Below are 52,645 nucleotides of genomic sequence, written 5' to 3'. Positions count from 1 at the left end.
AGTTAAGCAGCATTTCATAAATCCCAAAATTCTTTGAGTTGTAGCCAAGTCTTTGGAGAAGTATCCAACACACAAAATTCTTTTTGTACATGCCTGATCAAGATGGATTAACAATAAGAAGCAATTAAATCTCCTTGGACTATGAATCATGAAGTTGAATTTCTTTAGTCTACAGTAGCTGTACCCTTTGAGGAATTCTTTTCCTCGACTTTTGAAATCCCAGCTTTGGCTTTTGAAGTGTCCTGTATTAGCTTCAATCAATCACTCCAGACAAGCTATGTACTTACACTGGAAGGTATAAGTTTATTTGTTTTTCCCAGGACTGGTACAAGCTCTGCTGAACCTAGATGTAATTAACGGGTGATACGCTACAGGGACTGTACCATCTCATATTAAATAGATTATTTTTCATTATACTTGGGAAAGTAAGTGAAGAATTTCTCAGCATAATTAAAATAACGACATTTATTTGTATTTCTCCCTCTCACACTAAAATTTATGTTTCTCTTTTAAGGTTTACAAGGAGGGTCTTTAACTCCAATAAGGACAGATACATCAAAACCATCCTGAAAGATGTCCAGCCTGTACCTGACAGCCTGCAGAGTTAGCAAACACACATCCCGTTCAGTTCAATTACTCTGATGCTTGCAGTTAAAAATGTTTTCCCCAGTTTTGGAGTATACACTGTCCAGGATATTTAAACTAATCTTAGGGGACCTGGCCAATACAGTCAATGTAGTATGGAGAGCAATTCTTCTTACCTAGAAGTCCATGTCATGTGGTCATTTGAATCACTCTTTAGAATTCATTGTCCAAAATGGGAATTCAGAGACCTAAATAACTAACAGGTATCTACACAACAAAACACTTAAAGCAGATTCCACCTCATAACTCATTTGCCTGTACTTCAGACACCCACCCAGGACTGGCTGCCATGGCATGGTAGCTATGGAAACCTGCATCCTTGCAGGGCAAATGGAGATCAGGTATGATTCCCTGAAGAATTTCAAATAACACTAATGTTCAGGCAGTTGAATCCCAAACCTAATGTCTAAACTTAATCACTGTTGTTTAAGACCATACTAGGGTCTTGGAGACAGGGGGCTGCTAAAATTTTTAAAAATACTTCCTTGTATTTAACAGCTTTTATCACGGTTCCTCTCACTCTTCCTTCTATGAAACAGTGAAAAAATGGTTACTTTAATCTTCTTTTTCCACACTGATGAAAATTCCTGTTGTCTTTCATAGTATCTTTTCCTCTCATAATCACATTCTGCCTGAATTGAAACACACTATTGCAGCAGAGACCTTATCTATGTTGGCAAGAGTAGAAATGTTACTTACCATACAAGTGGGAACCCAGATTACACATTCCAGTAGCATGACCAAAATTGTTAATATCGGTAAAAAAACATTGAATCATTTTAGCACTCAGTTCTACTAACACCATATGATTGTTTTAGATAGAGCTGTTAGGTAATTGTTAGATGACAGTCCTCCTGGAGTTATGCTGCTGGTTACCCCTGAATAAGATTTGTTCTTTGTACTGTCATTTGAATCTTGCTATTATATATTGCAACATAATATTATATAGTCTTCTTAAGATTAAATCATAAGTAGCATATATAGCATATTTTGATTTTCTTAAGATTAAATCATATGTAGCATATGTAGCATATTTTGATTATCATACAATATATTATGTACCTCTTAAATGTTATTTCTCATTATTTCTCCAGTTTGTCAAAACCTTGCACCATAAATAGTCTGAATTCATGATTCAAAAAAAAAAAACTTATGAAATATAGATCCACATTTTACCTGAAAAATATTTCCTTACTTGTTAAACATGCTATAAAATCCCCCAAACCAGAAGACTTGGGCAAAATAAGGATAGTTGTATCAGTTAAACACCTTGCGTCACTACCTGATGATGAAACTGCTATGCATCATTTTTACTGATCAGAGGATATTATACAGCATGAGTCAGGCTGTCACTGATTTACTATCAGCTATATAAACACAGCTGAGAAGTGTGCTCAGTAGCTCAAGAGTGACACTGAGGCAGACATCCTTAGATGAGGATGAAGACCTTTGCAATTCTCCTGTTGCTATATGTGGCCATCTCCTCTGCGTTTCCTGTGGCTCCAGAAGTAGAAGATGAAGGAAAAACCCTACAGCTTGTAGAGGTAAGTTTTCTTTTTTAATGCATATCTAAGGGAAACATCAGGTATTCTGAGAGATCACTATAATCACAATTCAGAGAATATGGGTGGAAACTAAAGACCAGTTTGCAGGGGTTTTAAGAGAAAGCTTTTCCTATCAGCCTATCAGCACTCATTTGAATATTGTGCACTTCACTTTTGGTGGTGTCAGTAAAGTAATAACAAAACTAATGAGACACGAGTTCTAGCAGCAACAATCAAACTCAGTAGCAAATTGTGTTTCAGAATGTGCTTTGAAACTTTTTATATGACTGGTCCTAATAATATAAGGAAGGAAACTTGCTTGAAGCATTTTGGAAAAAGGGAACTCACATAGACACAACATAATTTGTTGCAGACAGAATTCTTGAAATTCAGTAGGAAGGCCTGAATTTCTAGTATCATATTCTGTAGCTAAAATAAAAGACATGATTCACTATGCGTGACTCTCTAGCAGTAGTCACCTGCTCCAGTGGGAGTCCTGGCTGTGTGCAGTCTCACTGCCAGCCTCAATTTCCTTGGATGAGACCACATCTAAGCTTCCTTGTAAGTTTGTTGTTAGAGTAATTGATCACAGTAAATAATGTAAAGTTAATTATTAATAGTAGATATTAGATTTTCTTGTCTTTTTTTTATAAGACATTTCTTTCTATATTTCATCAATGACAACAAAAAACAAATTCAGAAAATTATAGGAAAACTGTACTGAAGAAAAGAGGTAGTTGTTGGTCCTGGTAAATACAAGGTATGTCAATATGGGAATAGTTTTAGATTACTTAGAAAATTTTAAGTGTGACCAAAGACAGTACTGATAAATCACAATGCCCTTTTGTTTTTTTTCTTTTTAACTCTGATTCAGAGTTATCTACAGAGTTTCTATGACCTTAAAAAGGATCGCCATCCCCATTTAAGAAGTAATGGTGAAAATCCCCTTACTGCAAAGCTCAAGGAAATGCAGTCATTCTTTGGACTAGAAGTGACTGGAAAACCTGATCTTGACACACTGGAGGTGATGAAAAAACCCAGATGTGGTGTACCTGATGTAGAGCAATATGCATTCACACCAGGGAATCCCAAATGGAAAAGAAATAATCTGACATACAGGTAATCTTTCTGAATTTGATTCAGAAAGGCATAAATTTAAGCCAACTTTGGGATGGGGGGTCTGAAGGAATCATATTATGCCATATGTGGACATATGGAGTGATTTAGTGATTTCTGGAAGAAGACAGATATTTTAGAAGTCAGTATCTGAAACAAAGTCTTTATTAATTTTCATTCATGAATGATAGGTCTTAGATTTTTTACTTTTTCACAAGTAATTATATTTCAGCTAAAATGCTGAAATTTCAACTATTTTCTAAGCAATAGATTATGTGTTGGGTTTTCTTTGAAGGATTTTGAATTACACCCCAAAGATGGGACGAGCTGATGTAGATGAAGCAATCAGAAGAGCTCTCAGTGTCTGGAGCAGTGTGACACCATTGACATTCCAAAAGGTTGAGGGCAAAGAAGCGGATATAATGATCTCCTTTGCTTATAGAGGTAACAACAATAATGTGGGATATTAAATATCCATCTGAACTATAGAAGCAATTTAGGACTTTAACTAATATTTTACTGTTTCATTTTAGACCACTATGACAATTCTCCTTTTGATGGTCCCAATGGGCAGCTAGCTCATGCATTCCAGCCTGGAGAAGGTCTTGGTGGAGATGTGCATATGGATGAGGAGGAAGCTTGGACAAAAGATGGGAGAGGTAAGCTTTTGTAGCTGAATCCATATAGTTTTAAACTCATACCATCTAACTTCATGTGATATACGTTATTTCGTAAGCCTGACTACTGGCAGGAAAGTGAGCAAAAGGGACATAGCTTTTAATTTATAATTGCTTGCCCTTTCTTTGTGGTTGTTTTTTACTGCCACTTTTAGGCATGAACTTGCAGAAAATAGATTTTTTAGATCATAGTGACATTCATAATGTCATAAATATTTATGTCAAAGAGGTTTATAATGATTTTAAGGTCAGCACTTTAAAATACTTTTTTGTTCAGAGGAAATCTAAAACTTGGATACGGGGAAATCTGTCAGTAGACTTCTGAAGGCAAATTCTTTCCTTTTCTAAACCTAGCACTTCAAAGTTCAGTATTAACTAGGGTGCTCCAAGTATCACCGAAACTGTAATCTCACTGTTTGTTTTGAAGTTCTTTTTTTCTGTTGGATTACTGCCAACACTTCCTCATCATGGACATGATCCTTGATGTGTGCAGTTTATGTGATAGCAGGAGAAACAACTTGTGTTTAATACAGGACACCAGAGAAATGACAATGAGAACACAATTAAGGCCAGACACTCTTTATGTACTCATACAGCTCTTCTGTAACAATGTTTTTGTGTAGTTATGATGATAGAATTATTGACAGTCTCTCTTGTACCTTTTGTGTATATTAGTTTCCCATTTAGTTAATTGTGCTGAGTATGGGAACAGATTTTATGCTGTTTAATGTGGATTTCATCCTACAGGCTACAATTTGTTCATTGTTCTTGCCCATGAGCTTGGCCATTCACTGGGTCTGTCTCATTCAAATGATCCTGGAGCACTGATGTATCCAACTTACTCCTACACCGATCCCAATGAATTCCTTCTTCCTCAGGATGACATTGATGGAATTCAGGCCATCTATGGTAAGAAATAACGCATTTATTTCATATTTATACTTGAGAGGCTGGTAAATGATAAAACTAAGATATTTAATATTCCACCAAAATGAGAAATTTGTCAGTTTCTGAAAAATGGATAACAAAAGAGAGAAAATTCCTGGAAGCTAACTTCAGCTGAAGTCCAGTTCCACAGAAATCTCATTTTGAATAGATGACACAAATGGTTTTATCAACATTAGAATTCTGCATTTAATAACAGACTCTTACTTTAAAATTATATAATTTTTCATTCTATATAAAACATGTTTTCTGTGTCCTCAGAGGTCTTCTGAACACCCTCCTTATATCTCCCCACACTAAATGGTAAATATTCATCCTACAGGACAGTCCAGCGCTGCTGTGCAGCCAACAGGACCCGTAACTCCAGAAGCTTGTGACCCAAATTTGACATTTGATTCTATCACTACCTTACGTGGAGAAATATTCTTCTTCAAGGGCAGGTAACAACAATAAGCATATATATTATTTCTTCAAAATATTCAGTGGTTTAAAAAAATCCATGAGGGAAAACTGTGTTTTTGGAATGTAATACAAAGAGAAGACCTAGAAGATAATTCTCAGATCATTAGTCCAAACAACCCTATTTGACGAGAGCAGGCAAGGAGCTTGTAGGTTGTTTTCCAAGTATTCTATCACTGTGACACACTTATCTCTGAAATTGATTCAAATAAACAGCAAAGCAAGAGCACTCTGTTAGCAATGTGTCCATGGGTCCCACACTCATCCTCAGTGCAGGAGAATGAATGGAATTGTAAGCACTGCCAGGGAGAATGGTGGCTGAGCCTTATTACCCAGCAGGGAAGTAGAAGGTCTTATATTAAATTTGCTTAATTTTTAGCACATAATTGAGGTGCTAAATTTATAAGTGTCTTTGCTCTAGATTTCTTTTACAGTCAGTGAATGGGGTATTCACATCTGTCCTCTGTTGTACTCCAGGGGCTCTAATAATGATTTTGAATTTTTGAAAGGAGTGGAATTATTTTATGACTTACATTTTGTTTAAAACAGGTACATGCTGCGCAAGCATCCTGCAAGGACAGAGACAGAGCTCAATTTTATCTCACTGTTCTGGCCAAGGTTACCATCAGGAATTCAAGCTGCTTATGAAAACGTTGAGACAGATGAAATTATAATTTTTAAAGGTAATTGAATGAGATGGTCTCCACTTTTTCTGACTTGCTACTTTGTCCTTCTTACAAATGATGCAGTTAAAGAAGTTAAAGTGTTTTAAGGAATTAGAACAATAATACAATTCTGAAAATAATTACCAGAGGATCATATTGATGTAATGGATTTCCAGAGGTCATAATCTAGAAAAATTTCCCCTCTGTTATAGTTAATGCACCGAAAAAGCAAGTTATGAAAACAGCTACCCTTCTTCAGGTCTAGTCTTCTTTAGGTAACAACAATTCACTTTGTGCAGAAGGATTTTTACTGAATTCAATTAACAAATGCAGGCATTATAATGCTACAGTTACTGATATGTATATTAGAATTTGTTATATTTTGAAAAATAAACGTAAAAATATGTTGGTGAAAAACTGCACTGTGAGAGGAAAATTGCTCATGGAACTAACAACCAATCCTTCTTTTTCAAGGTCTCAAATATCCTTTAAAGATCTCAAATAAATTCATTATTCACATACTATACTACATGAACTATTACCATATATAACTATGCTCATTGCATCTAAAATCACCAAAGCATTTTGATTAGACGTGTGCTTTCCTTAATAGTTTAATTTGATGCACATTGCCTAGTTTTCAAAATATTATATGGCTCTATAATCAAATAGCATATTACAGGAATTTAACAAATTCAATATCCCAGTCCAAGGTCAATGGTTCAACTCATCAAACTCCAGCCCTCCCCAGGTTGTTATCCAGAAAAATACCTTATATTGTTTTTTTTAAAATATGGGATAAGTTCTATCCAACACACCTCATTATTCTAAAGTTTTGTTCATAAAAAAGAAAAGCCATTTCCCCTGTCTTCATTATTTAGTCCCAGTGTAATAATTAGAAACATTTTCTAAACTAGTAAACCGGAACGAATTATACTGACATCTAGACACATTGTCTTCCTGACATCTAAAACACAACTAAATGCTTTTTCTAAATAGAAAAACCAAATGAAACTTGCTCATGTTTTTCAGAGGATAAATACTGGGTCATCAGGGGATATGATGTTCTACCTGGCTATCCCAAACGAATCTATCACTTTGGGTTCCCAAAGTCTGTTAAAAGAGTTAATGCAGCTTACAATGATGAAACCACAGGAAAAACATACTTCTTTGTAGCTGACAGATACTGGAGGTAAGATTTAATGTTCATTTACCAGAAAACATGTTTAAATTTCCCTGGAGACTGATGTATTACTATATAGTTTGAGTGGATTGATGTTTAAACCAGGCATATTCCAGAAATTTAAATGTGCTTCTTTGGAGTTCAAAAAAAATAGGCATTTGCTACAAAATCAGGATTTGTTTTTTTTCCAAACACAAGATCCCTGTAGGAGGATTATAAGTACTTCTACCTGAATGAAAAGCTACCCAATAAAAAAAGAGTCTGTTTCTAGTAGACTACTCACTTTTGCTCCACAACAGTGCTACTTTTTTTTGTGCTATGTTGTGATAGTGTCCACTTTTAATTCACTTCTCAAATAAAATGACTTAGCAATGCAAAGTGTTGTCATTTAATTCCTCTATGAAGTAATTATAAATATTTTCCAATTCTAAAGTTGCTTGTACTTCTAATTGAAGCTCATGATTAATTTCAGAGAACAATTTTGTTTAAGTCCCTCATTGACACTAATTCAACAATGGTTCAGGTCTGTGCTACTGTCTTCTCTGAAGTTTTATGTTTTGTTTTTACGTTGAACTGGATATTCAGTGCCTTGAAATAGAAATTCATTTTACATGCAAGTGATGGCCAAGGCTCTGCTAGTCCAGAAATACATAAATAAATTTCTGAGCTGTGTTTCCTGGGTCCCTAGGAACATTGTCACAAACTTTACCATAGGTAGATGTTTCAAATCTCAGAGAAATCTCCAATAGAAGCTTAATAATAAGAATCAGAAAGCTACTTAAGTTAATCTTCACAAGACTTCTTAGTAAGAGTAGAGTTGAATGTAAGAATTTGCTTTTTGGCTTTCAAAATACTGTCTGCTTCCTCATAAATCGTAATGACATTTCTTCTTCTAAGATACGATGAAAAGAAAAAGTCCATGGATCATGGGTATCCCAGGAAAATAGTCTCCGACTTTGGAAACATTGGCAGAGTTGATGCTGCTTTCCAGAAAGATGGTGAGTGAAACTTACCTTTAACCTGTGTTTATGTGAATATTTGGGCTTCTACAGATAGAATAATTTTTTTCAAAAATCTGTTATTAACCTTAATAAAAAGGAAATGTAAAATATCAAGTACACATAGACTGTCTATAATGGGGATTTTTTTTCCCAAAACATTGACAAAAGTCACCTATGAAATATAATTGGATAAAACTTTCCTTCTAGGTTATGTGTATTTCTTCCATGGAACAACTCAGTTCCAGTTTGATCCTCGTGCTAAACGGATAGTTCGACGAATGAAGAGCACCAGCTGGTTTAATTGTTAATTGCAATGTTATTCCATGTGCACACTGTATGTTTTTATCTGATGCATCCTTTAGCATTTCATGGTTCTCAGGTCTGAACAGATTTCTGTTTAAATTCTACAGCAGTATAGTCTTAATAATTATTTATTTTAAGCCAAATAAATTTATATAATTTATCACAACTTCTCCTGTTACAGTCAAGTCTCCTAATAAATTATGTTTCTCATATAATTTTGTTCTTGGTGTCTTTTTGACCTGATGCTCAAGAGCCAAGTCTATCTTTTGAACACTAAAAATGTATTCTGGCAGGAAATGTCAGATTTTTTCACAAAGACAGAGAAAGGAGGATACACTCGTCTCTGAACCCCCCACTCTTCACAAACCCTGGTGAAAATCTGATGGTTAATTAGCTGGGGCTCATTATCATCAGTGTACAGATCTATTTTCTGTTCCTCTTTACTTCTGCTCTGTAGGCAGAGCACAGGAGGGTGGGGGAGAAGGAATATTCTTGTGTTTTTGGGTTTAGGAACTGATTTCAAGTCCAGAAATGCAGAAATGTAGATTAGAAAGGACCCCTGATATGAGAAACAAGTCACTTGCTCTCAAAGATAGCCACATCATATAATAAACAAACTTCTTTAATCAAGGCTCTTTCTTACTACTCCAGTAGTTACTAAATCCCACATAATTCCAGTGGGTTAGAGAAACAAGAAGTTTGTTTAAAAGATAAAAATTCTTGGCCAAAAATACTTCTGATACAAAGATGCATGAAAAGGACAGCTTGATTTCCAGCTTAACCCCATTTTCTGCAAAAGCTGTCAATTAAAATGGTGTTTGAAGAGTTATTCACTTTGTCTTCAACCTTTGTAGCTCTGCTGATAGTATTAGAAGCCATATGAACAGAACAAAATGTATTATATTTTATATCTGTATAATTCAACAGGCTTCAGAGGAAAACAATGTGTAGTCTCACAAAAACATGTCTCTTTCTGTATTAGAAGGCCATTAAATTTTACCTTTCTAAATAAAAAGCAGTCTTGGTAGTTCTAATTTTTATTAAATTCCATATAGATCAGTCTCAGTACTATGCAAAGATAAGAAATTGTACAACTGAAAATTAATTTGATCATATACTTTTTAAAACCAAAGAAAATATTACAAAATATTAAAATAAATTGCAGCAAATCAAAGGCTTTAATTATGAAGTTAATTTATGTGAACTGTGTTCTCACAAGGTGTTATAAGTACTAGTTCTTTTACATCAAACCTCAGTAGCAATACTATTGAATCATATTTTCATGTGTTAGCCAGTGCTACTGAATGACAATTAAACTAAAAGTTATTTTAGAAGTATATAAGTCTGAATTGAATGTGTTGTGCTCTGCTTTTTTAGCAGCAATGTTCTGCAAATATTACATAATATTTACAAGCAAAGAGAATATTTCTTACTAGAACAATTTATATTACAAAATAAAAACTGGGAGCATATGTTCCCTGCACATATGAAGCAAAAGCACAGGATCTCAAGCTGATGTCAAAAGAGCTTCTCAGATTTAGAGAAAAATGCTAGTCATTCTCTGGAAGCAAATAGTGGTGAGTACTCACAGGGCAGTGAAAATGTTAAATGGGAGATGAGGAGCAAGGAGGTGGTTATGTTTTAGAGGAAAGGGAGATAAGGGGTAATTTACAGATCATGGAAGATGAAGAAGTTAAAAATAGGATCAAGTTTCTAACGCAGTATTTTTAGTCTATGCCTTTTCACATCCTGTTTTACATCCAGTTTTTTAGTTGCCAGACGCAATTTTAAAATTCACTTTGTGAGTTTCCCATGAGCAGGAAGAGGAGAGCTCAAAATGAAGTGATTCCTTTGTGAGAAATCTGCCCCATGCTTATGTGAGAGAACATTTACTCTGCCTGCAGGAGCGCAGCGATTGCTCCATCCCAGCCACACCATGAGGAGGAGGGCACATCTGGGGCTGGCAGCCCTTATCTTCCTTCAGGCACAAAGCAGGCTTTCAGTAATTAGGATTTTTAGGGTGTTGTGTCCATAAAATCACCTGTCACTTTCTTTTTCCTTTTTAATAAGTTTACCTCTAATTACTGTACTATGTTAAAGTACTGTACCTCTCCCCAGCAACTTGCTACAGGTGTAGTGTGTAATTGTAGCCCAATCATTAGTGCCCAGCCAGAAATCCAATTCCCTAAATGTGTTTAGTGCATTTGTGGTTCTGTAAAGTCTCCTAGCAGCCCATGCAGGTATGAAACAGGACTCCTGGGAGCCCATCACTTCCCAAAGGCCCACAGAGACTACACTGCCTCTAGGGACCTGTGCTGGCATGGCTGAGTCCTGCCCTCACACGCTGCAGTGTTCTGTAAGTCCATCAAGAGTCAAACACGTGGAGTCTTTGCCTTTGTCTCATGTTTTTCACTCAAGCTGAGTAACAATTGAATTTTATTGGGTCTGTGGAAAGACTGAGCCTGAAGAATAGTAGTGCAATGCTTCTGCCTGAAGAGTTCTCTAGTGCCATTAAGTGCCTAAAAGTTCCCAGCTGGCTTCCAGCTATCAGTCTAGAAGCCACAGGTCCCCTCTAGGTTCTGGACCACAGCCTCCAGTGTGGCTTTCTCTTTAGAGATCTGTCCTATGTTTTTAAATAGACATATTTTTTTTGTCTCAAAGATTTCAATGCTAGAAGGAATGACCATGATGCTACAGTCTGATTATATTCATGCATAAGTCACAAAAGACAAACACTGTTCGGGGCTTTTTGGACCAATATTTTCCCATGGTACTAGAATACATTTTTGGAAAACATGTTTTGGCTGATATTAATTTAATTTTATAGAAAAATCAAAATCTATGGGCAGATTTAATATGAACTAGGAGAATTAGTTTTCTTGCTTCCCACTGCAGCTGGATATCAGATCCCCACAGCTGTCTGCCATGTAGCAGTGAAGGATAGAGACAATAACAGCAGCTAGGTTAATATCAGCTGCATTTAACTTTATGTATTTATTAATTAGGCTTTTTTTTTACAGAAAACAGAGAAATACATATCTCTGGAGAGTAATTCAACCAACTATCTTAAAATAGGATCAATATTTTCATTCTATCTAGAGAAGTTCAAACCTGTAATTTAGACTATATTTTTAGTTTCAGCTAATATTAGTGTTTGCTCAGAAGACATTTGAGTGACAAAAGATGGAGATCTACATCACAGAAAACACCCCCAGGGTTTTGCAACATGGCCATCTACATAACACAGCAGCCAGTCCCCACTGCCCAAGAGAGACACACCGGAAAAGGTTCACAAATGATGTTTCACAAACATGTCTATTGCTGGCTTTGGGGTCTGGGAAAAGAAGAAGCTGTAAAAGCAGCTTCTGGTTATGGTTTCCTAATGCTTATCTTTGACATTCATTAGAGTTGGTGGATGTTGAATTACCTCGTGACTTCCTTTCTCCTCTTAGAAGACAGCAGCCATGTGACCCCAGTTTTAACCCAGAAAGTTCACTGTCTATCCTCATCCCATCAGTAGTACTGGTGATCTTACATGGAGCATCCCAGGGACCAGAAATAGTGCTGCAATATGGTCATGATCTTAACTCTATACCAGCAGGGAACCCAACATTCCTAATTTTTTATAGCATGGGCATCTACTAAGTAGCTGTCTAAACATGCATTATATCAACAAAAATCTAATTAATATGGTCAAATACATGCAGAACAACATGGGACCCATAGAATGCAATGATAATAATCAAGAGAAAGGCTTGGGGTTTTTTGTTTGTTTGTTTTTTTAAGTAGCTGAGAAATGCCTTTAACAAAAAGTTTAACAACAAGGCTATTGGGATGACAAAATTCATCATTAATGCCTCCAGATGGAGAAAGTTGGCTGGAAGGGACAGGAAAAAAAAGCCAAAAAACAGAAGCATGGATTTCCTGGAAAAGCCACAGTCCAACAGGAAGGCATTTCTTTCAACAGTTTCGTAAAAGTTGAGTACATGCTGTGAGAGCTCCTCTGAGGTGTTGAACACCTTCATCTACCATTGCTGCCAGTGGAAGAGGAAGGTGCTTGGCTGGAACAGGGTGAAATCCCATAATTTGTCACAGCCTGTGTGACTCTTGAAACTTCCGTCATTCTGAATTACTTAAGACAGGAAATAATCATATGCCCTGTGGCTAAAGTGGTTAAACTGAAGAAACCCTTTAGTAATGAAATGGCAGGTAGAAAGATTAGATAGATAGATAGGTAGATAGATGATAGATAGATAGATAGATAGATAGATAGATAGATAGATAGATAGATGCATGCAGACAGGGATATAAGATTATTCACATTCTTTAGGCTCATTTTATAAGGTAAAATCAATCTCATTTATGTATACCTTGGATTCCAGCAGAATAATTTTTTAAAATGCACTGTTTCAAAAAGTTGCCAGAAAGAGGCAGGTAGGGAAATGGCATTTTCATGAATTTTCCAAAACATTCTATCTCAGTTTATGAATCAATTTGAAAAGAGATTCATACCTCACGCACATTTCCTATTTTCTAGGCTGAGAATATAGAGTACGCCTACATTTGGTGGGTGAGACGACTTACAAGGTTTTGCATTTGTCCACCACTTAATCTGGCATGAAAATACTCAGGTTTGTCAAAGCCAGTGTAAAATAACCAAAACTGAGTGCCAGTTTTGAAAGGCTAGCCAAGAGGCTTAGACACATTCACATCCCAACTGACTTCAGATGACTGTGAAATCTGATGGGTTCAATTAAGTTTTATTGTGTCAGTCTGCACAGTGTTATAACTTGTGTGGTGGGAATCAGAGTACGATGAGCTCTGAGTCAGTCCACAGCTCAGCCCCCAAAGCACCCCATAGCCATATGAACTGGGACATGAGAAAGCAGGCACATGGAGCAGAAGGCAGATAGCTCTCCTACCAGGACAGGCATGAGAGTAAAAATGAAGGCTCTTTCACTCTGGCTTGTAATGTGCACAGCTGTTTCTAATGCTCTTCTCATCCACCCAGAGAAAGACAATGAAGATGCAAAGCTTGTACAGGTAACTGCATTCTCCATACCAGGGATCTACTGAGCCCTATATTTTTAGACCTATTCTGTGTGTTCCAGCTGCGCAGCAGCTTGCTGCCTTTCTGAGACAAAGCTGCTGCATAGAACTCTGCTGCCTGAACTTTACTAAAGTAGGATAAATCTGTACAAACTGGAAATGTTAAGTAAATAAGAGTCAGCACAATGTTGTCTGTTTCTGTTTAGCTATGATCCTCAGGAAAACATCTGTTTTGCTCCAAAATCACAGGCAGAAGGTTTTGCCAGCAGCCTACGCAAACAACATCAGCCCTAAGGTATTTATTTGTTCAAGAAACAGATCAAAATGTGAGACATGTCACTTCTTTTTTCACAGAACTATTTGAATAAATTCTATGCTGTTGAGCCAGATCCAAATCAACTTGGATGGAAAATCAATGCTGAATCTGCAGCTGAAAAACTTCAGAAAATGCAACAATTTTTTGGTTTGAAAGTGACTGGAAAATTGGATAATGAGACATTGGAAATTATGAAGAAACCAAGGTGTGGAGTTCCTGATGTGGGTCTCTATGGCTTCACTCTGCCTGGATGGAGAAAAAACAAACTGACGTACAGGTAGTATTTCAGTAATTACTTTTTAAGTTTAAATTTTATGTTTGTGGGTGTCCAAATTTGTTATATTTAAATATAACTTCTATAGCAATTGTTTCCTGATGGAAATACAAAAATGCTTCTCCCTCCACAGCTGTTGGCTATACATGCTCCTGAATTTCTGAAAATCAAGCTGGGTATTTTACATTTACTGGCTCAGCCATGGTATTTTGCCTGTCATGTATCACATCTGACAAATATTCTGTAAGCCAAACAGAAACATCAATTGCACCCTATACAAGCCTCATTATCTTTAAAATTTGCTGAGACAGCTGTGTAGTAGTCACATGCAAACCTGAGGAGGTAACTTTCCTCATGCTCAAGTGACAATCTCCTGGCTAAGGCCCATTTAAAAAAAAACCTGTTAATGTGTACACAACTGTTTTTATGAAAAACACATATTGGACTGTTATCCCATACCCAAACACACTCAGTTTTCACATACCAAACTCACTCAGCCCAAGGTGAATCTTGGTAACTTTTTGTTTACAGGTTACATTGTTTCTTATATTTTCTTAATCATTCATTTCCTTAAACATATTAGAGATTTTTTTTTCCCTACAAATACAAAATATTATACTTGAGTTCTCATAACTGTAGAATTGTGAACTACACACCAGACGTGAGCAAGAAGGATGTGGATAAAGCAATTGAGAAGGCTTTTGAAGTGTGGAGTACTGTCAGCCCCCTGGTTTTCACTCGCATTCATAAGGGAATTGCAGATATAATGATTGCTTTTGGGACCAAAGGTAATATGAAAACTGCATGCAATGATAAAACTAATTAAAAGATTTTTCAGTAGTCATAACCTAAGCTTAGTGTTGTCAACTTCATATTACTTAGTTCATGGACATTGCCCTCGCTATTTTGATGGCCCCCTTGGAGTCCTTGCTCATGCCTTTCCACCTGGCAATGGTTTAGGCGGTGATGTGCACTTCGATGAGGATGAAGACTGGACCACAGGCTCAGCTGGTAGGTTCAAAAAAGGTTTCTAAAACGTTATGCAGAAGAATAAATTCCATTCTGATTTTATTTAAGTGACTGAAGAGACTGAGATTAAACACTGCACCATAAGAGCAGTTTGAGGATATTACAGGCTGTACTCCAATGGGGACACTTAAAATGACATAGACATAAACTCACCTTGATCTACACTAGTTCTTATTTAGACCTGATAAAAATACTAACAGGACAATCCAATTAGGACAACTCCAACTAGGAATGCCAGAGACAAGGCCACTCTTACCTGGGGGATGCTGGTGGCCCAGAGTTTCACAACCCTTGATAAAAGCTTTCTCTTTTCCCCCACTGGTGCACACCAGACCTGTCACTACCATGTGCTTTGCAGCAGCCCTCAGAGGACATCCCCACCACCTAAAAATCAATACAGCCACCAGTGATAATGAAGAGTCTTCACTAAAAACTCCAGGGTAGGACCAACAATAGGCAGCAGAGAGGGGAGCACTGAGTGCCTGGGACACATCAGCTCTGCTCCACCTCTGGCTGGCCATAGAGCATGAGCTGCCTGGGACAGCTCTGTCAGTATGCAGGAACATTGTCCTCTGCTCCTTCAGATCCCTTCCTTGCCCACTTTCTGAGACGGAAAGCTGCAACAAGAAAACTGAGGTCAGGAATAGCAAGGAGCTAAAGAACAGAAAGGTGCTGTAAAACCACTGCACAAGGAGGAGAGTGTGGGTTTATTGTGATGGAAAAAAAGAGACGGATGAGGGCAGGATATGACATGCAATTAAATGTAATGTTTTCCCCATGCTGGGACTGAATGGGTCACCCCCAGTTTTTTCTGCTGTTCTTTAGCAGCACAGCTCCAGAAGCCACACATTGCAGAACTTGGAGCACTTGGAAGACTTGTGAGAGGGGAGGACTGACTGGAAATATGTGTGGAAAAAATGAGGCTTTATTTTGTTTGGGTTTTTGAGAAATGAATGTCTTGGCTTCAGCCAGACTTTCTTGGGCAATCGATGACCAGTCCTCTCCTCTGCCGCAGACTTGTGATCTTCATTAAATCTGCTGGCATTTCTGGATCTTGGTTTGCAGGGCAAATGATCGTTCCTCCCTAATTCAGAAAGGCATATTGCTTGGAGGGATGCATGTTGAAGGAAATTCCACTTTTATTTATTTGTTGTGTTAACGTATTTCACTGGGAATAAGCATGCAGAAGCATAATATTTTTTTAAAGTATTTTTGTTTTACAAATCTTTAAAGAAACCATATGTTTTAAAGTCCCAATGGTAGAAAGGTAAAGCATTCTGCTAACATTTAATTTTTCCTTGTCTTCTCATGATCTCACCTTTCTTTCTCATGTTTGTAGGAGGGAGAGTGACACACAAAGTGACACTTTGATATCTGCAGTGAGCACAGAGTGTCCCCTCCTGCCTTGCCCTGGAGAGCTGTTAGTTTGATCTGACTCACTATCCAATCTGTTCTACCTGAGCCAGAAAACCCTGCCAGGGCATTCCAAAGAGCTGCACCCACACTCACCCCCAGATATCTACTCATGACACACACACACAATTTCAGTACCTAACAGAAAGCAAGAGGGTCAAAAGTCTCTACCTTCTAGTGGGGAAGACCACAATCTTGTTCTATACAAAAATATGTTCACATAGATGCATTCCCTAGTGAACATCAATATATTGTATGAAAACTGGCAATGAGCAAAGACCTGTTGTGATTGTATCAGTCATTTACTGAGTAAAACTTGACTGATCTCTTCTCTCTACCCATTTCTTAAGGGTTCAACTTGTTCCTTGTTGCTGCTCATGAGTTTGGCCATGCCCTGGGTCTCTCCCATTCTAATGATCGGAGGGCTCTCATGTTCCCCAATTATGCCTACATCAGCCCCAGTGAATTTCCCCTTTCTCCAGATGATATAAGTGGTATTCAGTCCATTTACGGTGAGTAAAATCCATGGCTTTAATAAAAAAGGTAAGCAGGGGAGAAATAATCTCTTTGTAATCTCTTTCACAAAGTTTCACCATAAACTTAACCATATTGGCATAATATTTTTTTAAAAAGTGTAGAAACCTTATTTCTAAGGTTATTAATTAAATTTCTAAATTGAAATTTAGAAATTGAAATTAAGAAATTTCTTAAATTTCTACAACTCGGTGTATTCTTTCCAAAATGTCTCCCTCAGGATCCCCACCAAATGCCCCAGATAAAAGACCAACTACCCCTACCTCACCTAAAATCTGTGGCTCCCAGATGTCTTTTGATGCTATAACTACACTCCGACAAGAAGTCATTTTTCTAAAGGGCAGGTAAATAGTGATATGGCATTTGTCTGCATGGGGTTGATTTTTTCTTCATTTATACAAAGACTGAATACTTTTGTGGTTCACATGTTTACAGGATTTACAGTGAGACAAATGGATTTCAATTAATGGAAATAAAGGTTTTAGCAGGCATTAGTTATATTAATATTTTCAGAGGATCACCTGAAAAAAACATGTTTCATTTTTTTTCAGAAAACACCTCAATGCCAATGAGATCTTATTCCCAAGTGTATAGATGGTTACACTGAGTAGTGGCTTGACTTAATGATGCAAATATTTCCTGAAAATCTTATAAAGGCTTGGTTTGGAAGGTACCTCAAAGATCATCTAGTTCCAAGCAGGGACACCTCCCACTAGACCAGGTTGCTCAGAGCCCCATCCAACCTGGACTTGAATATTTAATTGTTTAGTTAATTTTACTAATTTAAGAAACTAACTAACTAAGAAATAAGTATGTCTGACAATACAGTTGAGCCCATCTCTCCTCCAATCACCTCTGCAAGCCCAAAATCATCCAGGGAATTCATCTGCTGAAAAGTTTACCCTAAGTCTTACCTGGGCTCCTATAATTCTCGTACTGTACAGTACAGGAATAACTGAAAATATTCAGCTGCTTATAACTGATTCCATTTATCAGTCAGTATCAATGAAATGCCAGAATGAAGATGGAATAAAAAAAACCAAGCACTTTCCAGCACAGGGAGTTTTTTCCTTTCTGATACATCAAGCCAAATAGCTCCACTGACCACAAAGAATTTGTAAGCCACAATGTTGCTCACATTCTTTTACACATATAGATGTTTCTGTGGTTTGTTATGTACTACAAAACCTGTTTCATTTTTAAATCAGGCACCTATGGCGGGTATATCCTGATAACTCAGAACCTGAACATGAATTAATTTCTGCCTTCTGGCCAAATCTGACTCCTGGTATTGAAGCTGCATATGAGAACACAAAAGATCAAATCCTACTTTTCAAAGGTGAAGTATGAGATTTTCTTTAATTTTTTTCTTAATTTAATTGTGTGGGAAGAATGAATGTGTGCATAAAATTAACTTTTCAAATAAATAAAAAAATTCATAATATTTCATCTAGTTTTCCTACCACCTAAAATAAAGGAGTGCATTTTATCATTTACTGTCTGAAAATGAGTGGTGAAACTAAATATTTTAATTTCTCTTAACAGGCAACAAGTTCTGGGTTATCAGCGGATATCAAGTGTTGTTTGGTTATCCAAAGAATATTGACACACTGGGCTTCCCTAAAGGTGTCAAGAAAGTTGATGCAGCTGTTTGTAATAAAAATACGGGGAAGACAGACTTTTTCATAGGTGACAAGCACTGGAGGTAAGAAGAATCAACAAATGTTTTCCTATGAATGACTCTGATATAATCTGCATAAAAATTAAAGTTTATATGATAAAAGTAGATCTTTTAGGTAACTGTGTGTAACTAGGTAATCCTAGTAATCCTACTTTTCACAGAAGTGTTTCTTTGACTCCTGCATGGGGCGAAGAGTATAGCTTTGTCTTTTGAGAGCTTAAGAGTGTCCTGAAGCAGGCATTCAAAAGATGGATATGTTTTGATACATTATGCCTGGAAGCTGAAAAAAACAACCCCAGTATCTAGAGAACTTTCACAAATATAAAAGTGTCTCTAACAATTAAAGATCAAAGCTAACCTACTTCAGCAGAAGGCTGGCTGTGATGGCTTATGCAGGATTTCTCTGGTTTCTGAAAAGTCCTGGATTATTTTATCCCTTTCAGAAAGAGGAAAGTGAGAGATCCTTTCCTGCCTTTGACTGTTTAGAGCTAGATTTTCAACAAGTTCCTTCTAAATCCTATTCCCAAACTGGCATGAATGAGTCCCGATAGTCAAAGAGCAGGCAGGTGGAAGAAAGAAGTCCATTTTGGGAAGCTGAAAGATTCTTTCTGTGTGCAAGGGCTGTGACGCAAAGGTCTTCCTCAGGCAACCCAGGCAAGTGTGGGTCACACAGATTTTATTGTGACTAATTGTGGTGTACCTCAGTGATGCATACAGTGTCAGCTGGATTTTGAGATTCCTGTGGTTTCCTGTTTTTTAGTTTTGATTAATTTGGATAGAGTACTTACAGTATCTTGCCTTGTTTTTTTGCTGCTTTGGTCACAAGACAATAGCATGCAAGTAAACTACAACAACATATTTCTTACCTAGTATAACTCATTCTCTCAGCCTCATGTGCCTGTGGAAAATATTTCTTGTATCCAAGGAGAAGTAAAACAAAGGCTTTGTTTTCTTGGGTTTGTGTTTTATTTTTTTTCCTGAAGGGTTCCTCAAATCTGGAAGAGCATTTTAGGTTCTACTTTCAACTCCCTTAATCTAGCCTGATCTCATAAAAAATTGTCCTAGATCAGTTAGGAAGAACTTGATTGTGTTAGAATTAAGCCAGCTTCCTTGCCTCCATCTAAATCTGTCAGCTAGTAGAGGACTATGTACAATATTTCATCAAAGTCTGAAAGGAGGCGTCAAAATTAATGCTATAAATATGTGCTATAGCAGGAATGAATCTATCCAGTTGCCATGCACTGTCTGTCACCCTGTTATCATGAGAGGTGGGTAAAACCCATTCCTGCAGTCCATTCTCCATTCCATGGAGAAATGTGGGTCTTCCTTCAGTTTTTCTCACTTAAGATGCTTCTTTGGAGCTGTATCTGACTTTATCAGCATACAAGAAACAACCTCATGGAAAACACAATGGCCAGCATCCTGCAGCCATTTGTGGAAGTAAATAACACAACTTTATCTTGCAAACCCAGTGAAACCAACTAAATTGCAGAAGGTGGACATCTTTTAAAAGCTGCTTAACTCTGTGCAGAATTGAAGTCTAAACTCTGGAAAATTGCATGTCTCCCTTCATATGATTTAGGTTTGATGAAAACAGCCAGTCCATGGAGAAGGGTTATCCTAGACCGACAGTCAATGAATTTCCAGGAATTAGTCAAAGGGTCGATGATGTTTTTCAATGGAAAGGTAAATGAAATGAGCTTTTAAGTAAAAAAAGTTTACTTCTAAAGATCTTAAGTTCTGAAATTATGATGAATGACATTACTGCTCCATCCTGCAAAAGACATAAATGAAGAGATGCTCTCCTGTGTGTACAAAGATGATTTGTCAAAATGAAGATATTTCTTGTAACCATAACATAATGCTTTGTTTTTTCATTTCCAGGATTATTCTACTTCTTTCATGGATCAAAACAGTGGGAGTTTGACCCTATTGCTAAAAAAGTTATCAGAGAAATGAAGAGTAGCAGCTGGTTTAACTGCTAGTATCATTAAACTTTCTTATATTCAGCAAAAGACAATAAGTACTATTCCAGAGATCTCAGAAACTGTTAGTATATACACTGCTCTACAGAATAGGCAACAGGACTAGTTTTCATAAATGCTTTTCATGTATTTTAATAAATTAACATGTCAACTCAAATTTTAATTTCAAAGACTAGAACAAAATTGCATTTTTCCCATAGTGGAAATTGTACAAAATAATTTATTACTTTATTCTCCAGATGGTTTGGGGATTTTTTTTAATATCATGCGATAAACACTTTTAGGTTGATGGCACTTGTTTTCTGCTTCATCTGTAGAAGGCATTCTGCATTTCTGAGGTGTGAAAGGCTGCAGGTTAATATGCTAATATCCCTCCAGCATACAATGTTTGTACTTTACCTCTTTTCCCTCCAGAGAGAAAGCTTCTTTTCTTTCCATCTGCAAGATACAGGCTTCCATTAGTCACTTGCTTTTCTGCATTCTACAGAAGATGCATTTTCCTGCATCTAGTCCTGCTCTTCTTTGGCTGTCACAGCTTTGTCCCCTTTGCATCATAACAGCACTTTGGCACCAAAATCACACTGAAGTCCCAATGCCTAAATAAATTTTCTCATTTGATAATCACCCTGATCAGTCTTTATAGCATAACAATTAACATTTCATCAATGTCCACTTTTTCTGAAGCTATGAATTACATCCTTCACAAATCAGCCCTGCCCTGTTCAAGAATAGATTAAATTACCATGTCATGGAGCACAACCTTTATTCTGGTGACACAAACCATTTGCCTTACATACATCTGACATTTATTGCATGTTGCCATGCAAACTCCTCACAAAATCAGACAAAATCTATAGAGTCACAGTCATATCCTCTCCAAGTATTTCTTTTACATTTAGTTCTGGAAACTGGCCCAGAACACACTGCCAATTTGTTAGCCATACTGCGTGCAGGCATGGCTGGAGATGTCTGAGAACCTGGCCTCAGTACTGGTTTGTCCTGCTGTTCCCCAGTTCTCACATATTTGTCTGTCTTACACACTTCTTGCAAGCTTTAGTAAAATGTTTCATTTTGCTGTGTATTTTTCTAGCATTGCAATGACCCCAGCATGAACCTTTCCCACCCGGTTTGCTGTAAACAGCAGCAGTACCACTGTGTTGCTGCTACTGCTATCAGAAACCCACTGGCTTTGCTCCCACCAGGAAATCAAAGTAAAGGATCCAGTGTGATGTTTCACTAATCTACAGGTCTAATCCTGGTGCATACCATCACCATTTGGATCCCTAAGAAAATTTAAGCCTAAAATGGGTGGCATAGTAGACATAGTAGGCATTTGACAGAGATTCATCTGACTGCTTCAGCTTTCTGTCTAGATATATGAGTTAAGGAAGATCCCTGTACTGAAAGAAGAGGAAAACATTTCCACAGTGTTACTCATCATATCTCATCTCATCTCATCTCATCTCATCTCATCTCATCTCATCTCATCTCATCTCATCTCATCTCATCTTACTCAAAGACTATGCTGGGGCAAACCAGTGTCTTCAGTCACCAGAGAACACATCTCTTTTCAGGGGAAGGCTACCCAGCTAGCTTAGAGTAGCTAACTTTAAGATAGATAAGGCTAGGTGGGATTAATAGTATTTTTGATGGCTATCTTTCAATTATTATTCAGGATAAGACATCCTACATTTCTCCTCTATGATGTTTGCTTTTTTGACAAGTTAAACAGCAGCTTTTTTTTATCACCACAAGCTAAAGTGGTGATAAAAGTTGTCTGAAGGTACCTGCTTGCACTGCCACTGTGGAGTGCTTATGGTATCCCACACAAAAAGAGCAGAAAATGCTGGAGGCAGGTGGGACACAGACGACTCCTTACCTATTTCTGTATTTTCAGTCTCCTTAACTCCAGCATTCAATTAAATTTGTGGTTGTATAGTAGAAAGCACAGTTTAACAGCACAGTCACAGAAGCTGCCAAGTTACACCCAAGTGTTTATATAGAGGCAAGATTGCTCTTTCATACACAGTCTGCTCAGTGTGTAATGTGATTGTACTTTTAACTTCAAGAAATGTTTAATCATTGAGTCATAGAGGTCATTATTCAGTTCTTTGCAACTCATAGGCAAGTTCTACTGTCTTCAGGTGTATAAACATACATCATAGTTACCCTGTGCTCCCTCTCTTCTCAGGTCAAACATTGTTTATTAATTTACATAAATCCCTGTTCTTAAGGCAAGTTAATCTTTAACAGTGAAATGTAGTTAATTAAGTTTTCTGACTGGCAGCTCTGGCATTCTGTCAAACTAGTGTGGGGTTCATGTTCACAGGTCACCTGTGAGAACAAATAAATCAATAAGTATTGTTTTTCCTTTATTTGCAAAGAAGGCCTAAAAAGTCATTCCCAACACAGAAAGACTTGACTTCAGATTAGTGGTAACATCTTGGTCACACAGTTTTTCCTCTCTGATTGTCATTTCATTGAAGAAGTAGGAACCACAATAGGAATGTCAGAACAGAAAAGTGCTTACTGGTGGTCCTATCCTTCCATCTCTGCCAGGAGCCTGGACAACATGGCATTGTGTCTTGGACTTCACCATATCCTCCCACAGCCCTGAAGAGTTCCCAATACCTCTCCCCCCACCTCTTATGACTCTTACAGCTCCTCATAATGCATGTCCCATACTATATTTAGGTATATAGATGGGTAATGTTGTGTAGTTACCCATGGGGTGACCAGCCAATGGTCTCACAGCCCAACCCAGGGATGAATTATATGTATTCCCATCAACAGGGATTTTTCTCCTCTAGCCAGCTGCTATTTTCCACAAAATGGGTAGGAACAGTGGAATTTCAGTTTGGCTTGGAAAAATGGGCCAGTACTTCCAGTTGCTGTGGGACCAGCTGGACACACAGACACACAGAAAACAGGATCCCACGTGGTCAAATTGAAATAATTTTCTCAGTGTTTTTACAAAACATTCTCCTTGCTTTCCACTGCAGATTTCCATTCAGTTTTATAATATTGCATCCCCCCTGCTGTTGACAAGAGGAGCTTGAGAGGGCAGACAAAGAAAGATGGAAATTACACATCAAACCAAGGAGACTGCTAATCCACATTTGTCTTTCCAGTTGTTTCATGTCACTAAGAAAAAAGGTCATTTGCTTCTCATCCAATTAGTGTTTTTCAACAGCTGTTTTGCAAATTAATTATAAGAAACTAAGATGATGAGACTGAATTGAAATGAGGAAATTACACATCCTAATGTAATGCATTACTGAGGCACACAAACTTCAACATTCCTGTCCTGGTAGATTGTCCTGAAAAGTCCTGCTCACTTCTTTGTCTACAGGAACCCAATGTCCTGACACCAGCATGGGAGTGTTTCAGCTAATAGAGTGGGGCAGGAGCTATATAAATACTCACTAGAGCAGAGTTGAAAAGCCAGATTTTACCCTTTCAAGTGATCAATTCTCCCCTGTGCTCTCAGGTGACAGACAGATACCCCAAAAGCCTTGAGAAAACTGATACTGAATTTTTTTGAGGGTTTGGTACCTTAAAGGAAGAAAAAAAGGCAAGCATGGGAGCTAGCATATAAAGAAAGAACTTGTTATTACCTGGCTGTACATAACCATTCCTCCCTGCACTCGCTCTTAACTTCATGCCCCTTGGTGCAAATTGCCCAAATCCTGATAAGAGAAAAGGAAGGTGCAAGGCTGTGTTTAAGTGTTGATAGCCAACATGCTCTTTGAATAGCTTATGAAGTTTGAACCCTTTTGAACACTGGTCCATCTGACGTGCCAGAGCCACCCCCAAAGCAGAGTATTTGAAACCCAGTAGAGACACTGCAGATTCTGAGACAGGGCATCAACAGAACTGTGGATGAGTGGCACAGTGCAGATGAGGGGCCTGGCCAAAACAGGGAGAGCACTTTTCTGAGGTCTACATACACAGACAGAGAGCCTTGCAGGGTGAACGCTTTTAATGACAGCCATGTCAGTGATCTTGCTGAGTGAACCTTGCACATACACTTTGCAGACAGGATCTAGAGGTCTGAGATATGGGTTCTGTGGTTCTGGCTGTAAATCAGACTTTTTCATGGTCTGTCTGCATTCATTGATTAAATCAACTTAGCATAAGGGATATCTGTCAGATTTTTCCTCAGGCATCTCAGGCTTCATGTGTTTTTATGGTCTGTAAGCTCTGTATTTTGCTAACTTTAGGTAAGTTAGTAGACACAGATCCATAGATTCTTGTGTGTGTTTGTGATCCCCTTAAAGTACCCTGTCCCCATATGGGTGTGTGTGGGTCTGTGCAGGACCTGTGATCCTCTGCAGCCTGCAGGGACTAAAGGAGCAGGAAAGGTGTGGAAATGCCTTCTCTGTATGATAGGAACAAATTATGCTGGTGGAACCAAGGACCATACAACTTCCACATTAATGAGCAGCACAAGCTTCCAAATTATCAGATAAAAATCCAACATAGGCTCCTAAAGACTAGGTCTGGGTCTGGGGTGGGTAACTCATCCTCTGGATATTGTGGCTGTGGGCTGTCTGTTTAACCTCGGGCTGATGAAAATGGTGATTGTTTTTGGAGCTTTTACTGTGGGTAAGGGAGTTAGCACAGGCCCCCAAAGAAAATGCTGCTTCTTACAACAGATTGGAGTTATGAACTTCACCTTGCTGAGCACAGCCTAACAATTCCCATGGACACAGCCCACAGGGACCTGTCAGCACTGCCCACTGACCACTTTCGGGGTTCCCTGCTCTGGGAGTGGGGGTTCACCGCTGCTGCCAAAGGTCACAGCTGTCACCCAGGGCTCACAGCTGGCACCCCATGGCCACAGAAGCCCCCCAGTGGTTACAGCTAGCACGCGAAGGTCACAGCTGTCACCACGCGCAGGATGTCACCCAGGACTCACAGCTGCTACCCCGTGGTCACCGCTGCCACCTAGCGCTCACAGCTGGCACCCCGCGCTCACATCTGGCACCCCGCGCTCACATCTGTCATGCTGCACTCACAGCCACCCCAGCACTTGCTCCAGGGTGGCTCCCAACAGTTCAGATCCCCAGGTGCTTAACTTCGGTTACTCAGCTCACGATTTTCTATACAAAATTTCGCATAAAGGTATTTTATACAGAGAAAAATATGCAATGAGAAGCACTTAGATTTGAAAATGAAAAATGCTTTGTTGAATCTATTAATAGGGTAATTTAAATTGAATAAGTTGAGCTGTGTGTTTGCCATATTGGGGGCGATTCAAAATCATCAAAGGGAAAACAAAAATGAAAGCACTGAGAGGTACTAGAAACTATGTTCTGAAGGACTGAGTTCCCCTAAATTATCGGCAACTATTATAGGAACTGGTAAAATCTGTTTTGCCCTAGACTGAAAGGTGGTTTGCATGAAAAATTGATATTTAAAAATTCAGGTATTTTCAAAAAAGACATACTTACGGACATATGGGAAATGTCATTAAACAGAATGACTTGGTAATACAGATGAAAAATATATAGTTTAAAAAAAGTAGTGAAAAGCATTTTTCAAATGTGTGTGTATGCATATAATACAAATACATATAAATATATTTACCTCTAGTTATATTTCAGGCTATCATTACTTTTATAACTACTGCTTTTGATTTTCACCAAAGATTGTAGAGGACATGATTTACACAAAAAATATATGAACTCTTTAAATCATGATGTGATTTCTGGTTTGGTTATAATTTTTCAAGCAGCTGAACAGTGCATTTATCACTTCATACTACTGTAAACAGGATTACTCTGGACAGACCAGTCTTTTAGTGTAAAATAAATACACTTAGTGTAAGGAAGGAAGGAAAGTTTACACTGACCTTAGGAGGAGACCAAACAGGTACAGGTGTGTTCTGGAGTAAAATTCTGTAGCTCAACCACTGTTTGTTTATGGAGATGTACAGAGTATGGAAGGAAAATGGCTGTTAGTAAAGATGCCGTTTTGATTTCTGAGTATGATAAACTCTTTCCTCATTTCCAGGGTCACAGTGCAGTCTGTGCACACTGTGAGCCAGAGGACAGGATTTAATTAGAGAAGAAGGCACTGATTCAGCAAAGCCTTCAAGCTCATGCCAAAATTCCAACATGCATTTAAGTAACACTACTTTTGAAATCTTTTGTGCAGTCATAGCCCTAATGGGACATCTGTGCTCATTAAGACCACAGAAATGCACTGTCCCACCAAAGTTCACACAAAGTATGGCCACTCCTCAAGTGTTTGGCTGAAGAAATGTACACTCACACTGGTACATTCAAAGTGATCTGTGTGTAAAGGAGAATGGAACCCATCATGTTTCTTCTCCTTGCAGTCCCCTTGACTCTCCTTCCCAGAGCTCCATCCCCACCTTGAAAACCTTTCTGCCTCTGCCTGTGGTTTTGCAAAGATTATTTTCAGGTATAGATTATTGGAAGCCGTAATTTTGGGAATCAGTGCTATGAAAAGGCAGAAGTTTACATAAAATGCTAATTGTATAAAGGGAAATACAGAGGTCTTTCTTTCATTCCTGAATATGCTGTGAAATATTTTTGCAGACATAGCATTGCTGTAAGAATTTGGTTACACTGTGAAGGCCAAGTTCTAGGTATCTGAATATGTGATTTCCACCCGTATCCTTGTGTTTGGTGTCCTCCTGACAGGTCCTGAGCATTTAAAGATGCTTAACCATCATGAAAAGTCTCTGCAATTTGGGATGAATTTGACCATTATTATGCAACTCTTAAAGCTTTAACATGAGGACAAAATGAAATGCTTGTGGGGAAAATGATCCCAATCTTATAAGAACATACTGTCTACAGGCAGGAATAAAGATCTTATCTCTTAGAGCATCTATCTGGGGGAAAAAATTATGGATTTCAACACTCAGATGGTTTTGAAGCCAGCTTCTTCATTATATTCACTTGCCTTTCACTTTTTTAGCTTGTAGAGCACTTTGTGGCCACAGAAATCAAAAACCTGGTAAGAGCTGTCCACATGTCTAATAGAGACATCTGAGCTCAGATCAGTGAATGGTCCTTTGGACCCAACCATGGTCCAAAGGTCCTTTTGACCCATTCAAACCATGAGGCCAAAGGCAAGTGTTTTAGCACCAGAAGTCAGTCCAAGTCAGCTACTGAGTACTTTCCCTGTGTATGGCTGACAGCAGAGACTTAGAGAAAAGATGGATATAGGTCTCAGGTAAAGTTTTTCTGCAACACCTAGCAAAAAAAGGCACATTGTAATCTCCAGAAGGAAACTTCCAAAAGCCTTTTCCTCCTTCAGCACGGGGCTAGGAACCATTCTCAGTGAGGCATCAACTACTTTAAAACCTGGTCTCTGCACCTACTCTTTGTCACCAGAGATGGGTGACACTGTAAGAGAAAAAAGGAAGGAGCTGCTGGGGCTTTTTTTGCACACTGAAGAAAACAAAGTGTGAACGTTCTGTAACATGTGAGCCACTGGTTAGCAAGACAGAGGGGGTCCTGTCCTTTCTCTTACTCTAAATACAATTGTCTTCCTCCAGCAATGGGGCCATACTCCTTGGCTGGCAGCTGGAATTACCAGCAGTGTGTGGTATCTGACAGACACAGAGGTCTTGTTTCATCACCACGAACACTTAATAAGTTTCTCTCCATGCACAATAGTGATTTTACCTTCTCTTTTGAGAATAATAGTGGAAATAATATTTTTCTACTGCTAATGTTAGACAAGGGCCTGTACAAGTCATAGCTGATGTTACAGCACAATCTGTTTATTCAAAATAGAAAACTAACCATCTACAAAAAATATACACTCTACATACTGCAATAAAGTTGTTGTTTAGACTTCTTTGACATATTTTTATTTGTCTTAGAGAAAGCTGATGCATATAACATAAAATCATCAAAAACTGAATGTATGATATCACAGAAAATACCAAAATTACAATTCCCTTTTAGTCTGAATCAAACCTCAATCAGCATAAGATCTAAGATTTCAGTATAAATACACCATACTGTCTTCATATTAATAAATTAATTTACTTATTTTGCATTGCCGGACTTTTCTAATAATCATATGTTCATCTAAATTATTTTAATCATAATTTCATACATCAGAAATTGTAAAACTTCTATTAGAAAATTCTCAATTTTTGTCAATCAAAATATTGACATGTCGATGAGCAAAATTTGCTTGAATTTTTCTGGGGTTTTAGGATTTTTTTCACATGTATTATATCCTAAAGAGGAGGCATTAGTATGCGAAAATGGCTGCAGCAGCATGACAGCAAATCTTAAGGACATGCTGGCATTCCTAGCTTTTCAGTTGACCAGAAAGTGGGCTACAGCACTATGAGCATGAAGGAATTAGACCATGGTATGGTGTTCCTGACCTAGCAAAGCACCAGCTCTCTTCGGGAGACCACAAATGGATGAAGGATACATGGATGCACAGGTAATGAATTGTGGATTTTCTGGCTTTGGAAAGGAGTAGGCGTCATTTGAATAATTTAAAAGGACCTTTGACTTTTTAATTTTTGCCAAAACTGTCTTCATTTTGTATTTCAAACTTTTTATATCTGTTTTAAGCTCAGCAAGGACTTTGTAATAAAGTCTCTAGGGCTTTTTTTTCCATTAATTCCTAGTACTTAGAATTAAAGGAAGACTGTATTATAAAAGAGCACAATGCAAGTTCAAATGAAAAATGTTTAATCTGCTTTAGTGAGAAACACACTTGTCACTGCACCACTAAGTGCACAGCATTACGTTAAGACTTCAAATTAAAAAACCTAGGTTGGTTATCAGAGAATGAAGTGATCTCATGATATGAGATCATGAAAGGCTAGAATTTTCCCAGGGTGTGACATTCCCGGCTTTCTTTTTGACCTCGTCCCTGTTGCACAGCACTGCCGCTAGATGTCAGATGAAGAAAGGGCCCCACTGGTCCCCACAAGTGAGTCTGGTCAACAGATGAACTGGGAAAAGGTATTGCACAGGGTAAGAGGAGTCGCCAAGTAAAAATAGGTAGCTAATGATTTGTAGCTGTTGGTAGTATTAAATGATAGGTTTTCCAGGACGAATTGCACTGCTGTGACGCACAAGAACACAGGAAAACTCCTCAAGTCACTTTCTTTCTCTGGGCTGTTACACTGTTCTTAGAGCATCTTTCAAAATTAACCCTGATTCATTACAGGAGCTCTTCAGCATTTTCACGATAATAACACTCAATAGAAATGGAAAAATGGGACTCAGAGCTTACTCGATGGAAATTAAAGTGAGATTTACAAAAAATAAATTATCAGGTCTAATTCCTTCAGTCAGTATAGGCTTACCTGTATTTACATCTCAGCTGGCTCCATGGCTTTGCCCTTCAGTCTACACTCTCAGCTAAATCACAAAAACTGTGGGGTTTGGTGGTGAAACATGCTTACATCCAAGGGAGTTTTCAAACTGGACACTGTAAAGGAAAGGAGACTTGATGCATCCTCTGTGTTATCTCATGGAGTTGATGAATACTCTCCATAGCAGTTTAAGGGAATTTTTGCAAACATCAGAGCTAGGAAGACAGCCCTGGACCATATCCTAGCACACAGCAGAAGCACCAGCCTCAGACCATGAATACCATCATGATCAAAACTTCCCAGGACAAGAGCTAGAAAGGTCAGGGACAGGGAAAAGGCAATGTTATACATAGAACAGAAGAAAAAACTTCTTCCCACTTTTATCACCATACAGGTCAAGTCCTGTATTCTGATCTTATAGCAGTTTAATCTGGTTTTTCTATCCAGGTTTTCAGGAAAAAAAAAGTGCCTCAAAGAACTTCATTTTCTTCTAGTACCTTGTATAAAATGGAATGATGCAAAGGGATTTTGGTCACAGTGAACGATACTAAAACCAAAGCTGATGTCAGACTTATGCCTTCCCAACTAGACAGGGAAAGCCATGTGACATAATGCAAATAGTGTTGAATTCAATTACTTGGGATGAGTTTAAATTGCATCAGAATGGTGCTGTAGCACTATTTTATAGCACTGCACAGTCTTAACCCTTCAGCTGAGTATTCTAAGTGAGCACAAAGCATTGTCTTTGCACTAGTGGAGACACACATTTTTTCTAGATCTGATTTCCTTCCCTGAAGTGTCTAAATGATTGATTGCCATGCAGTCTTTCAGTCACTGTTCATGGTCACAGCTGTGAAAAGGCACCTGCTCTTGTTATCTTCTTCAAAGTCTTATGCTGGGTTATCTCTCCTTCCAAGAAAGGAGTGCCACAGTTACTCATTAAAAATAGAGTTTATGGAATGCTGTGTCAGGGTGTCCTTCCTCTTTCCTCTGCTGTTATTTGCTACATCATTGTGACTCTGTCCTTTTGATAGCCCATGTGGGACCCTGGCACATGCTTCTGCCCCAGTGAAGAGTTAGAAGGATACAATAATTTTGCCAGCACAGAGGAATGGACTGTGGGAACTAATGGTACATGAAAATAGTTTATAGACTTTGCAAATTCAAGCATTACCTGAGAATAAACCTGAAATTTACATTGAGAAATCAGTCTGTTCCCGAACTACCTGAGGACAAACAGCAAAAAACAATGTGGGACATGAGAACAGTTTAAATTGTGGAAGTGTGAAATACGAAATCCTACATTAGGGGATAAATTTGAGATCAGTTTAAAAAGTGAAGACTAAATTAACAGACTGATAAGACTTAATCCCAAACAAACCCATTGAAACAATTATAAAGGAATGGACTTAATGATAGTCTTTCAAAATGGGACAGACGGACTCAATAAATTCTGAGAAAGTTATTTCTGACATATCATTGTGAAACAGGAGGTGGAAGAACAAAATTTAATCCATCATTGCCTGCAAAGTTTATTTTAATAAATCTCACAAGTAACAGCTTTTACTGCTGGCCAGTAAGAAACAATATAAATAATATAAATTTATAATGTTGCTTTTTTTTGTAGTTTTCCATTAGAAGCCAGAAACTGGATAACAGTTTCCCTGTTGAGTGGAAGAAAGCCGTAGGACCCTAATATGAGGGATTGCTGCATTACTGTTAAGCACATCCTGAAGAGCTTTGCAAGATCAGGACTTGAACATTTGTCAGCTCGTAGTGTTGAGAGGAAAAATCCTGAAATGCCTGTGGGACATTCTGGTTCCTTATCTTCAGTGAAGTAAATTGCCCAGCAGCAGAGATCTAATGCTCTATGCTGTTAAATTAGGAACTTTATCCCTGACACAACTTTGTCCAGCACAAACTTGCATTTGGATACAGTCCAGGAGTCAGTAGAGTTCAGAGACTTCCCTCAAGAAATCAAGCATTCTGCATGTATCTTCCCTGATTTGAAAGATAATTTTAGGTAAAACCATGGTTTCAGTCCTGTTTTTTTATTAGTACAGCAAAAGTCAGTGTTTGCTCTTTGCACCTTTGATGGCTTGCCACACTCGTGTGGATAAGCATGACATACCAACCCTGCTTTTTTGTCTCCATCGCCACATTTTCTTCCCATCTGATAGGTCCTCTGTCATGCAGCTGGCTTGTCTTAGCAAATTCTTTTCCCTTCAGGGTGCTCTAATAGCACATCCATGCTTTAGTTGCCTTTCTTTTAGGAGATGGTAAGAAAAACAAATCTGAATATTAGATAAAAGTCATAGGCTCAGCCTTAAAACCCTGAAAAAATTGCAAAAGCCTTCTCTTTTTTTCCCCTGAATATTCCACTGTTTCATAACATGTTTTTGTGGCTTAGTTTCTTGGGTTTTTTAAGAGCATGTCCCTTCAATCTTCTCAGTTTGTTTGGGTGGGTTTGCTTAATGGTGCCACTGAAATCTAATGCCATTGGAAGGCCCTGCTCAATGTCTGCTGTTTGTCCAACTACACTCCATAATATCTACCCTCACAAGGCAGAGTTAACACTAAAGTATTCCATCAGTGTGCCACTTGGTCTTTAGTCAAAGCAGCAACCAGCTTTAAGCATGTCCAAGGCATCTGACAAGCCATTGACTTGCAGACCTCTCTGCCAAACCTCAGGCTCTTCAAAGTTCTGGACTACTTTTTTTTCTAATCTGCCCCAGAGCACATCTTTCTTCTGTTTCATTTCAGCATCCACATAGACTGTCTTGTCTGAATAATTTAGGGGGGCAAACCAAGCATAATTTCTCCAGTCCTTTGATTTACCAGAGGTCCAACTCTAGCCATAGATCTCTGGCCCAGGTGACTTGTTACCCCCTAAGCATAGGCTTCAGCAGCTGGAGAGAGGGAAGATGAATGCACACCATTTCTGCAAGAGCATCAATCAAATTGTCACTTAGAAGAGGGCAGACAGTGTTTGTTTGGATCCATTTCAGCCCAAGTTTACAGCAGAAATCCCAAACCCTAATTCTTCCACTGAGCTTGCTGCCCTGTCCCTTCAGTTACTGTGAAACCAGGGACCAAGGGGACCAGAATGTCTTCTGTGAAAAATGTAAGGTCCTTTCAGACAAGAATCAATCAGCATTGTGCATAAAGCTGTGACAATCACTGTTTCTGCTGGGCTTTCTAGACTTGGAGCAGTCAGCCTGTTTGTACCATTTTGGAGCAACAGTCCAGTGAAATACTATATACTGCAGCCACCCTTCACCACAGACTCTCACAAGCTGGTAGAGAGTCACACAGGATTTCACTGGACTTGTACCTTAATAACACTTTTCCAAAAATAACTAATTTCAGAGAAATCCTTTGGAAAATAAAGAAAACTTCCTGAAAAAATATGCAATGTATATGATTTTTATTTTTCATCAGGAACTGAAAAATGCCCCAAATTTCATAAACTGGTTGCCTTATTCTTTGTGGCCTGTGAGTCATCTCCTAGATCTGTTAGTCTTGATCTTAGATCAAGACTAATTTCATTACCACTCATTCTGTAATTCTGAGATTCACAGAGGATGCACCACCAGCAAAAATGCCTGACAGACCAGAGGTAACATGATTGTAGCTCAGCTAATACTTTAATCAGTGCTGGATACTGGTTTCCAGCAGTAGATATAACCAGTATGTCCAGATCCAAGAGAAATCATAGGACTGAGGCTACTAGAGTGAAGCATCTAAGATGGCACTTCAGATGGAGCCCAAAGCCTAAGGCTGTCTCTCCAGCAATTGGGACCATTCACTGATATGATGGCCAAGAGACATGAAACAGCTCCCACTCAGGCTATTAAACTCTCTTAAGCTCTCAGGTAGTTTGTCTACTTCCAAACAGGTTATTTGGGAATTGTCCCTGACGCATGGCATGTCCTGAATAGTACCTGGGAACCATCCAATGGGTTGGTATGAAATGAAGACATCCAAGAGCCATTTCAACAATTTATCAGGAAAGAGGATTGACATCTAGTGCCTGGGAATGTTTTTCAGTACCACAAAATTTACTGACACCAGCCATAGCCTGAGCATCATTCCATCTATCTCAAAGTCCATCTAACATCAGGCTCACAGATGCCAGTGCTGCAGTTTCCAGTGAGGCTCACCGGCAAAGTATTCTGTGGATGATTTCCTTTGAATTTTATGCCAGTTTAGTTTGTTTCAATTTAATTTTATGCCTGACAAGACAATTTATGTCTGACAAGAATACTCAGATGACTTTCACAAGAATTTGAATCAGAGTTGCAGCTGCTGCGACTGTTTCACAAGAGGCAACATAGCAGTGACTTGTAGACAGCCACCACACCACAGTTATAAAACGGGAAGAAATTATAAAGTAGGATATCCTTTGGAGACTGCTACTGCTCATTCAAAACAAATGTGAAACACAATGGTCTAGTGGTAGGATGAACAGAGAGAGGACTACGCTGGAGAGCTGGCCCAGTAAAATAGCACGGAATCTTTTTAGATGCACACACAAAAGCACACACACATATACATGTGTGTGCGTGTGTGTGCATGTGTGTGTGTGTGTTTGTGTGTATGTATGCATGTGTGTGTGAACTTACATAACTTCAAGGAGAATGAAGGCAACAAACTGCAGAGATACTCTGTGAGTGGTAGCTGTACATGGGCAAGCTGAATTTGGCTGATCTGCAGCCCTTTGACTCTCTTTTGCTTCTCCTTCCACCCCACACATCCTCCATCAAGGTGACTTTGGGTTCACTATGACCAAGGCAGCAGACCTTGTTGCAGCAAATCCAGGGCAGGTTTTCTATTACCTCTTTTTGACAGATTCTTTATATATGACCTACATTAGTGTTCCCTCTGCTGCTAGCCCAGTGTTACAGTTCTGACAGGTGTTTTTAATCTCCTTGTCTAAAGGGAACACCAAGTTGAAGATGTCAAGGAAGCCACTGCCATGTGCCATTCATCAAAGCATCATTATACTCAGTCCAGACCTGTGATTTACTCCAATTTCTGGACAGTAATTTAGAGGATGTCTCCACTGAACAGAGCTAAAGGCAGACAGAGATTGCTCTGCCATCTCTCCAGCCTTCCCAGGGCTCCCAATTTTGCCACCTTGCTAATAGGCAAGGTGAGATCTACACTCAAGCCAAGGTTAAACATAAAGCACAGTCATGGTTCATCAAATTGTGGCTCCTGCAGTTTTAGAGGTTACAATGTCTAGACCCACAAAATATGTATCACATACTCTTTCACATAGTGCAAGGCACAAAATAGTCCTGAAATAAACTGTTCAGATAAAGATCTGTGAACACAGAAGAGAGAAAAAGACAACACAGAGATATCTCCCAAACCACACCAGATGAAAACAACAGCTGTCACAGAGGTATCTTAAGTCCGAGGACCTAACCAGCAGAAAATGTATTAAATACATGTAGCAGATCCCTTCTTACCTCGAGCCCATTTTCTACCATCTCTTCTGCTCATTCTCTCTCCAGGAAGATGTTGGGGAAAAATATGCACAGGAGCCAGTCTAATCAAAACTGTGTATAAATAGAATTGACCATTCTTAAAATGCTCTTGTTTCTTCTACACAGGAGTGAAATCTGAAATATTTACATGAGTTAAGGAAGTACATAATAAAAATACCTTAAAATTATAAAAGAATCAGTGAAAAAGCAGTGGGTGGTTTTCACATCTTTTCCCTCCCAATCAATTTTGATAATTTAAGTCTCTTATCTATCATACTGCTTTTTTATGACTCATCTAAATAATTTTAATTTGCTCTCTTTTCTTCTCCTAATGAAACAGGAAAAATGAATGTTAACTGAAAACTGAAGAAAAAGACAATTACTTTAAGAAAAACTCCATTGTTTTTACAAGAAATCTTTCCTGGAAAATTCTGACCCACCTATCTTAAAATCAGCTCATGCTTACTAACCAAATGAAATCAGGTTGTACAGTGAACAAAATGTTATTTCAGCTGCTCCAACCACTGAGCAAACACATTGATTCATTCTAAAGAAACCACACTTGAAAAAGCTATAAAATCTTCATAGGAGGTATTGAATTCATTTGACTTGGTGAATAGAGGGCTTGTGTGTTTTCTGCATAGGCATGGGTAATCAAATAGACACATAAGGAACTGAACCAAAGGTCTGTGCTACTGCACTTAGGATGCAACAAAGATGCTGTGGAGAATATCTGACTTTCCTTGAAGACTAACATTAAAAGTAACATCAAAGATTTAAATCTGGTTTTCCAGATCTTCTTTCCCCCTTAGAGGAAAGCAGCCATGGGTTGGTGTTCATGAGACTTTTCTACCGATCCTAGAAACTCCCCTCACTCCCTGGTGATGTTTCTTACTTGTAGTTTCATTAGCTTTCTTTTCAGACCAAACAGTTTCCTATGGCTCCCTATAGATCTTCTACTTAGCATATTACACCAATATCTTCCAATGTTTTGTTTTCTGGCTTATTCATTCTGGTTTTTTAAGGTATGAGAATGTCTAGCTGCATCCTTACAGATGTAAAATGTACCGGCAAACTGTATGTAAACTGTACCAGCAAAATGAAATTGTCTGAACCCAGTTGTGTAGATGAGGACTCAAGATTAGTCAGCCAGCAGGGCTGCTGGGAGTGTGCAAATGTAAGGGTTGCATGCTTTCCTGAGGGAGAGGAAGGAAGAGATTATTTATTAACTCATTGCTCCTCACACACCACTAGTGGGTTGAATAGACCTGCCTCTGCCCATTTTCTTATCTCACATATTCAAGGTTCTCTGTCAAAGGCACTATTTAGATGTCACTTGTCTCAGCCCATGGCAGGATGCTTGGAACTAGATGACCCTTAAAGTCCCTTCCAGCCCAAACCATTCTATGACTCTATGATCATATGATTGCAGTGAAGAAATCTTGCCATTTCAAATACATTTTCAAAAGTATGAAAATACAGCATTAGCTGTTTATAATACTTGGATTTTTTGTCTTCCAAATCTATGATTTTAAAAAGTTAAAGAAATGGGGGGAAGAAACCATACAAATAGTATTTGTAAAGACTTCTGAAGAATCAGTAGCAAAGTAGATGCAAAATTGAAAGTGAATGGTGAGTGTGCATCCTTGCAGCAAGCAGGACTGATTCCATCAGCCTGTGCCCTGTGGAGGTAAGGGAATTAATAGAAGCACATTTGCTGTTTCCAAAAATAGCACATTTATAGATTTATTTCTGTGATTAAGATGAATCCAATTTCTCTACCAGCTGCTATAACAGAGACTGAAATGTATCAGCTCCATAACCAAGACATGTAATCATCAGATTATTTCAAATTCCAATATACAATTCTGCTCCTCTCCCTGGGATCTGCTGACAGGACACAGGAGAATGGTTCAAAACTGCACCAGAAGATGTTCAGATTGGACATTAGGATGCATCCTTTATGACAGTGTGGTCAAACACTGGAACTTCCTAGAGAGGTAGTTGATGTCCCAAGGCTGTCAGTGTTTCAGAGGCATTTGGACAATGCCATTAGTAATATGTTTTAACTACTGGTCAGCCATAACGTGGTCAGGAATTTGGGCTGGATGACCACTGTAAGTCCCTTCCAACTGAACTATTCTAAAGTTCTAGATTAGTCTAATCTAACCTAATCTAGTCTATTTCATTTTTATTTTGATATGAGACCTACCGTAACAAGGAGGTGAGTAGTTCATACTGACCCCATGAATGTCAAGAACAAGGATGTTAGTTTTGTACTGACATCAGTATTTTAGAATTTATTTGAGAGTTAATTTGTGTTGTTTGACAATGAATGTATGGAGGTGCTACACGTAGTGCAGCCAGGATAGCCAAGACTGTGCTGCCTTCAGGCACTCTGTGTCAACAGCTCAGGTATTGCTAAAGCTGGAGTTGGAGTAACACAGGTTTCAGTGCTGGCTCATGATGTAACCTTGGTCTCTGAGGCACCCTGGTGAGGGGAGAGCCACCACTGCAATGAAGAAAGGTCATGGCAAGCTGGGGCTTGGTCTCTTCTCCCAAGTGACAAGAGATAAGACAAGGGAAAATGGCCTCAGGTTGTGCCAGGGGAGGTTTCCATTGGATAGTAGGAAAATTTTGTTCATGGAAAAGGTGATACTAAGCACTGGCGCAGGCTGTCTAGGGAAGTGGTGCAATCACCACCCCTGAAGGTGTTTAAACAGACATTTAGATGTGGACTGTAAGAACACAATTTAGTGGCAAATGCAGCAGTGCTGGATTAACAGTTAGACTTGATGATCTTACAAGTGTTTTCCAGCCTAAATGACTCTAAATAGGTAAAGAAACACCTATAAAACACAGAAGACTTTTTTTTCCTCCAAAATGATAATATAGGAATTCAACAGTGAATTATCCAAGTGTTAATTATCATTAATTCCAAATGTAAATAACTTTTCTAGAGCATGAGAAAGCTGAAAAGAGGCTGGTTAACAGTCAGGCAAGCAGCTTTTCCTGTGGCAGGCAGCAATAGCTACTGACATGGATTCAGCACAAGACAAGTTCTGCCGATGTTCAGGGAGTATCTGTCAACAGCTGGTGGTGCTCACTGGGACTCACGTCTCACACCCTTCCACAGAGGAACTGCTTCTCAGAGCTCTGCCTAGAGGTGGTTATGAAACTCTTCTCAGTGACTCAACATCAATCACAGGGTTTTCCCAACAGACATGTTAGCCTACAGAGAGCAGTGGGGGCATTTCGTGAATGCAGACAGGATGTGGCAAGTTCAATCCCAGAAACTCTTCCCCAAGGTTTTTTCTTTGTGACAGTAAGTTAAAGATGCATGAGAGTGAATTTGTCTGCTCTGTTTGAAACATATAATTGATTAACAGGCTAAGATTGGGTAAAGGACCCCAAGAAGAGCTTTGATTTGCAGTTCCTCTAATGAACAATTTCCTTTTTATCATTTTCCTAATTTTTAAGGATTTTCTTACTTTTTCTTCTGGTCCAAAGCCCTATTAAGTATGCAGAGAGAAGGAAAATGTGATTAATATTATGAAAACCAGTTCCTAGAGTGGTTAATATAGCAGTACTCAGCAGAACATCAAATGGAGATAGGAGAAAGTGAAAACTGGGCGATGAAGTCCAGAAACAAGGTTGATCCTTTTCTAAGCTTTTCCTTTTATGTAAACACAGAGCACAATGAGGAATGCCAATACTCAGCCTAGCAATATAGCACTATTCCAATAAATATGTCTATATTTAATCAGCATTGGTATTTTGAAGAGCTTCACTCTCACCTCAGAAACTCCTGGACACTGAACATTTTTACTTTTCTTTTATGTAGAATATATTATAATGGAATTAAATGAGAAACCCTTTCTGGCCTCTTCTCAAAGACCTGCATTTCCAGGGAACAGGGTGACATAATGGGAAACCACTGAAGAAGCTCTGCCTAACCATCTCCTTTCCCAGAAGAACCAGAAAAGTATTCTGGAGAACAGTTCTATGGAGGAAGAAATAGCTTGTGGTTAAAGTGGTCCTATGCAAGACTGATGAGAAAAGAACTAAATATTAACACCCATCCAGTATCTAACATTGGAATTCAATCAACAGCCTCTTCAACCTGTGATTTTATCAATACAATCTTGTTTCATCAAGGAAATGGTGATGGTAGAGCAGAAACCACTCACAACTTCTCAATTTTTGTTTTGAAAGAACTTACTGTGTGATCTTATGAATGGGACCCAACACAGTAACTGCACAATTATTTAGCTGAAAGGAGTGGTAGAGGAATTGCATATCACTCATTGAATCATGGAGGAATCATAGTTTAAATATGGACATGAATGAAGTGGTGCCTTTTGTTGTTGATCTGTTCTCGCAGTTGTTTGCATTGTACAAAAAAAAAAAAAGAAAATAAAAAAGAAAATTACATTTAAACATATTTAGTTTTCGTATTCCTTCCTTTGTGCCTTTTTATGTCAATCACAAATTTTCTCTACCAGAAACTGTTTCATCCATGATGCTTCAGATGTCTGCCAGAAGACGGGCCAATGGATCTGTGTTACAGAGAACCTGTAAATGTGTAAGATGCTTTCACCCAAAGGAATTTAAGCAAGAATTTTGCTGCCTCTATTCCTTTTATTAATAGATGGAATAAACCATTTTGACCCTCAGGAAAGCCTGAGACCTAGGTGTTAGTGGAACATAAAGCTGTTATGCCTTCCCTCAGAAATGTGGAACCTATGGAGAAGACAAACATATTTCATGTCCAGTATCTGTAATTCCTTGAATTATTTTTAGTCTTTTGTCCTACTTCTTGTGGATGGGTCTTCCTTTTCTATCTACTTCAGAACAAAACCAAGAGGAAAAAAGCTATGATCCAAAACTGGGACCAATTTGTCCCTGTTTCACATAGCCTCCAGTTTTGCACATCCAAATGAGTGTCCTGAACACATATCCCTTTATTATCTACTTCCACCAGTGAAAAGCATAATCTTTTTCATCTCCTGCACTTGGAGTGAAAAAGTGAAAACATGATTTGTCAAACATGATGATAAAAGTGAATTCAGCAGTGAATTCAGTGAATAGTGAATTCAGCAGACATCAGCGAGAAGTCCTGAAAATCAGGATAAACACACAAGGAAGAAGTTGGCAAGAGTGTAAGAGACTTTTTCAGAGGCACAAAGCTATAAGCAAGTATAGTAACTCTGTGCATCAACATCCATAAAAGATTGGCTAAGACAAAGGAGGACTACTTTTCCCAAAATAAGGAAAGCATGTGTCATTTTAACAGATGAATTCTCCATGACATCAAGATCTTAGACTGGGAGTCTGGTTATTTTCAGTAATACACCTCTTAGATGAAAATTTGGAGAAGTCATATCACCCACCATCTGTCCACCAGAACATAATCCTCTCAGACCAAGAAAACAAGACATTTAATCAGATTTTGGCCTTGTGGGTAAAGAAAGGAGAGGAATAATTACTCTATGGAGGAAAATGAAACTACTTCTGGGATTACATGCACTAAATAATTGATTTTAATTTTGTATGCATTCTAGGTTATTGAATAAAAACATTTTAAAACATCAAAATAAATAACAAAATTAATATAAAATGTGTGCTATAATTACAAATTATCAAAATTCATTTTCTGAGTGACATTATTATCACAGTAGAAAACATTTATTTGTGGACTTAAAAGTAAACATTTAGTTCACATGCATAATTCTTGTACTTCATAGAATCCTAGCATTTAAATCACAGTGTTTAAATATTTTTGCATGACTTGTAAATACACCAAGAAACTTGAGAGTTAGCTAAATTTTAATGTTCCATCAAAAATGGTAATTTTCTAATTAAAAGTAAAATAGCATATAAGAAGCTATCTAATTTTTGTTATGTAATATTTCTTGTTGGGATTTTTAGTGCAACTTTGGGAATTTTAACATAACATATTAGATCTAAACCATCCAGACACAATGATTTTCCATTCATTTTCACATTCACATATTTAATCAAGGAAAAGCTTGTGAAACATTCAGACTTGCACAATAGGAATACATTTTTCCCTGGTACTTTGTTTTGGAAGGAGCATGGAAAAGGTTCTGGGTTTGAATGTACATTATTTATTTATTTATTTATTATTTAACATAGTCAATGGAAATCTTTTGAAGCATTAGTTAAGTTGTCTGGAAAGGTGACATTTTTTCACCATTTCAGTCTGAAAAAGGGTCCCATTTACCACCACTCTTTTCAGCAAGATAGTGGATTTTTGCTCATTGGGAAAAAAAAAATTCCTGTTCCTAATTGTTTCTTTGAAGAAATTTAATGTGCTCTTTTTAAGTACTCCTAATTTCTGCGGCAGGCTTCTTGACTTACATTTTTTTCCATACAGAAAGATGATTTATGGAAAAGTTACAATGAAACAGATCCTCACCTTCTTTCACCATGGGTTGTGATATAGTTACAGCTGGTGAGAATGGGATAAAAAGGTCCAGAGGGAAATCAAGACCTTACTGAAATCCATGATTTTTATCACTGGCCTCAAGGGGTCCCAAGACTTAAGAACCCCAAGACTTAAGAATTCTGGAATCCAGCATCCCAAAACCTTGCTCCCACACATAATTTATAGTAACTTGAAATGTGTTGTACTGTGCTTATGTAACCAAACTAAGGCACAATAAATCTATTATGTATGTATTTTCCTTGTTTTGAAGCTTCTCATTACCTGTGGTTTGCAATAATGGCTCCTCTGTTATTCGAAGTGTGAAGTACAAAGTTACATAACTTGGAGAAAATTAGGAGAGCCCTGTACAATGTACCTCCACTCAGGCACAGCAAAAAGGCTCTGTGCTGTCCCAGGTGAGCACTGGCACTTGGTGCCTTCAATATTTCCTGTCTCTCTCGTGGAGCTGCTGCACAGCACACTCCTATCTAGAAAGCCAAGGCACAATGAAGGTGCCAAGCTCATATTGCCACACACCAGGGAAAGGTCTGCTTTGGGGCAGACGTCTTTGTCACTGCTGTCACCCCCATTTTTCTATTGCTGTTGTACCTCGTCACAAATGAGAAAGACAAATGCTGAAAATTAAGAATTTCTAATGTAACCCCAGCACACTCAGCAAGGAAGAACTTAGAAGGACAGGGCCCACATGAAAGACATTCTGGTTCACTGAGTTCAGAGGTGTCTGGAAAACACATTGAGTAGTCCCCTGCAAAAACTTACCAAGTTCCATTTTGAAGAATTTTCACTTACTGCTCTTCTCACAAGAGAGTTGTTCCAGAGCTTCATTCATCCGGTGATTAGAAACCTGCCTGACATTTCTCCAGGGTTTTTTTTCCCACAGAAATTTCTACATCTTGTAAATTCAATTATTTTGCCTCTAGTTTAATCCCTGAAATGTACTTGAATAAAATAATCATGTCCCCTTTCCATTGCAAAGACACAAATCACTACTGTCAGCTGTTAGTAGTTTGGACTGTAGTTGTGAAATCGACAGCTGCTCTCACATTATAAAGATTTTTTTTACACAAAAAAAATTGTTCCATATCAGCAAGCAAAAAAACTATTCTATCAAAATTCAGCAGATTTAACTCTTCTAACACCAGTAAAGATGACAGTGAAGGAAACTAGTGAAGTCTAGCTTAATATATGATGGAATTAAGCCATAAGTGTGTTAAAACAACGCAGTTACCAGGTACTTTGCAACACATCATAGATGAATCATATCTGACTACCAACAAACTCGGGGGGAAAAAAAACCTGTAGGCTACATTTTTAAATTACAACAATGTCTATTTTAGCTATCACTAATGTGCATGAAAATATCACTGGTATCAGTGTCATGTTTCCCTTTAGTCAAAACTTCAATATTTTTCTGACTTTTTACTGTTTCATCTAAACTTCTAGATTTCTTTGTCTTCTATGAATTTGTCTTATTTTCTACAAGGTATGTATAACACTTCACTTCATCAGCTTTGAGAGTTTTAAGTGATTTTACCCCACAGATATTTCTACCATACCATGCGAGCTGCTACAGTGATAAACTTTGGAAGGAAAAGTCATTCAAAGGTATTTAAGGGGATGGCATAATTTTATCCTCACTCTGTAAACTTATTCAATTTTGAATTCATTTCTTCCTAAACACACACTGCAGATATATACTGTTTCATATTTCTTCCTGATCATAACCATGGTCCTGTGATGCACTCTTACTTCAACTTTTGAAACTGATAAATCCAAGGATGAACTTGCACTTTGTTATTGCTCATGAGTTGTGCTACTCTGACTTGCCCACTCAAAAATAAGCACCTCTGAAGTGCCCACATACCAAAATCACAGCATTCCTGGGCTACCACTTTGCCTTGAGGATGTGAAGACAGGCTGTGAGACTGGGGGTTGTACAGCATGGTCAAGGCTTCAGGGATGCATTAAGCTGCCTTCCAATACCTATAGGGGACCTGCATGGGAGCTGGAGAGGGGCTTCTCACAGGGGCATATGGTGACAGAAAAAGGGGGAATGGCTTTAAACTGAAAGGCAGGAATTTTAGATTAGATATTAGGAGGAAATTCTTTATTGTGAGAGTGGTGAGACACTGGTCCAGGCTGCCCAGAGAAGTTGTGGATTCCCCATTGCTGGAAGTGTTCAAGTCCAGGTTGGATGAAAGCTGGTCCGGTAAAAGGTGTCTCTGTCCATGGCAGGGAGTCAGAACCAGATGTCCTTTAAGGTCCCTTCCAACACAAACCATTCTCTGCTTCTGTGAATCTACGTGAATGAATAAATTAGTTCCATTTCACAGTTCTGCACTCCGTGCATTAAGGCACGTTTCACATTACCCAACAAGGCCTGCTGCCAACAGCATCACCTGGTTTAATACGGAAATGCGAAGATGCATTAAGGATGGATGGAACACTAATACAAAGCTACTGTTTGTGAACCCAAGGGTTTCATTCTGAAAGTAAATGTGAAATTTGAGGAAGTCGTAAAGGCTGCCAAACCCAGCAAATCCCTCCTCATACACAGCTCTTTATACCTGCATTCTCAAGTAGGGGAGTGTTCCTTCTTCAGTTCTGCAAATGCTCACACACAGAGAAAATATGATTTTTCAGAGCAATCCTGCTGTTTCCCCTGAAAGTATTTTAGTGCACAAAACTAAGCAAACACAAAGAAGTGTGAAGAACACAGACCTCCTTTTAAACACTGTCTTAATTCTCCTTTTGCTTATGGCACTGCAAATCTCATGCATACCCTCTGAAGCTGAAATATAAAATAAAACAAACCAAAACAATAAAATCAGTCATAAGAACAAGACCTAAAATGGACAGAAGTGTCAAATTCAATAGATGATTTCTTCTCAAGATCCTACGCACCACAGATCCTCTACACCACCTCAGGGTGCAAACATAGCACAATTTATTTAACATTTGCATGCCAGACACCTCCTACCCTTTCTGGCTGCTGTGCGAAGTCAACAGAAAATGTGTCATCAAGAAATCTTTTTCTTCTTTCTGAATAGATCTCATTAGAAATCAAATCTATCTTGCATTAAAATCCAGGGCCCAGAGAAAATTTCCAGCAAAACTGACACTGACTTTAAGATACAAGTGACAATACCTTAGTTGATGTGATTCAAGGTCTCCATGACAGCTGGCGACAGCCACTGGAAAGTAAAAGACAAAGTAAGTAAACAATAGGCCCTGCCTTGGCAAATAACTTTAGTGTTTGGACAAATATGTTCAAGATTTCATTTATTTTGCACCTCTTAGAGATGATCAGTCCAAGTCCTCAGGTAAAATTAGCCTTGATCTTGTTAGTAGACTAGGAGAAAAGTGATATATTCTTCAGAAATGGATGTAGTAAATATTATATCATTCATTCTGGAAAGCAGAAAGAAAATAATTTTAATTTGAGCAGAAACAGGACATTCTGATTCATTTGTACCATTAACAAAGAAGAAAAGATAATCTCTAGCTGAACATGTTTTACAGGAGAAGTAATTTCCTTCTCCTTCTTTGAACTTTCCCCTGAACACAGAATCCTACACCCAGGAGAAAGCTACATGATGCCTTTTCAATGCTAAGTTTTGTGGATTTGTATCTGATGAATATTTTTAAGAAGTTTCTCTGATCTTCATGGAGTTCTATGACTTTCATCAGCCACTGAAGGTTTTCAGATTTGTCTGTGTCCAAAACAGACAAAAGGAAAAGGATACAGTTTTATTTCTTCTTATCTGAGACTTTAAATAAACAGATATAATCTGACTGTTGTTTGAAGGATAAGAAACTGTCTGTTAAGAGTGACCTTCAACATGCTATATTGAGAAACTTACAGAACATGTAGCACATTAAGGTACATTTTTTTAATACAAGGATTCTGCCTCATCTTTTATGACCTTGATAGAAGCTATCAGGATATGCAAATGTTTCCAAAATGCCCTGTTAGAGGAAAAAAAAATTATTGAAGCAAAATGCATCATTTAAGTATTTCATGTGTGTTTCCTCCACTGCTACCAAAGAATCAAAACTGCAAAAATTCAAGTACTGGGTCGATTTAACATTTTGACTACTACTGTTAATTTTCATTTCCATGAAGAAATATTTTAACTACAACAGAATGTTGCATCTGAAGATATGCCTTCTCATTTACTTCATTGCTTATTAACAATGTCAATATTTAGGCTATCAGAACAGGCAGATAAAGAGGATGGGAAACTCAAGGAGAACATATATCTGTTTAAGGAGCCTGTGGCTAGTGTGGCAATTGCTAAAGAACTTGTAGGAAAAAAAAGGGAGAAGGAATGGGTGGTAAGCTTTAAAATGGAAGAGGTTGATGTAAGATAGGATAAGGTTGGTGAAATGACATCTGGCTGTAGCTTCTAGTGAAAGGGAATGGAATCAAAACCACCAGACGAGTAATCTCAAGCTTCCCCAAGCTAGAGACTTGGGAAAGGGTGGCTGGAAAGATGCCAGTGGAAAAGAACCTGGGGCTGCCCTCTTGACAGAAGCTGAACATGATCCAGTGTGTGGCCAAGAAGGTGTCCAAGAAGGGCATTGTCATCCTGTCCTGGATCAGCAGTGGTGTGGGCAGCAGGAGCAGGGCAGTGACCGTCCCCCTGTGCTGGGCACTGCTGAGGCCACAGCTCCAATCCTGTGCTCAGTTCTGGGCCCCTCACTGCAAGGAAGACATTGAGGGGCTGGAGCGTGTCCAGAGAAGGGCAACGGAGCTGGGGAAGGGTCTGGAGCACAAGTCCTGTGAGGAGCAGCTGAGGGAGCTGGGGGTGTTCAGCCTGGAGAAAAGGAGGCTCAGGGGGGACCTCATCACTCTCTAGAACTGCCTGGTGGGCAGGTGGGCTTTGGTCTCTTCTCCCAAGCCACAAGCAGTAGGATGTGAGGAAATGGCCTCAAGTTGCACCAAAGGAGATCTGGATATTGGGAAGATTTTTTTCACAGAAAGGATTGTGAGTCATTGAGACAGTCTGCCCAGGGAAGTGGTGGAGTCACCAGACTTGGAGGTACTTAAAAGACATATAGACATGGTCCTTAGGGTCATGGTTTAGTGAACACAGCAGTGCTGGGTTAACAGTTGTACCTTATGGTGTTTTCCAACCTAAATGATCCTAAATAGGCAAGGAAGTTCCTTGAAAATAAGCAAGCATTTTCTTTAAGGAGAAAATAATGTAGCTATTAAACACTTTGTTCTCTCAAAGTGTGGCTTCAGTAGCAGAAGCTGAAAGTAGAAGCTATCACAATCTTGGGAAAAGTTCTGAACTAAGGATCAGAAATATATTATATAATACTCATTATGAAGGAAGGCATGACTCATGGATAAGTATTTTCTACAGTTTTTTTCAGCTGACTGAAGCATTTTCTACTAGCATTTTCTATTTTAGGACAGGATGAATAATTTCCTAGCGTGGTGCTTGCTTGTCATTCTTTTCAATAGAAAAACCACACATGACCAGCTATCATTAGAGGGCTACCTTGCTCATGAGCTTGTAGACACTGATGCAGCAATCAGGCAGGGAGAAGCTCCCCAGCCAGCTGATTCATACTTGTCTGCCCACTCATCTTCAATGTATCCACAAAGGAAAACAAAACATAACAAACAAACAAAAAACTGAAAACAAAAACAAACAAAACAAAACACGAAAAACAAAACAAACCCAAACAAAAACAAATAACAAAACTAAAACCATACACAAAAAAACCCATGGATGGAGGTATGTAAATTTAACTGGCATAAAGCTGAATGCCTGGTGGAGAATATAGAGAAGAATAAAAATGTATTTTGAAGAATAAATAGGGAGGAATATGACAATAACCAAGAGGGACCACTAGGAAAATTTTAACATTCTAGAAAATTCTGAATTTTTGTCTTGTAGAGATCTCAGACACTGCTCATGAACAACTGAATAAAAGTTCTAGGAGAAGAGAGTGAAGATGAGCTGCTAGGAACAGAGGTGTGACATAAACCACACAGGACTGAGGGGCAACACTCTGTGGCTCAATTCACTGAGTAGTATAAAGAGTGGGAAGAAAGACATTTCCATGTTGTTTTGTAAGTAGGTTCAACAAAACAGAGACTGTGAAGATCAGTGACCCTGTAGATCTGAGATGAAGTCGTGGCAATTTGCCATATATGAGAAACTTTAGGTTCAGGGACAAAATGGTCATCTCTGGTTCATTGTTATAAATTTGTCAAAAGGTATAGGTTTTCATTATAATTAGCATTTCTAATTAGTTACTTGATCCTTCCTTCCAGTAAATACTCAAATACTAATTGCTGTCCATTGTGCTGTCCATTGTCCACACAAACAAGGATGCACACCTGAAAAGTAAAATAATGTGATTTTTAATGAGCTGTGAATCAGAGAACACAAAAGTATCTCTGTTCATTGCCTTTGAGTTCAGCAAAGTCCTGATCACACACTTCACATAATTAAGCTTCTGCTTCTTTAAACACAAAACTCAGCATAATTGGATCACTGTGTTGTGCCAAAGTTTCACTGCCAGGAAAGAAGCCAGGAAGCACAGCCCATGCACTGTGAGCGGTGTGACAAATCATACTTGACAAACTCAGATTAGTCAAAGTAAACAGTTTTGAAGCAAACATAGTTTGCAACCTCGTCTTCAATAAGCCGTGAAGAATGAATGTATTCATTAGCAATCTAATGGTCAAGCCTAAGTACGCTGCAGGTTTGTACAGAGATCATGTCCATAACAAGGTCATTTAGAACTCCCTAGCCTCATGTTTGTGTAACTCTTGTCAAATTTAGAGTTGAGGAACTGGGCTGGAAAATTTGATTTGAGAATGTGAAGAGATTCACAGTGGGAAATGCAACCCAGAAATCTCTTCTTTCAACTACAGAAGGCTGGCATCTTCACTAGACGCTGGTTAACTTAAGAAGCCCTGGGACTTCTCAGGAGTAAACAGGGGTTTGCATGATTAGGTCCTAACTGGAGGAAGTGCTTGCTTCACTGTTTCATATAACACAGCTGCCCATCTATTGAATTTTCTGGACTGGATTTTAATGAACAATTCTTTGGCATGCAATTCTTTTTGTTTCCTCTTAGCCAAGCTTGTAGGAAGAGTAGAAGATGAAAGGATTGTTACTCTTCTTCCACTACATTTCAATTTAAACCCACTAAATTGATGTGTCCCAATTTCTGTATATTACATTCTCCTGGCAACAACCCAGAAAGTATAATAAGATTGTTCTGGGTCTGCTGAATAGAGGAACGTTCAAACAAAAACACTTGTTTGCCATGAAACACATTCAACCACAGTAAGTACACCCAGTACAAATGGTAAATGCAAATATTGCAAAAGAAATTGTAACAGAAGAGATATGGTGTCAGTGCATCCAATACACCAAACGGCAGAGAGCAAAAGTGAGGACTGACTGTCCAAAAATTGCCCTCTTGTGTGGTGCTAGTCTTGCATTAACTATCCTTCCTAATGATTTAAGACAATGCCAGAGGTACATCCTGTTAATGCACAGGGATGACCCTGTAAGATCACAAGGAGTTAAGCATTCAAGACATATTTTGATGTGGCCACTTGAAGTTTTGACATTCACCTTGTCTCATTTCAAAGACAAGGAACTGGTTATACAAACCTCAATTTCCCAGTCAAAATACCCATTGTCCCAATCAGATCCCTTTAGAAAAATTTTGTACCTTCCTTTTCAAAACATAAAGAACATATTTGAAGGTACATCTTTATTCCAAGAAAAATATCCAAATGCCCAAGAACCAAATCCTACAAATATTTACAATCAGGATAGTTGCATTAGTAGTAAGTTTACCAGACAGGGTGATCAGCACTAGGTGTTTAGAACAGTATATCTCAGCTAAAGTCTCTCAGTAATAGAAATTTGCATTTGGACATTGGATTACAAATAAACTAATTTGTGTCAATATTCAAAAAACACTGTTGTAGGTCTCCTGGTGTTTTAGTCAAATGAAATATTTTGTTCGACCTGAAATATTTTATTTGCTTCTCTTAAAATTTTAGGTACTGTAGCTTTGAAATATCATCAGTAGCATAAAACTATTTTATCTCAAAGTTGCAAAATAACCAAATATTTGGGAAGGGTTGAAATTATTTAATGGATTGGGGCTGAGCTCACAAACTGTTCTATGTAACAAGAAAGTGCATTATTTTAGCAGATGACTCATTTCCCTCGAAGAGTTCAGTCCATCCTCTTTCTGCCATTATTGCAATGTATTAGTAAAATGTACCCTCCTCTGTTTCTGCAGTGCAGGTACACTTGCACAGGGTGTATCCACACATCACCAGTTGTCAGTGACAAGATACAAAGCATAAATTTGACTGGACAGAATCTTTGTTTGGAGTTTGTTATCACCAGTTATGTAGAAGTGCATATTTCTTCAGTATTTGAGTATACTCACAACTTTCTTCCTAAAATATTTGATCCATCTATTGTCATACTGCCATCTCCATAATAGTCTTGGGCTCAGAATTGGACTCCAGGTTATACAAAATATAAGTATGTATAAATAACTTACAGGAAGATTGAATCACATCCACAGAAAGACAGTGGAAGAAACTGATTGTGAGAAGGAAGTTCTGTCAGAAGATAAAAAGCTAGTAGTTCAGTTTTCCTCATTTTGTTAAACTCTGGACTGTAGTTTTGATCAACCTTGCAACACAAACCTGAAGGAATAACATAATATGATTTTTTGCCTCAGCAAAAGGAGGTGCAAACTCTTTCACATCAAAATTAAGGAGGCAGGATCTTTGGGTCTCACTAGTGCTGTGTGAGGCTCTGAGGACTGATGCAGACTTTGTGGGTCAGATCCCAATGTCATTGCCCTGGCTAAGCTGCAGGACTGAAAACAGCCCTAGTCAAGCTAGTGGGAAAGGGTGAAGAAAGAAGTTAGTTGTTATTAGGAAGAGTTGATGATATCTATGATGGAGTGCCTGTATTCCTTACTCAGACAGACAATCTCCTTCCAGATGAAAGGTGAATAGACCTACAGTAGATGAAAGGGGCTGAATTTGCTCCCAGGAATTGATTTGACTCCAAAGGGATACTTCAGGTTGATTCACAAGACAGCCGAGGCCTTTGTAAATCAAAATCTGTGTTTGTGTTACAGAAATTAAAAAGCAGAACTACATGCGCATCAGCATCAGACTGTACTACCACAGTATTTCTGGTCATCCTTTTGGATGGTTTGATTTTGGAATAACCATTGATAAACACTATATAATTTTATTTTCAAGAATAGCCTTAGATACTATAGTATCCTCAGCTGCATTAAAAGCAGAGTAGGACAAGGGACATGATTCTCCCATTCCCCTCTGCTCTCATAAAAAGCCACTTGGAGAGCTGCATCCAGGTCTGGGGCCCCTCAACATCAGAAGCATGTGGACCAGGTGGAGTGAGTCCATGATACAGCCATGAAAATGACCAGAGGGCTGGAGCAGGCTGAGAGAGTTGGGGCTATTCAGCCTGGGGAGAAGAAGGCTCTGGGGAGACCTTAGAGACACCATCAAGTACCTACAGGCAGCTACAAGAGGGATGGAGGGGGACTTCTTACAATGCCACATAGTGATAGGACTTTAGGGAATGGCCTTCAGCTGAAAGGGAGGAGGTTTAGATTAGATATAAGGAAGAAATTCTGTGCTATAAGAGAAGTGAAACAATGGAACTGGTTACTCAAAGAAGTAGTGGATGTCCCATCCCTGAAAGTATTCAAGACTAGGTTGGATGGGGCTCTGAGCATCCTGGTTGGATGGAAGGTGTCCCTGCCCACGGGAAGGTGGGCTGGAACTAAATGATCTTCAAGGTCCCTTCCAACCCGAACCACTCTATGATTCTATAAGTACTTGTGAGGTAGGGTTTTCTCTTAATGACTGGCTTTTGTGTCTTCTGACCCCAACACGTGCCTACTTTCAGGCAGACTGGCTCCTGCCAGTCCCCTCCTGTACTTGCTGTCTCCTTCAGCTCCCTCCAATGCTCATTCTGAACAACAGCTCACAACCAGAAATGGTTTCATGTCTTTCAACAGGACACTTCAACCCCTGAGATGTGGGTTGGAGTGGCAAATGTGTGGTCTGGGCATGAGGTTTCCTCTGTTCCCCAGCCCATGTGGATGGCAGTTTCACCTCTGCTGCCTTCCTTACTCACCACTACTCCGTTAGTGCTAATGGAAAATAGAAATGGCAAAACCTATATATTTGCTTCTGAATTTTTTGCCTATAATAATTCTTAGGCTTTATTTCAGAGGCTAGACATATTGCCTCTTGTTCTGACAATCTAGTTCCTGTCATGAACAGCCTCTGGACCTGCTGTTTTCAAACAGCAATATCTGGCCAAGTTTCTAGATAGCTCTTCAGGGAGAGCTAAGAGCTACATTCACTGTGTCAGAAATATGATCAAATTAATGCAAACTTTCTGCCAGTTTCAAGTCCCTGGAAAGTTGGATGGTTAGAGAGTCACAAAGATAAGAAGTCTCAGTGTGG

The 52,645-nt window shown here is 38.5% G+C and overlaps 2 protein-coding genes across 2 annotated transcripts; both read left to right on the top strand.

Annotated features, from left to right (window-relative positions):
* Nucleotides 1-2,078: 2,078 nt before the first annotated feature.
* LOC134057567 (interstitial collagenase-like) lies at nucleotides 2,079-8,543 on the top strand. Its single transcript, XM_062514545.1, has 10 exons — nucleotides 2,079-2,189; nucleotides 3,064-3,308; nucleotides 3,601-3,749; nucleotides 3,839-3,964; nucleotides 4,730-4,891; nucleotides 5,250-5,367; nucleotides 5,936-6,069; nucleotides 7,084-7,243; nucleotides 8,132-8,232; nucleotides 8,443-8,543. The coding sequence occupies exons 1-10, from the start codon at nucleotides 2,079-2,081 to the stop codon at nucleotides 8,541-8,543; spliced, it is 1,407 nt and encodes a 468-aa protein (XP_062370529.1).
* Nucleotides 8,544-13,431: 4,888 nt separating this feature from the next.
* LOC134057559 (matrix metalloproteinase-27-like) lies at nucleotides 13,432-20,819 on the top strand. The gene is made up of 10 exons (XM_062514532.1): nucleotides 13,432-13,581; nucleotides 13,942-14,180; nucleotides 14,817-14,965; nucleotides 15,060-15,188; nucleotides 16,970-17,131; nucleotides 17,374-17,497; nucleotides 18,362-18,492; nucleotides 18,699-18,858; nucleotides 20,417-20,520; nucleotides 20,719-20,819. Exons 1-10 carry the CDS (start codon nucleotides 13,432-13,434, stop codon nucleotides 20,817-20,819), a joined length of 1,449 nt encoding a protein of 482 aa, XP_062370516.1.
* The last annotated feature ends 31,826 nt before the right edge of the window (nucleotides 20,820-52,645 follow it).

This window comes from Cinclus cinclus, chromosome 2 (genome assembly GCF_963662255.1).
Source record: "Cinclus cinclus chromosome 2, bCinCin1.1, whole genome shotgun sequence".
Classification (NCBI taxonomy): domain Eukaryota; kingdom Metazoa; phylum Chordata; class Aves; order Passeriformes; family Cinclidae; genus Cinclus; species Cinclus cinclus.
The sequence above is the reverse complement of the archived record's forward strand: the minus strand, read 5'-3'. Positions and strand labels throughout refer to the sequence as shown.

Excerpts from the sequence above, each read along its gene's own strand:
- LOC134057567 (XM_062514545.1), top strand. The coding sequence starts at position 2,079 with ATGAGGATGAAGACCTTTGCAATTCTCCTGTTGCTATATGTGGCCATC. Across the intron at positions 2,190-3,063 it reads AAACCCTACAGCTTGTAGAG|AGTTATCTACAGAGTTTCTA; the intron begins GTAAGTTTTCTT and ends ACTCTGATTCAG. Across the intron at positions 6,070-7,083 it reads TGAAATTATAATTTTTAAAG|AGGATAAATACTGGGTCATC; the intron begins GTAATTGAATGA and ends CATGTTTTTCAG.
- LOC134057559 (XM_062514532.1), top strand. The coding sequence starts at position 13,432 with ATGGAGCAGAAGGCAGATAGCTCTCCTACCAGGACAGGCATGAGAGTA. Across the intron at positions 14,181-14,816 it reads AAAAACAAACTGACGTACAG|AATTGTGAACTACACACCAG; the intron begins GTAGTATTTCAG and ends TCATAACTGTAG. Across the intron at positions 18,859-20,416 it reads ATAGGTGACAAGCACTGGAG|GTTTGATGAAAACAGCCAGT; the intron begins GTAAGAAGAATC and ends CATATGATTTAG.